The sequence below is a fragment of the Hippopotamus amphibius genome, chromosome 4, assembly GCF_030028045.1.
Source record: "Hippopotamus amphibius kiboko isolate mHipAmp2 chromosome 4, mHipAmp2.hap2, whole genome shotgun sequence".
Taxonomy (NCBI): domain Eukaryota; kingdom Metazoa; phylum Chordata; class Mammalia; order Artiodactyla; family Hippopotamidae; genus Hippopotamus; species Hippopotamus amphibius.
The window spans coordinates 100,649,900-100,721,988 of NC_080189.1; the positions used below are offsets into that span (position 1 = coordinate 100,649,900).

The following is a 72,089-nucleotide window of genomic DNA, read 5'->3' on the forward strand; positions in this document are numbered from 1 at the left end:
CTGTAAGAATCTGTCCTGAGGACAGAGATAGGTGGATAGCTTGATTTTCTCCAAACTGCAAAAAATACCAAATATCCATCAAATATCAAATGGATGAATAATTGGTGATAAAATCATATAATAGAATTCTTTTCAGCAATGAAAATGAACAACCCAGATACATGCAATAATACAAATGTCTAAACTTAATATTGAGCAAAAAAAGTTAGATGCAAAGATCACATATTAAATGGTTCCGTGTATATTAAGTTAAAAAAAAAGCAAATCAAAATTAAGACAAAATAAACAAGGAAAATAATATGATCATCTCAAAAAATACAGAAAAATCATATGATACAGTTTAACATTCCTTAGCAAGGAATAAATGGAACCTATAGCAATGAACTAATAAATATATTAGTGAAATATTGAAAGTTTTTCTTTTAAATTGGATGACCGTAGGTCTCTAGCAAGTACAATAAGGCAAGATAAATGAATAAAATATGTAAGGACTGGAAGGGAAGAAGCAAAGCTGTCATTATTTGTCAACAACATGATTGTGTACTAGAAAATCTAAAAACTCTACAGATGAACAGTTGGGATTAAAGAATGAATATAACACAATTGCTTGATAGAATTAAACACAGTAACTCCTCTACATACGAACCTTCAAGTTGCAAACTTTCAAAGATGCAAATGTATGTTCGTATGTCCAGTCATGTAAGTTAGTTTACATGTCTGCATCTTTTACAAGTAGCACATTGTCACATGCATTCATCCTCTACAAGTGGTTGTGCTTTTGTGTACTTTACTGTACGGTACCATATGGAGTACAGTAGTACACTATCTTTATTTCAAGCCCAGGATGTCCAGAAGCAAGTGTAAAAGCAGCAGTGATGCAGCTGGAACTGCTAAGAAGCACCAGTTATTGTACTGTACAACAGGACTTTTCAAGATACTGTACTGTAAGATTAAAAATGTTTTGTTTATATTTTGTGTTTGTTTTTTTATGTATTATTTGTGTAAAAAGTATTATATACCTATTACAGTATAGTACTATATAGCCAATTGTGTTAGTTGGATACCTAGGCTAACTTTGTTGGGCTTTCAAACAAAGTGGACTTACAAATGGTCTCTTGGAATGGAACTTGTTCATTTGTAGGGAGCTTACTACGTGCAAAACATAATTTTACTCCTATGTATTATCAAACAATTAGAAAATGAAATTAAAATTATACTATTCACAATAACATCATAAAATATCAAATATCTAGGAGTAAATCTAATATAAAACACACAAGCCTTCTACACTGGAAACTTTAAAACAGTATTGATGTTACCAAGTCCAAGCTCCTCTGCTTACTGCACAACAGGGTGATGAATCGGAGAGGCGGTGCTGAGGCAAGGAATACGACTTTTTTCGGAAAGGCATGAGACCGAGAAAATGGCATACTAGTGTCTCCAAAAAACCCATCTTCTCAGGGTCTGGAAGCCAGTTTCTTTTATAGAATCAGAGAGGGAGAGGCTGTGAGGAAGTAAAGTGAAAGGGCCATTGGTCTTGCAAAACATCTCTGGGAATGACCAGCCTCCTGAGGGGATGTGTTAATTTCAGCCACCCACACAGGTGGACAGGTCAGATTGCCTGCCTATGAACTGAACAGAGGCACTTCAGCTTAACATTCAGGCAGAGGGGCAGTGTTCCCTGAGGCAGGCCATCATGGGTGATGATAATAACAAAAGCAGCGAAAAGCAAAGGTTAAAGTCAAAGAAACAGATGAACATGGAGTCTGATTTAGCCCTTCCCTGTTACAGTGAGAGAAGTTAAAGAAGACCAAAATAAGGAAAGCAATATGTTTTGTTCTTGGATTAGAAGATTGGGTGTTATTAAGATGCCAATTTTCTGTGAATTGATTTAATTGATAAAATCCTTGTTTTAAAAAAGCCAGCAAGTGTGTGTGTATACATAGATGCAAACTGATGGGCTAATTCTAAAATTGATACAGGATTTTAGTCCCAAGACAAGCAGGAAGGAGAATTTAAAAAGTTGAAAGATTTATTGGGAGATTGGGATTGCCATATATACATTACTAATAAGAAAAAATATCAAATTGTACACTTTAAATATATGCAGTTTATTGTATGTCAATTGTATCTCAATAAAAGTTCTAAAAAATATTATGTGGAGGAATAAAAACAATCCTTTATGAAAAGACTTGAAATAATTTGTGTGAAAGTAGCCAGTTCACTGAACAAAACAACAGCAATACTTGTTATAATTTCTTATCAAAATATTAACAATTATTCTTTAAAAAAGTTGAAAGATTTATACTCTGGATATCAAGACAGGATTAAGCTAGAGTAATTAAAAGGTGTGTTATTTATGCAAAGATAGAGAAATGGACCACCGAACAGAACAGAGAGCACAGAAACAAGTTCAATACATGCAGTCACTTGATTCATGACAGAGATATTATTGGAGAGGAATGGGGAAAAGACAGTAAATAAATGGTGCTAGATAGGCATAAAAACTGCATATCCATAAGAAAAAGATTTAATCTTAACCTTTAACTCACATTGTAAAATAATAGAAAATACATAGATTGGTCTCTGCCTCTGCTTCCTGGCACAGAGCTCCTAGAACCCTTGTAATTTCCTGTGTGATAAAAGCACCAGGAGCATCTTTTATTCTGCTATCTAGTCTTTGACCTTGGTTCCTGATACAGAGCTCCTAAATCATTTGGATTTTCCTGGGTGATAAAGTGTCTTTTGTTCTAATAAGGTGACCTTTTGTGGGCTTCAGGATGGAGACTGGTCACCAGGAAGACTGAGCCATAATTAGAAGTTTGGAACTTTCAGCCACACCCCCATTCTCTCAGAAGAGAAGAGAGGCTGGAAGTGGAGTTAACTGAACATGCCTACATGATGAAACCCACTTAAAAGTTTCAAAAGTACACGGCTCAGTGAGCTTCCAGGTTGGTAAACATATCCAACTCCATGAGGATGGAAATTCTTGTGCTTGAGATCCTTCCAGACCTCACCCTGTGTAACTCTTCATCTGACTGTTTATCTGCAGCTTTTATCATATTCTTTATTATGTAATAAACCAGTAAACATAAGTAAGTGTGTCGCGAGTTCTGTGAGCTATTTCTAGCAAATGATCAAACATGAAGCAGGAGGATCCTTCAATTTGCACCCAAGTCAGACAGAAGTTGTGGGTGACCCAGGGAGCTACTACTCGCAATTGGCAACTGAAGTGGGGGAAGGCTTTTGGGACTGAGCCTTTAACCTGTGGAATCTGCACTCACTGTGAGAACTGAATTGAAATGCAGGACACTCAGCTGGTGTCAGGACAGTCTGGTGTGGAAGAGCCACACGTCTGGTGTCACAAGTATTGTGAGTGTGAGAGAAAAGGAAAACACAATGAGTTTTTTTCTTAGACACGTGCTGTACACAAAAATAAAATCCAGATGGATTATAGAGATAATTGTGAAAAGTCAATAACGTTTCTAAAGAGGTAACAAGAGAACATGGATGTCTTTAGGAGCAGGGAAATTTTTCTTAAATGTCAAAAGTATTAACCAATAAGAGAAAAAAAAAATACGGAAAGGACACATTAACACTAAGACACATTCAAAGAGTGAAATACAAGCCACTGAATTGGAGAAGATATTTGCAACACATATAATTGACAAGAACTTGTACTAAAAACAAAAAACTCCTAAAAATCAATAAGAGAATGACAACCCAATAAAAAAAAATAGGCAAGAGATTTTAACAACAGCTTCACCGAGTGGAAATACAAATGATTAATAAACATATGAAAAAGAACACACTCATTAGTCATTAGGGAAATGCAAACCAAAACCACAATTAGAGACTTCCTAGGTGGTGCAGTGGTTAAGAATACACCTGCCAATGCAGGGGACATGGGTTCAATCCCTGCTCCAGGAAGATCCCACATGCTGCAGAGCAACTAAGCCCGTGCACTACATCTATTGAGCCTGTGCTTTAGAGTCCATGAGCCACCACTGTTGAGCCCATGTGCCACAATTACTGAAGCCTGTGCACGTACAGCCTGTGCTCTACAATAGGAGAAGCCACCACAGTGAGGAGCCCGCATACCACAATGAAGAGTAGTCCCTGCTCTCCACAACTAGAGAAAGCCCGTGTGCAGCAATGAAGACCCAATGCAGCAAATTAATTAATTAATTAAAAAGCAAAACAAAACAAAACCACAATTAGATTCTGCCAATTCACACCTACCAGAATGGCTAAAATCAAATAGGTTGCCAATAGCAAGTGTTCTCAAGGATGTAAAGCTCTCATACACCCCTGGTGGGAGTATAAATGGATATAGTCACTTTAGAAAACTGTTTCCCATTATCTATTAAAGCTAAACTTATGCATACCCCAGATCTCTGTAATTCCACTCCTAGGTTTAAACTCAACAGATGTACACACATATGTCAAAATATGTGTGCAAGAATGTTTATTGAAGCATTCTTTAATGGCCCAAAACTCGAAATAGATAAAAATTTCATCAATATTATAATGAATAAGTAATATTCATTATAAACAATATCTTCATACAATGGAATGCTATCTAGTCATTAGGATGAATTAATTACAGCCGCACACAATATAACCCTACAGATTTTGCAAACATGATGTTGAGAGAAAGAAGCCAGACACAAGAAATATGTGCTGTGTGATACCATTATATGAAGTTCAAATACAGCTAAATCTAATCCGCACTGTTAGAAGTCAGGATGGAGGTTACCTTTGGAAATGACTCTAAGAGTACTGATTGCAAGGGGGTTAAAGGGGCACTTGAGGACTTCCCTGGTGGCACAGTGGTTAAGAATCCACCTGCCAATGCAGGGGACACAGGTTCGAGCCCTGGTCTGGGAAGATCCCATGTCCACAGAGCAACTAAGCCCCTGTGCCACAAGTACTGACCCTGTGTGCTACAACTACTGAAGCCCTCGCACCTAAAGCCCGTGCTCCATAGCAAGAGAAGCCACTGCAATGAGAAGCCCAGGCACTGCAGTGAAGAGTAGTCTCCACTCACTGCAACTAGAGAAAGCCCACACACAGCAATGAAGACCCAATGCAGGCAGTACAGGAAGGAAGGAAGGAAGGAAGGAAGGAAGGAAGGAAGGAAGGAAGGAAAGGGCAGGGCAGGGCAGGGCATTAGAGGGGCCGGCATGTTGTAACTCTTGATCTGGGTTCTGATTCCATGATGGATTTTTGCATATGATGACACATGTGCACTGATATAATTCACTTTTCTGAATGAATGTTATTCTTCAGTAAAGGTGTTCCTAAGACAGGAAAGAGAAGTACTTCACTGGTGTAGAAAATGTAAACATTCAGGGGTAGAACTAGCTTCCCGCTCCATCAGCTCTTATTGCGAACAAATCTTTGTTACACGTGCAAGTGTCTTATTGGCAGCAGCACCAGGAGGAAGAGCCAGGACATGGCTGAGTGCCTTGAATTTATGCAACTGGTTCTTCGTCTTGGCCTTCCTTTCTTCTACCTCTGCTTCTACTCTGTGAGTCATTTCCTCCAGGCCTGCGGGGTTAACGCCTGCCTGCATGTCTAAGTCTGTGCAACAGGTATTCACTGGGCAGTTTTCAGTCCCATCTAGTCAAGGTGACGTTTTCCTTTTATGGGAAATAATTTCTCCTAGTTTCCCATTATCTATTACATTCACATAAAATTGCCTAAGAGAGATTGTGTTGGTGAGTGGCCTCATGGATTGAAATTTGGTTAAGATGGTTGGTTAGGAATGAACTAGACTATCCTTTCCAAGTATGGCTCAAAGCTATTTCTCTCATCCCTTGAGGACCGTTCTTCTAAGCAGTCTAGTGCGCAAACTCTTAAGGATGTTAGTATAGCAAATAGCCAGGCTAGGTAGAGATACTGGGCAGAGGGCAGGCATGTTTACTGTCCAGTATAATAGAGATAATCCTCCCCTGGGGAAAAGGGCAGGCAAGTCTGCTTGCAGTTCCTGTATAAAAGATTGGGGTTTCCTAAGCTTGAGGTTCTGTGGCTATAATACAAACCCATGGCTAGTATGACATCCTCTTGGTCACCTTCTCATTATCCAATGGGACTTGGGGGGTCAAAGGGAACTGAGGAAAACATGAAGTTCATGCTGCCTGCTGTGCCCCGAGGATTAAACTCCTTTGTCTTTGACCCAGGAGTCATGCGTCTTCTGCCCGCCTCCATGAAACTGAGGTCGGCTGACTTACTCGCTCGAGAGTAGGATAAATTCTCGGACCTCTTGTAATTCTTGAAAGAGATACACTTGGCTTCATCTAGTGTTGCTACCATGTTTGCAGTACAAACCAAAACTGATATTCTGAACTTAACAGTGTTCAATAATGAAAATTCACTTGAGTAAAATGTAAAGATCCACTTGCCTTTATCAAATGATTCATGAATCAGGTAGCGTCTCATGCAAGTTTTTAAAGGCAGATAGAGGATGAAACAAGGAACTTACTAGCAAAGAATGCATTGTTTCAGGGAAGGCCGCCCTCTTGAGGGGAACAGAGGGGTCCTATCTGGAAGATCATCTTGCTAGTGCTGACCAGGTAAGATCACATTCCCGAGAGAGGCTGAGAGTGCAGTTAGGTTAGGTGTTAAGTCTTGGCTTGCAGTCATGGTGCTTAGCACAAATGACTCTATTTTGAGTGACTCTAATTTGGGCCTGTTTTTTCTTTTTAATGAAAGCATCCTAGATAAGTTGCCAAATATAGTAGGCAAAAATTGTGTAAATTAGTGACAAAATGGTTAAATTTAATCCTCTTTCGGTCCAGCGGTGTGGGCTTAACAATATCTCCTCCAAAGTCATCCAGAAGCTTCTTCTTCTGTTTGGAGCTAGGAGTTCCTGCCCTTGGCCTGAGCTTGTCTGCAGGAGAGGAGGTTGTGCTGTCTCCCAAACCTGACCAGTGTGACCCCAAACGAGATGCTCAGTGAGTGAAGGGCGAGTTGCTGGTTCTGGAAGGATGGTAACTCGCTTTGAGGAATCTTCCAGGTATTTCCAAGAAATGTTTTCAATCAGCTTCTAACACTGAAGAATGGAGTGTCTCTATTTCTTCCTTCCCATAACCCTCATAATCTCTGACTGTTTTTTTTTTTTTTTAATATCTTTCTCCTTGATCTAATTTCGGACACAGAGAAGAAACTTTGCTCTCCAAATATGCATTCTAGTCACAGCCTTTGTTTCGTTTTCACCAATAAACTCACTTCTTGGGCATGTGGTGGTGGATGACAGAGAGAGGAGACCCTGGGTTGCACTGGAAAGAATTTAATGTATTTGTGTAGGAAGGGAAGATGCACTTACATTTGAGATGCATTTTCCCGCCACACTTGTATTTGCAACCCAGAGTCTTCTGATTTGCGTTCAGCTACGTGGTGCTCACCTTCACCTGATGCCCCACAGGAATCGAAAGCTCATAAGTTGGAAACCAGCTCCTCCTCACCTCTTTTTGTAGTCTCTGTCTCAGGGATGGGCATTTCGGCCCATTCAAAACAAAGTGCGGTCAGCTCCTGCTGAAGGAGGGTGATTTGAATGCTAATGCTAGCTCGCTTTGAAACTTCTGAGTGCAAAAGGGAACTGAACAACAACTGTGGTCATTGATGCCCAGAACTTTGTTTTTAATGACTTGAATATGAAAGACACCCACAGCGAATATTTTTCCACTTGAGAGGATTTATGCATATTTTACGTATCTCAGGTTTCAACTAATAGTATTAGCAGGTCTTATTGTAATTCTCCTCAGTGACTATAGCCAGGAGACTATTTTGAATTTTAGAAGTGAAAGGAAAAGATTTGCCATAACAAACATTGTGTTCTCACCACTTATCTCTACCTGTAACTTGTGCCATTGATAACATTAAAAGTAATATGCATTTGCAGGTTTCACACAAAGAGTAGACCTATTAGAAATTCCACCCCCTAAAATATACCAAGAAAGTATCTGCATTGATTTGAACCCTGCCATGAACTCTTACTTTTGAGTGTGATCAGCATAGTGTAAGTTGGGAGGACTGTTTGAACCTTGGCTTTCCTAATATTAGCTGATGGACATTGTCTCTGGTTCTGATAAAAAAAAATCATTCTGAAAACAAGATATTGTGAATATAAAATGTCATACTAAAGGTGTGCTGGCCTCAAAGTAAAGGAGATAAAACAGAAGAGATTGGAGACACATTAGGTCAGATAACTGTACTTCTGCTCTTCAGGGACAAACTCCTATCAGAAGAAAGAAAGAATAGAAGCCAACTAAATTCTGCATGGTAATTCCTCTTTCCTAATGCTACAAAAGTTGCTCTTAAAATTTTGTTAAAATGTTATTTATAAAAGTTGACATCTCTACCTGAACAGTTTTGTTTTTTTTTTTTTCCTCCATGGGACTTTTTATATTGGTCTTCAAGTTGAGACATGTACAACAGCATTGGAGTAAAAACACAAGAGATATCCCTCCAATGTCATTCTTTCTTTAAAATTAATTAATTAATTAATTGTATTGGCTACATTGGATCTTCATTGCTGCACGCTGGCTTTCTCTAGTTGCAGAGAACGGGGGCTGCTCTTCGTTGTCGTGCGTGGGCTTCTCATTGCGGTGGCTTCTCTTGCTGTGGAGCACAGGCTCCACACACGTGGGCTTCAATAGTTGCAGCATGTGGGCCCAGTAGTTGTGGCACACGGGCTTAGTTGCTCCGTGGCATGTGGGATCTTCCCAGACCAGGGCTTGAACACGTGTCCCCTGCATTGGCAGGCAAATTCTTAACCACTGCGCCACCAGGGCAGTCCCTCCAATGTCATTCTTAACAGCAGAGCACTGTCTGGTACATGGACCTCCTATTGGGTCTCTTATTTCCCAGTTTTAAATCCCTTCGATTCTTTCTTTGGGTGATCACTGAATTGGGCTTTCTAAAAGTAGAATTTACCATGTCACTCCTCTAAACTGCTGTGGGTCTTCATCGGTTTTAAATTAAAGAGCACCTCCTTAGTGTGTCACTCAAAATCATTCCCAATCTAGGCCCAACCTCTATTCAAGCTCATCCTCTGACACCACCTCCACCCCTCCCCCGCTTCACTGCATGCACGGCTACGCACTAGAGACTTGGCTCTCTGAAACTCCACCTCGCCTGCCAGCTCTGAGCCTCTGTACCTTTGCTCTTCTGACCTGGATTGTCTGTACCTCCCTTCCTCGGTTACAAACAATCACTAAAGATCTATTAAGGCTCCAGACTTGCCTGCTTGCCCAGTTGTTAAGAATCCACCTGCCAAAGCAGAGGACACGGGTTCGATCCCTGGTCTGGGAAGATCCCATGTGCCGGGGAGCAACTAAGCCTGTGTGCCACAACTAATGAGCCCACGTGCCACAACTACTGAAGCCCTCACGCCTAGAGCCTGAGCTCTGCCACAACAGAAGCCACCTCAATGAGAAGCACATGAACCGAAATGAAGAGTAGCCCCCACTCACTGCAACTAGAGAAAGCCCGCTCACAGCAACGAAAACCTAATGCAGCCAATAAATTAATTATTTAAAAAAAGATCTATTAATGCTCAACTTAAGGGTTACCTCTCAGCTAGGTATTCTTCCTCAAAGAACAGTAAATTGCTCCATCTTTTAGCTTCCCTTGAAATTTTGCATATCCTACTAGTGAAGTGTACACATCACAGAGCATTATTGTCATTTGTCACTTGTCTGTACTGTGATTTCTGTTTCCTGCTGGCTCACAGTCTATCTCCTAGAAGGAATTTTTGTTTCTTCTTTACAAGGTATACATTTGTTTTTATATAAACATTTTAATAAGTTATAATGCATGTATTGAATATTACCAGACAGAGTCAGTATTCAATCCTTGATCTGTCTCTATTGTTCTCGGAAATCAAGCTAAGCCTTAGACTCTGTTTGGAATCTAAGTTTGTAGTGACAGAGAAAATAGTAAGAGTTTGTGTCCTTAATAAATTATATGTGATCAGAGCATGGGTGGAAGCAAAGGAGATGTTAGAAACCTGAAGTTTCCCAGTATAATGGCAGAACACAGAGTGAGAATAAACTGAAACAAATAAAATTAAACGATGGCACTGGAAAATAGTAAGATGATTCTTCCAAAAAATGAAGCATAGAATTACCATATGATGCAGCAATTCCATGTCTGGGTATATACCCCAAAAAATTGAAAGCAAAGACTCAAATAGATATTTGTACACCCGTGTTTCTAGCAACATTATTCATAAGAGCCAACAGGTGGAAACAACCCGAATGCCCACTGGTGGGTGAATGAAGAATAAAAGATGATGTACACACACAATGGAATATTATACAGACTTAAAAAGGAGCGTAATCCAGACGTGCTACAGCATTTGCTAAGTGAAATAAGCCAGACACAAAAGGACAACTATTATATGATTCCACTTATATGAGACACCTAGAGCAGACAAATTCATAGAGAAAGTAGAATTGTGGTTTCTGGGGGCTGGGAGAGGAGTAAATGAGGAGTTATTGTTTAATGGGGTACAGAGTTTCAGTTTGGGGTGATGAAAGAATTCTGAAGATGAATAGTGGTGATGGCTGTACAACAGTGTGAATGTACTTAATGCCACTGGATTGTACACTTACGCATGGTTAAGATGGTAAATTTACGTCTATTTCACTTTATCACAATAAAAAAATGAAAGGAATCCTTCCAGTATTTGGGAGCAAATCCTAGAAACCTACTGTATTTGATAACTTATGCCTCTGCTGAATAGTACTAACGTCTTTATCCTTTTTTAAAGATTTGTTTATTATTTATTTGTTTATACATTTTTGGCTTCGTTGGGTCTTTGTAGCTGTGTGCGGGAGTTTTCTAGTTTTGGCAAGTGGGGGCTAGTCTTTGTTGTGGTGCTTAGGCTTCTCAGTGCAGTGGCTTCTCTTGTTAGAGCATGGGCTCTAGGCTCATGGGCTTCAGTAGTTGGTGTACGTGGGCTCAGTAGCTGTGGCAGTCAGGCTTAGTTGCTCAGCAGCATGTGGGATCTTCCCGGACCAGGGCTTGAACCTATGTCCCCTGCGTTGGCAGATGGATTCTTAGCCACTGTACTACCAGGGAAGTCCCCAGCAATGTCTTTAAAAAGATGACTTCCTCCACTTGTTTTCATTGACATACATCTTCATTCTTTCACTTTGATTCATCAGCACAAACCAAATTAACAACCAACATTCATTGTTGAAACCATCCTTTTCCTGGCAATATGAATAATTTATTTACAGATCAGACAGTAATCTAGCATTTATTTATCATCTGATTTTGTTATGTTGTTCCTCAGCAGTAGAAGTATAGGTTGCATTTTGCAAGAAATAGCAAGTCACACTGAAGGTGTAGGATAGGGAATTAAAATAAAGAATATATATCTTTTATTATTATTTATAAATTATGTGGGCTTTTCCTTTGGATCAGTAAAAATTATACTAAACAGATGTACATATATACTTGCCTACAGTTTCTTTTTAGAGGGCTGGTTGTAAAATATTTTCCACACACCACTGCTTTGGGCCCTAAAAAGACTTTTCCAAAAACATACATTACAATAGACATCTGTAAAAGATTCATTTCTCTGTAAGGTGGTTAAGATATGCACTCTGGAGTTCAGCTCTGCCATTCGAGCTGGGTGACTTATCTGTTCCAAGCTTCAATTTTCTCATCTGCAAAACAGAAATAATGAATACGGTACTAGTTTGTACAGTTACTAAGAGGACTAAATGTAAATATTTATGTGTATGTAATATATATAAAATTCATTGGATTATGCCTGACACATAGGATGTTCTTACCAGATGCTAATTATTATTATTATTATTCTGTTCCAATAGTTTGTGTTTTCTACTCATTTGGAAATTATCACAAAATAATTTAATCATAATGTATATATTGGCATCCTGCTGAGGAAATCACTCAACCTGATTTTGAATTTCTGTACCAGAATTTTTTGATCACACAACCCATTATTAAAAAATTTGAATACAATCCCATAATGTGACTGTTTTTTTATAAACTACATGCATATACTACTGAATTACATACATTATAAACAAAATAGAATTTAAAAGAGACAAAGTTTGAATTATGTTTTAGATTATTTAAAATGTGTATATTTCCTAACAATAAATAGCAACCTTTTCACTTTCATCCCTGTTGCAGGTAGTATTTTCCCAAAGCAGCCACACCAGTGCAGCCCATCCCATGCATCTTCAGTTGTATTATTGACACTCCTTCCAGGAGAAATTTTGTCTGTGTTCCCCTCTGTTGAATCTGGTGGGACTCTGACTACTGCATAACTTTCAAGGCTAGATTATAAAAGGTCATAGAGCTTCTACCTGACCCCCTCTCTCTCAAAAGACATATGTTTTAGAAGTTCTCAGGTGACATTTAAAAGGTCAGTTACCCTGAAGCATACATGGATAGGCCACATAAAGATATAGAGAGATACCCTAAAAGCCGCAGCTACTCTAGCCCCCAACATCATCCATCAGAGATATAAATGGGTGAGCCTCTAGATTATTCCAGTTCCCAGGCTTTGAGGAGCCGTAGTTGACATGGAGTGATGCAAAAATGAGTCTGTAGGGAGCCCCATCAAAATGCAGATTCAGGACTTCCTAGGTGGTGAAGTGGTTAAGATTCTGCCTGCCAATGCAGGGGACATGGGTTCAAGCCCTGCTCTGGGAAGATCCCACATGCTGAGGAACAACTAAGCCCTTGAGCCACAACTACTGAGCCTGAGCTCTGGAGCCCGTGAGCCACAACTATTGAGTCCATGTGCTGCAACTTCTGAAGCCCATGTGTCTAGGGTCCGTGCTCCACAACAAGAGAAGCAACCACAATGAGGAGCCCACACACCACAACAAAGAGTAGCCCCTGCTCGCTACAACTAGAGAAAGCCCATGTGCAGCAACGAACACCCAACACAGCCAATAAATAAATAAAATAAATACATTAATTAATTAATTTAAAAAAATGCAGATTCATAAGCAGAATGAACATTGCTATCAGACACTAAGTTTTGTTGTGATTTTCAATGCACCAATAGAAAACCAATGCATAAATAATAAATAATGCATAAAAATAAAACTATGTTTTTTATTGAGCGCAATGACTATACTTCACAAATTTTGAAACTCTTGACTTAAAATCATATGATATCAGGAGACAATTTCCAGAATGGTGGCATAAGGACCTCCATGGCAAACCCCCCCACCCCACCCCACCAGTAAAAATTAGAAAAGATACCCAACCACTTTAAATCTCTGGAATCACACACAGAAAAGGAAGAAGCATTTGTTTAAGAAAATCTACTTGGTAAGAATAGTGAAAGTCTGTGGCATTTGAGCTATGACTCACTCTTTCTTTCCTCACCCTAGCTCAGCAAAGTTGAAGCTCCACTCTGCAGAGGTGTAGCCAAGAACATAGTTCTCCTTTTTCCATCAGCTCCCAGTCAAGGGCTGTGGTCCCTCTACTCGAGGGGCAGGCCCCCAGCTCAGTGTTGCAGAGGCTGTATTTGAAGCAAGAGCAGTGAGAGGTCTGGGGATCTCTTCCTCTGCCTAACCCCTACTCACAGGACAGAAAGTGTCCAGGCATGGCAGGCCAGGAATACTGGGGCCCCCGTTGCCCTCACCTCAGCTCATAAGCCAGAGTCTGCATCCCAGGGGAGGAAAGTGGAGAAGTCCAGAGGCTGCTGCCTGAGCTCAGTGACCTGTTTGTGAAACAGAGCATCACTCTGAGAGAAGTGGGCCACTGAGCTGGTCCCTACCTCAAGAGCAGTGGTACAGAGGTTTTCCCCAGCAGGTATGTAGGTCATAAGAACACAGAGCTTTAAAGCTCTACCCAAGGGAACTAAGTATTTGGAACACAGTGTGGGGAAATTCACGCCTAAGGTGCTCTGGAAAACAGTGGAGGTAAGCAATGATGATAGGCAATGAAAAGGAGGCTGGTAGCTCCATAAGAGCAACAGGCTACAGTGTAAACAAGCTAGAAGTTTATCAGAGAAAGCCAGGGAAAGAGGCAGCGAAAAAGAGCCCTCCTGTGGTCAGAACAAACCTCGACAAGGGGCCTCAAAGATATGGATCAGAATAGGTAGCAATTTATGCCCCAAAACATTATTGAAAACAATAGAAAAATCAGCCAGCAATTAATGGAGGCTAAGAGCTGAATGTGAGACCAAGATAGGCAGAGAGTTTAATGTAATCACAGGGAAAGAGAAAGTCAAATGGAACAACCCTGCTAAATCCACTACTACTGCAGAGTAACTGCACATGCCCAAGGCTTCACCTTCTGACCGGTGGCATCACAAGTTGTACACTGCAGGGAAATATAATTCATTACATAGTTCAGCAAAGTCACTAAACAAATAAAAAATACAAACATTGACAAAGCAACAGCAAGCCTTACAAAGAGGGTGGGAGGGGTCAACATCCATTGTTGCTACAAGAGTGTGTCCAAAATGACCACTTTTAAACAAAAAATCACAAGATTTCCAAATGAAAAGGAAAACGTGATCCATATACAAGAAAAAAGCAGGCAATATAAACTGCTTTTGAGAGAGTACTGATTTCAAACTTAGTAGACAAAGACTTCAAAGAAGCAGTAAAGACTTCAAAGAACTGAAATAAACAATGCTTAAAGAAATAAAGGAAGTTATAATAGCAGTGTCTCATCAAATAAAGAATAACAATTAGAGATAAATTATAAAAAAGAACCAAATGAAAATTCTGAACTTGAAAAATGCAATATGTAAAGTAAAAATTTCACTCAATGGGCTCAGCAGTAGATTCAAGCTGTCAGAACAAAGAATCACTGAATTTAAAGATAAAGTGAGAGTGATCATGCAATCTGAGCAAAAACAACAAAAGAAAAAAAAAAGATGCACAGAGCTTAGAGAAGTGGGATACCATAAACTACGGCAACACGTGTGTAATGGGAATAGAGAGGTAGTGGAAAGATAGAAAGGAGTATAAAAATATTTAAAAAAATAATGTCTGAAAGCTCAAAATTTGAGGAAAAATATGAATCTAAAATCCATTCAACTGCAAGTCATATAAAATCAATGAGATTCACATGCAGACTCATCATAGTGTAAAAGACAGAGACAAACTCTTGAAAGCAGCAACATTCATGATTTTGGAACCCTAATAAAATGAACAGCTGACTGCTCACTAGAAACAATGGAGGCCAGAAGGCAATGGCATGGCATTTTCAAATTCCTAAAAGAAAAATGTCAACCAAGAATCTTATATGCACCAAAACCATATTTCAGAAGTGAGGGTAAAATAAAAATGTTTCAAGATACACAAAATTTTAGAAAATGTATTGCTAGCAGACCCACTGTGCAAGAAATACTAAAATAAGTTTTTCAGACCTAGAGAAAGTGACCCCATACAGGAACTCAAATCTATGCAAAGAAATGAACAGTACCAGTAAAGATTATTATGTAATTGTGAAAGGCAGCATAAATGCATATTTCATCACTTAACTTTTATAAAAATCAACTGTATAAAACAATACACACACATTTGTATCATTGGGCCCATAACATATGGAAATGTAATATATTTGACAATACCAGCATGACAGAGGTGAGTGGGAGCAAAGCTATATTTGAGTTAGGAAATGACAGCAGAGAACAACTCAAATCTACAAGAAGAAGAGAACAAGAAATAGCAAAAGGGAAGGTTAATAAACAAATATTAGAAATATATTTTTTCTTTCCTTTATTGTCAACTTTAAAAATAACAGTTATATAATTAATAATTTTAACAATCTGTTGCAAATTTTATAACATATATAGAGGTTTTAAAAAAAGAAGAGGGAAAAGAGGTAAATAAATACCATTTCTATGTCTCACTGGAATTAAGTTAGTATAAATCTGAAGTACATTCTGACAAATTAATATATATATGGTAAGCCCAGAATACATAAAGTAACAAAATAAATAAAAATATTATAAAAGGAATTAAATTTATACAAGTTTATTAAAGGAATTAAAAGTTACACTACAGGGACTTCCTTGGTGGTCCAGTAGTTAAGACTCTGTGCTTCCAATGCAGGGGGTGTGGGTTTGATCCCTGGTGAGGGAAATAAGATCCCACATGCCCCACAGCAGGGCAAGGAAGGGGGGGGAAGTTACACTAGAAAACTTGATGTAAAAAAATCAGTAAATGAGGAAAAGTGGAACAAAAATGACAAGATACATATAGAAAATAAAATGTGAAATGTCTGACATATTTCTAACTATATCAATAATAACATTAAGTGTGAATAGATTAAATACTCCAATCAAAAGGCAGAGATAGGCAGTGTGGATAAAAGAAAACAAGATCCAATTTTATTGTCTACAGGAAACACACTTTAAATTCAAAGATGCAATTTGATTTGAAAATACATATAACCAACAAACATAAGAAAGCTGGAGTGGTTATACTAATACGAGAAAAAATACTAGACATACAGAGATTTTTTTTTTAACTCTTATTGAGACACAATTGACATTCAATAAACTGCATATATTTAGTGTACAATTTGATATTTTTTTTTAGTAATGTATATATGACAATCCCAAGAGACATTTTATACATATTAAAATGTTATAAATTTTATAAAAGGGCCAGTCCATCAGAAAGATAATTATAAACATACATGCACCTAACAATAGAGTACCAAAATAAATAAAACAAAATTGATAACAGAATTGATAAGAGAAATCAGCAATCAATAATAATAGTTGAGGACTTTAATACTTCACTTTTAATAATTGATAAAACAATTAGACAGAAGAACAGCAAGGAAACAGAAGACTTCAAGTCACCTACTAGACCAGACATCTGTAGAACACACCACTCGACAACAGTAGAATACACATTTTTTGCAAGTACACATGGAATGTTCTCCAGGATATACTCATGTGCTAGGTCATAAAACAATCCCCAGTAGAATTAAAAAGAATGAAATAAAGCAAGGTATGTTTTTTGACCACAATAAAATAAAATTCAACATAAGAAATAAATAAATTTGGAAAATTCACGAATATGTGGATATGAAACAAGCACAGCTAAATATCCAAAGAGGAGAGCAGAAAGGAAATTTAAAAATACTGTACTTTGAGATGGCTAAAAATGAAGACAAAATATCAGAACTATGGAATGCAGCTGAAACAGTACATAGGACAAAATTTATGGCTGTAAATGCCTACATCAAAAAGATCTCAATTCAACGATCTAATCTTCCACCTTAAGACACTGAAAAAAGGACAGCCATCTGAAGCCAATGTAAACAGAAGGAAAAGAAATAGCAAGAAGATTAAAGTTGAAATTTACTATTTTGAAAATGGAAAACAATAGAGAAATTTTAAAAAAAAGTGCAATTGGTTCATGAAAAAGATCAACACTAATTACAAATCTTATATATATAAAAGGTGATTCTAGTATATGGCAAACACATTAACCACCTCTTCCTTAATAAAAATTTATGAATCAAATACGTCATGCACTAGAATCATCTTTTAGATGGAGCTTTGCATTTTTGAAAATTGATAAAGGAAGCACTATTCAAAATGGAGACAGGAGGCCCTGAGGGGGGACTCTCACACAGGTACCACCATGTGGCTTGCAAACCAGCAGAAAGAATGAGGATAGGAAGGGCTGTGTGCGTAAAATTCCTTGTGTAAAATTCTCATTTCAAATTCTTGTCCATGATGATAAAAATGTAATATTTCTTGTGGTATCAGGAGGATATTTTTCACAGGGGAATTTCACCTCCTGCTTTTAAGAAAAGGAAGGAAGAGCCCTCCCTGCCCCAGCAACAATGCAGTAGCCACCCTTACAGCCCAGGAGAAACCGCCACAGCCTTGAACTCTCATTCTCCTCCAGTGAACTTTTATTCAATGCAACCCTCTGCAGGTTCCTCCTAAATCCTAAAAAAGCTGACCTTCCCTTTGTCTCTTTGGACTTGCCTTTGACTTCCTGTAGCTTGCATGTCCCTAATTGCAGTTCTCTGCAATTTCCAAATCGACTCATCTTGCCTTCTTAAAAACAACAACAAAAAACCTCCAAAAACTAAAAATTAAAAACACCACCAAAACAATCCTGTTATTTCATTTTTAAGGTTGACATTCAAATGTCTTTATTTGTTCAACAGAAATATTTTCTGTGTCATCATTTGTATCTAAAAACAACCTTTTATGTAGATGCTTAAAATACCATATCCGTGAATAATACATTCTGTATGGCTGAATATTTAAGTTGTTTCTAATGATTCGTTACTATAAATAATGCTGTAATGAAGATCTTGGTACATAGACTTTGCCACTTTCTAATTATCAAGCTTTTCTCAGCTTACAGCTTTAGATTGGAGAAGAATCACCAACTTGCTGTCTATGTGACCACAAAACATATCACCTTACAAGCCCCAAAGTAGCTTTCCTGCTTAGTTTCATTTCATCTGAACCAAGAGAGTGGAATGTACTGATCTCATGCTGGCTAACTTGAAAAGCTGTCTGCCTAGAAGGGAAGGTTGTCCAAGATCGACACCTCTGTCCAGGCCAAAGTCAGCTCTGCAGTCCAGTCTGTGGTTCTGGTCAGTTCTAATACATGTGCAAAAAAAAAAAAAAAAAAATCTCTCACCAAACTGCAAGGAGCATTCAAACACAAAAAATGTTCTAAGATTAAATCATAGAGCTGTATTTTTACTAACAATATCATTTGATAGCATGTAAAATATGTATTCTTATAAATAAGGGAAAACCAAAAATATAAATGGCTTTTTTCCTAGGGTGGAAGAATCATAAAACATTAGAAATAGTATGATAATATTACTTCTAATAGACATGTTATATATTACCTTATGTGCTATTATTTAATGGTAAATTAATTTTCTTTTTTTAATAGAAAGCAATATGATAGTCTCTTTTTTTTTTCTGTTGCAGCTACTGGTTGATGAATACTTCCGTCATCCAAGAGCAGCCTCTTAGTTTAAAGGAAACCACATATTAACTTTTAATGATACATGGTTTACATTTAACGATACAGGCCAGGCTTGTCTCCATGCTGTGGTTCTAGCAGCTGTGTGTACAGAATCAATTAGTCATTTGTCAATGGTAGGGCAATTAGGTCACTGCAGCTTCTAATTCAGTCCCTCTCCTGCTGTCAGAGCTTTGCTGTCCTCAAAATATTTGCAATAGACCTTGAAACCCACCTTATGTGACTGAAACCCAAGAGGCCTGAATTTATCAGTAAACAAAAAAAGAAATTCCATATTGTGACTGGAAGCAATGTCCTGATTCACATTTGATGACTCACTTGAAGAACGTGTTGCATTCCCACCCACCCATCAGACGTATATAAAATGAACATTGTGCTTATATTTGGATCTCCTTCAGAATTTATCATTTTGAGCCTCTATCTGCCCTGTTCGCTGAAGAAAGCCATGTGGTGTGGGGAATGTGGTTGAAGAATGAACTCAGAATTGAACAGGTCTGATGCTTGGCTTGGAAAGGGGAAGCTGGGAGCCTTGTGAATAACCTCACCTCGTTGGACCTCAATTATTTCACCCAGAAAAAAAGCTAGTCATACTAGATGGCCTCCAAGAGTGGAGGATTTTAAGCTGACTAGTTTTTGTAAAGAATGAGATCCATGAATCCACAAAGCTCTCTTCTTACCATCAGCCCCGCAGTCAGCTCTGTGGAAGGTGTACACCCTCTGCTCTGAGGTGAGCCGGGGGAAAGGGAGTGACAGGCTCATAAGGGAACTACTGCAAAAACAGCCTAGAGTACAGGTCCCAACAACACAGGATTAATAACTACGTCCTTATACACAAAGGAAAGGGTTTGTTTGTTTGTCTGAAACACTGCCTTAATGGAATCTGTTTTCCTTTTGTATTAAAGATGGGAGAAACGAGCCTCAAAGATAAACCCAGAATAAATTTACTTCAAGAATACATTTAAATACATTCAACTTGAAAGAAGAAAGAAGAGGGTTTTGTCCTACTAGATATTGACATAGCATTAAAGCACAGCAGAACTGGCAAAAGAACAGACAAATAGACCAAGGCAATTTAATAGAGACCTGGGAGAAAGGCAGTTGCATAAATGGGGACTTTACATGCCATAAATCAAATAGGGAAGAATGGACTGTTTCACAGATTCCATTGGGAAAACTGGCTCACTCTATGGAGAAAAACAAAACTAAATCATTCCTTGACACCAGATGAAGTAAAGACCAAGCACTAAAGGTAAAATTACAAAGTCAACAGAGAAAAAATCTAGAAGGATATCCTTTCAACTAGGGACAGGAAAAGTCTTCTTGAACAAAATTTTAAAAGGCAGACTCAAAGGCAAACACAGTGGTGATGTTTTGACAGACAAATTATAGATTTTCATTCCGTGAAAGGTAACTCTGGATAATTAAAACATGACAGAATGAGAAAAGATATTTATAATATCTAAAAGTGACATGCAACTGCAGGTTTCTGGTCCAACATATAAAGACGTTGGAAGTCATAACTCCCATCCACAGGACAAGAGAAAGAACTTAAATAAAAATCAGCTTTTCTCAGATCTCTCAGAGAACTGATGACACAGGGCAAACTAGTATGCCCCAAACTGGAGAGAGCCAGGCAGATACAGTGAATCACATCTTACTGGGAGCAAATGTGCTGTTGGAAAGACCAGCTGGAAGACAGGAGCTTAAACCTGGCCCAGTTTGCGAGATAAGAACTCTTAGAGACCCAGCTGTAATTTTACCTCCAGAAGCCCCACCAGGTTCTCAGAGTAAAGATAGGAAAAAAAAAAAAGAAAGAAAAGAAACCTCATGTTTCTGGCAGTGGGAGAGGAAAAGTTACCGTTTTGAAATACACCCAGAGCATTCCGTTCTCCTTAATAAAGACCTGCCCTCAAGAAAAACTATTTTGACAGAGTCTAAACAAGTTGGGTTTTTACCAGAGCCTAATCAAGGGGGGCTGCGGGGGAGGGAAATACCCAACTCCAGCCTTCTGCCGCTTTCCGAATTTGGATGGAAAATACCCAATTCTACCTCTTTCTAGCCTTCCTGTCTCACTTATGGTCTGAAGGGTGGGACAGGGGCAGGAAGCTGAGAGTCACTTGTGAAGGTCACAGCCCTGGAGCAGAGACTTACTGAAAGACTGAGATGGGATAACAGAATTCTAGAAAGCCCCCTGCCCCAAGGTGGTCACATCAGTAGCTCTCCAGTATAATAACAGTGGTTTACAACTGAAATAGCTCAAGGCTCAGGCTCTATTTAAGAAGGAGTATCTAGGAAAACACAAATACAGGTGAGACAGTTTTTTTGCTAAAAAGTCTCAAAGAAAATTTAAGCTTTTGACCTCTACAAACATTAAACACTGTCTACCTCCTACCTGGATAAATATAAAACCTCACATTGAAGGCCTGTTAACTTCAGTTCCTTTTTTTTTTTTTTCTTCTTGTAGAAACTTTTATTTCAGTGATTAAAAAAGCACAGTACGTGGAAACGATACTGACTTACATTAGGCATGCACCTCTACCTGAAACTGCTGTCAGTATGGACAGGCCTTAATCTTTATAACTTATTTTTTTCATTTAGGCACATCTTTAAATTTTTTTTGGACTCTGATATACAGGGTAAGTTAACTTCTTCCTTGTGGCAGTTTAATATGAGAATTATGTAGACTGGCTAGATTCCTTTAACTAAAGGCCTCTAGACTTTCAGGCTACCTGTACTAGCTTGAGACTGTACTTTATATAGATATTTAAGTGAATCACAGTATAAGGGAGGGAGATAACCTAGAAAGGTGAAATACACTGTATGACTATTCTATACATTTTTTCCAGCACTGATAGTCAAACACTAGATAAGGAGGCCTACAGTTAAGTACCAAATCACCCTTTCCCCCACTGCTGCCCTTCCTGAGAGACACAAAGGTGTATATCGATCTCCCCAGAAACGTGAAATGAATCCACACAAATAACAGATTATACCTATGTGGTCCCACTATCAAATTGTAGAGCAGTCCCACTATTAAAATGATAGGAAGCAGTTAATGGGACTATGAGAAAAGCATCATCCCACATACAGTAATATACATCTAGTAGAGTTTTCCATTCATCTGTCAATTGTTTTCACAAGATTAGCATTAAAAAACACAACCCCAAACACATTTGACCCTCAAACCACCCCCCACCACACGCAAAAATTGGTCTTTGTTCATCCTCAGATGACAGGATGTCCCAAGAGTGACAAAGGAGGGAGCCAACACCCCCAGAGCCTTTTCTTCAACCATCCCATCGACGGCCCTCCATTTCTTGAACTACCTTCCTTTTCCAAAGAGGTAATGCTGAGGTCAGTCAGAAAGGCTTTCTGAGAAGACTGGCTTGGATTTCTGGGTCTGTTCCAGTCGATTCAAGATGAATTGGCTTGTATCAATGAAGCGCTCAATGCAGTTAGCAAAACAGGCCTCGGCCCGACTGTCCAACTTTGGCCCAGGCTTGTCCATGCACTTTTCCCAACAAAGTTCCGTCATCTGGTGCACCAGCTGCTGGAAGCGCTGCTTCTGAGTCTCCACCTCGATAAAATGCTGCAGCTGCGGGTCGACCGAGCCCAAACCCGCTGCGGAGGAAGAGGAAGAGGAATCCATCCCGGCGCGGCCACGCGCGCGGAGAGGAACTCCGCACCAACTCACCGACATGCACATGTCTCCACCGCGGAAGCGGAACCACAACCTAACCTCAGTTCCTTTTACCCACCTTTTTTCATGTCCTGCTTTCAACAAAAATTACACAGCATGATAAAAGGAAAAAATACAATCCAAAGAGGCAAAGAATTCCAGATTCAGATATGGCAGAGAGAGGGATTTTGGAATAATTAGACAGAGAATTTAAAATAACCATGATTAATACGTTAAGAACAATGATGGGAAAATGGTTCACATACGAGAAGAGGTGAGTAATGTAATTAAAGAGAATGCAAACTTTTAGAAAGAATTAAAAGAAAATATGAGAATTAGAAACACTGAAGCAGAAATGAAGACTGCCTTTTGTGGGCTCACCAGCAGACTGGACACATCTGAGGAAAGAATCAGTGCAACAGAAACTTTCCAAATGGAAAAGCAAAGAGAAAAAACAAAACAAAACAAAAAACAAACCACCACCACGACCACCACCACCAACAAAAACACAACAGAATATCCAAGGACTATGGGATAATTACGGAAGGTGTAAAGGTGAAACACAATTGCTATCTAGAATGCAAAAGAAAATCCTGCCAAGCAGTAAAAACAGCAATAATAATAAAACATTAATCTCTATTTTCAAGGAATCAGTAAGTTCTAGAAACCAGAAACAGAAGAGGAAAATAAAGCCAAGCGAGGATATGAAGAGATGCTCCAATTTATTTGAAATCATTAAAACAAATTTAAAAAAATGAGATATCACTTAATACTTCTAGATTGGCAAAAATTGGAATGTTGCATAATGCCAAGTGTTGGCAGAGATGTGGGGGTTTGGGAACGTCCATGAACAAGTGAGTGGAGGGTAGACTGGTACCCACCTGGGGACCACCTGCTAAGGCAGGTGAAGAATGAGTACCTTATGTATACTGTGTGTGTCTGCCTATACATTCCAAAGAGTTGACTGCAAAAGGATACAAGTTAGATGTGTGCAGAGTTCATTGTGATAGTGAAGTTGGAAAGAAGGGTGCAGGGCACAACCTTTAAAAGAATGACATAGCCTTGGGTATGACATAAACTGGTTAGAAACAAGGTCCAAGATAGCAGAAGATTCAACTTCCAGTAGACCTTGAGCCTCGTATGCACTCATTGTAATAGATTAGCATCTAAACGACATACCCACAGGTGCCATGACAGTTCCAAGGCCAACCATAAAAGGCCAAAAAGTGGGTGGTGGCCCAATTCCTGGAAATCCCCACCCCTTCTGTGAAATAGTTGGAATAATCGTCCCATTCATTAGCCAATGAAATTACCCAGCCCATTAAAAACTAAGCATGCCATATTTTGGGGCTTTTTGTCTTCTGAGATGGTCCACACTCTGTGGAGTGTGTTTCTCCCAGGGCTGCTCTCGCCTTCTGAGACAGATCACATTCTGTCTATGGAATGTATATCTCTAAATAAATCCACTTCTTACCTATTGCTTTGTCTCTCACTGAATTCTTTCTGCACTGAGACATAAAGAACCCGAACTTCAGTCGGTCCTGAGACCAGGTATGTGATTTTAATTAAAAGACAGTGGGTTCAAGTCCCAGTCTGGGTTGTGCAGTGTCAATGGCAGGAAGTAGGAGTCAACCTGGGTGACATGACCAAAAAGTAGACAGGAAAACTGCTATCTGTGCCAGGAGAGTCAAGTGTGAAACACAGTGAAATATAGCACAGTAACATTTGGCTCAATTAAACATCATAAGTCCCCCCAAAATACACGTCTTGTAAGAATACACACCAATGAAAATGTATATGTTAAATAAATTAGGATGGTTGATCGTGGGGAAAGTGGCAGCTGGCAGTGAAGGATGGAGATAAAAGAAAATTCAAAAAACGCAAGAGAAGAGGACTTTCAAGGATCAATGATGTTAATGTGGACTAAGATGACCTCTCATCCCTCTGCATCTGTGTTAAGGAAAAAAGAAAAGCTAACAAAAGTTCACACTCAAGGCCACTGAGTGTAGGGAAAGCCTGTACAAGGGACGGGGCCCTGTGGTCTGGAAGGGAGCTCGGCCGCCTAAGTGGGGCAACTCATCCCCACCGCCCCCTTTATTTATTTATTTATTTATTTAAACATTTAACAAATTTCAATGGATATTCATTTTATTTTTTTATTTATTTATTTAAAATGTATTATTTTTGGCTGCGTGGGGTCTTTGTTGCTGCATGCAGGCTTTCTCTAGTTGCAGCGAGCAGGGGATCCTCTTGTTGTGGAGCACAGGCTGCAGGTGCACAGGCTTCAGGAGTTGCAGCACACGGGCTCAGTAGTTGTGGCGCACGGGCTTAGTTGCTCCTCTGCATGTGGGATCTTCCCAGCCCAGAGATTGAACCCGTGTTTCCTGTGTTGGCAGGCAGATTCTTAACCACTGCGCCACCAGGGAAGTCTTCCCCCCCTTCTCTTAATGGACCAAACTTACTCATAGTGACCATTTGGGCCATTTTAATCTTGTCCAAAAAGACAAGATTAAAATTCTCTAAAAGTCAGCTATTAAAGGGATTCAGGTCAGTGCTATCCAAACTCCAAACATATAGCGATATTTCCTAGAACCTACTGTGTGTTGTCACAGGGATGTCCTGAAGGAACTTCCTATTCAAAAATCAAATGCTGTCTCAGCTCTCCTGAAGCTGCTTCTCCCCTGCGTATTGGGGGTGTGCTGTGACCACTGACGCACAACCCTTTCCGCCGACCATCATCTCCCTCTGCAGGTCACGGAAATCCACCCATCCTCTATCCTCACCGCCCATCCCTGTCACTGAGTTAGCCCTCAGAGACTCTTCTCTGGATAATTACAACGCATCCCTGTAGGCTTCCTAACCACACTTTACAAACCAGGTCTGCTCATTTCTGCTCCCTGGTTAAATGTCCTCACTGGGACTCCACTGCCTGTGGGCTATTCCCCACATCTGAAACATGTCAAAGGAGACTCTGTGACCGGATTCTGTCCCACCTCCATCACTGCATCAGATACAGGCTGGGGTGCTAGGTTCTGCTGTCCTCACAAATCTTAATGGGTTATAGAAACAAAAGTTTATTTCTCACTCACGCCACGTGTCCCTCATGAGACAGCTGCTGCTCTGATTCATGTCATCTTCACTCTGGAATGCAGGCTGTTGGGGCTGCCTCTCTGGATCCTTTCTGGTCAGAGAAAAATAGAGATCAGGGCAAATACACCATGGGCTGGCTGCTAAAGCTTCCCCCAGAAGTGCCTCGAGCCATTTCTGTTCACATTCCATGAGGTCGTCTGGCATTAGTGAGATAGGGAAGTACACCCATCCTCCAGGGAGGGGCTGCAGATATTTGAGATAAACAATAAGAGCCCATCACACACAGGTGATTTCCTTCTGATTGCAATCTCCTGCGGGTGCATACCTAGACATTCTTTAAGGCATATCTTAACTTTTCCTTCCTCTGCAGTTATAGCTCTGACTTTGCAGGTCGAGTTTATTGTTCCTGTAGTATTTGGGACATGCCTCTAACACTCACACTTTCATGTTTTGTGGTAGTTGCTTTTTCCATGTTTGTCTTCTCATTAGATTTTGAACTCTGTAAATGTAAGGATGCAGCCTTTACTATGTTCGTGTTTGGTGCATGTGTACTAAGGGTGTGCTGAGGGTGGCACTTGGTGCTTAGTTGCTTGATAATTGATTGCTGAATCCATATTTACTGAACATGGTGGTAGCCATGAGACTGTATGTGACAGACCAACTACACAGCATGTAACTGACCCAAGGGCTTTAGCTGCCTTGCTCTGAAATTTACCACTGAGTTTACATAGATGCTTGTCTCCCATGCACTACTCCCAGCCCATGACTTAGTGCAGGCAGGTTCCTTGGAGATGCTGGACCCCTCTACTGGCCAGCATCGGCTCTAGGACTCTGCAGCAGTCTCACAAAACTTACAAGTGCCGCACTGCACTCTGGGACCCTTCCACCCGCCCCGCCCCCCAACACGTCTCCTTCACTTTAAGTAAGACTTGCGTCATGTCTGCCCACACTCCCAGCTGCCCCGCCCCCTCCCCTCGTTCTCTTGCAGGTGTTTCCCCATCATAACATTCTTGCACTTTTCATCCCTTCTTGGCATGTGCTTCTTAGAGGACCTAGACTAACTCAAGAAACTTCCATAGTTATAATCAATACCGGCAGAATATGATCAAGCTTCTTTGCAAGCTTTGAAGAGAGAGATGCAACAGTTAAGAAAATCAGGAAATTGCTTCTTGGCAGGCGTGGATGTGAATTGGGCTTTGTAACTGGGTTTGCCTGTGGTGTTGGGGGGAGGCGTGTGGGAGGAGAAGGAAGAGGAGTGGGAAAGGGAGTCCTCTCCAGGGACGTCTCCTCTCATCCCTGCACCACAGTGGTGAGTTTGCTTTTTAAATCTCCAGACTCAGGTTTCTTTTAAATATTGGGGCAAGATTCTTCCTGTGGACATTAATTTCTTTATTTTCCCTTGAGTTATTTATTCTGTTCCTTTTGTGCGGCTTTCTCCTCCGGGGAGACTGATTATTCACATTTTGGCTTTGTGACTCCCTCTCTAATACCTTGGTCAGCACTTTCATTCCATCCCTCCATGTCCTGGGATCGCTTCTCAGATTCCTCCCCCATATCAACAGTAGGACGATCTGCCGTATCAGATTTGCTGTTCTCTCTCCAGCAAACATTTCAGTTTGGCTCTCGTGGTTTTGGTTTCCACACAGTCTCTTCTTGCCTCGGCTCAAGTATGTCTTTTAGAGAGTATGGAACAAATGTATTTTAAAATATTCTTCTGTTTCCTGCAGTTAATCTATTTTAGGGAAAGTCTTCCATTCAAGTCCTCTCTACTGTAGCAGATCTGTCTTTATTGGCTCGCTCTGTGTCATCCTGCCTTCCCAGGAACGGGGTCTATAGCTGTGGACCTTGGCTGGAGGCAGACAGGAGCCTGTGAAAATCCCCAGGATGAAGTTCTCTTGTTCAGACTGTATGTGCGGGAAGCCAAAGGAAGCCATCTGGGAAGAGACATGTGAGAAGTCACGTGATGAAATGGGTCCAGCACCAAGGGTTGGGAGGGAGGAGTATCTGGTTATGAGCCTCTGGGACAGAAACCAGAGAAACCAGATGGAGGAGCAACAAAAAGTGGGCGGTGGAGCCTGGAGAGTTCTCCGGAGCCAAAGAGTTTGTCAACAGTGACTTTTCACGGAGGGCTGGCAGCCCTGGCAGGGGCAGGAAGGAAGCTATTAGGAATACCAGTCTGGTCTAGACATGCATGTTGATTATTTAGGTTTATTTATGCTAGAATGAAGAGAAACTCTTCCAGACCAATTTTTTTTTTTTTTTTTTTTTTGAACAGCCATGATGCACTGAGTCTCCTTAGCGCCCTCAAAGAGCACCTGGGTGTGGCTGAGGCCCTGGTAAGTATTAACCATATGTCAAAGGATCTCTTAAGGCATGCAGGCAGGTCCACTCAGGTCTGAGCAGAGAAGGCAGGCGGGCACTGCAGCTGGGCTGTGGTTCGGAGAAACAGAAGCAGGCGAACGTCATCCCGGCTGTGTCTAGGCTTTAGAACTCCACCAGGAGCCTACCCTCCGCCCCCCGCCCCCAGATACGCAAAGGCAAAGGCGAGCTTCGCAGGACTGCCCTGCACCCTTTCCCCACTTGCCTCTCGCCCCCTCCACCTCCTCTGTTAGTTCAGCTCCAATAACCTAAACGTGAGTCTCTGTTTAGACCCACTGCGTAGTTCTCAGATTGTTTCAGCTCTTTCTGCTCTGTAAAATTTTCCTACATTTATATTGATGGCAGGGTTTTTATGACAGTAGTTTGCAAAGACAAAAAGACGCCCCAAGGGCTGTGGACTGGGCTCAGGTTGCCTGCTTCCCAGGGCAGCAGGGGAGGTGGGAGGGACGGGCTTGGTTAGGGCTCCTCCTACTTCCGGATTGCATGGCTTTGGCTCAGGGAGCAAAGCATATGTTATCCATTAACTGTGTTTTTAAAACTGGTCCAAGTGATGATTTATTTAGTAAAATGGCCTCCAATTTTTGGTCTATGTTGACTATTATCCTTAATTTTCAATACTGATGCAGACCTTTTCCTGTTTGTTTTCATGAATATTTTAATGGAAATTGACACCTTTTACTTCTGTTTCTGAAGTTTTTTTTTTTTTACTGACAACTAAGAAACAAATCTACTGCTTTTTTTAAAATTTTATTTATTTATTTATTATTTTTGGGGGGTACACCAAGTTCAATCATCTGTTTTTATACACATATCCCCATATTCCCTCCCTCCCTTGACTCCCCCCCCCCACCCTCCCTGGAGTCCAAATCTACTGCTTTTGAATTTGGTTTTTCTGAATGTATCTTTCAAAGAACTCTCAGTGCTTTGTACAATTATATTGCAAATTATTTGAAGGCAAGGATTGAATCCTGGGCAGCTGATGTTCGTTACATTAGGCAACCTAATTCTAATCTTCGTTTTAAGACTCTTAGTTTCCTCAAGTGAAGAGTGAAAGGTGTGGGATAAAGGGTTGAAATTCGATCTTTTAAGTTTTTCTATCAGACTGGATGTCAAAGCAACAGAAAGAGAATATATTTGAAAGAAAATTCTGTAATATTCTGTTTTTATCACACCTCAAGAAGAAAAAGACTACAGTCCTGTCTATTGATTCTCAAAGTGTGTTCCTGGGAAACTGGGGGAGTCAGGGGGTCCTCTGAATCCCCTTCAGAGAGTCTACAAGGTGAGAATAACTTTCATAATAGCACTAAGACATTGTTGGTCTTTTTTTCTCTAACTTTCTCACGAGTGTATGATGGAGTTTTTTAAGTCTGCATGATGTGTGATACAACAGATTACTGCAAAGGCAGATAAAAGAATCCAGCTGTCTTCTATTAAGCAAGACATTAAAGAGACTTGCAAAGTTGTGAAACTACTCTTCTCATTACATTTTTTTGTTAAAAAATATAGTTTTTAAAAATCAAGTGTTTTTAATTTTGATGTACAATTGATTTATTATTGATATTTTTAATGAATTAACTTTATAAAGTTACGTTTTTATTTTGAATACCAAAAATACTGAAAGATATAACCCACATAAGTATAGGCTCTTTGGGGTCCTCAGTAGTTTTTAAGAGTGAGAAGGGGTCCTAAGACCAGAAAGGTTGAGGACCACTGACTGAAGCTTCAGTCTTAGTATTAAATAGCAGATAGTAAAAAAAAAAAAAAAAAAAAATAGCAGGTAGTTAGGCAACCTCCATCCCTGAGGTTCTAAAAGACCAAAGGCCAATTCGTGTCCATATTTTAAAAATTAATGTTCATCAGACATTATTTTTTCAAAACCAATTGTTTATAATAACTCAGAAGGGGATACCTTGTCTTTCAGATAGTTTGCACGCTCTCTGCATATTTTTTAAAAATTGTTTTTACTTCCACAAATAGCTGTTATTTATTGAGCAGTTATTTTATATTGAACATTTTACACGTGTGAACTTATTTAATCATCATAATAACTGTCATGAAGTGGGCACCCCAGCTTTCACTATTTTATATGTGAGAGAGCTGATGATTAGATGCCAAAGTGCCTTGTCCAAGGTCACCGGACTGGGAAGTGGTGGAATAGGGGTTCCAACTAAGGTCTAGTCGGCTTCAGAGCTGAGGCCCATTGCTACCATTGTATCTTACTTCCTTTAATGCCAAAAATGCTGATTCTGAATGCTAGTTCATCATCTATGATCATCATTCGCCTTTAGACCAATGTCTTGTGTGACTATTGATTGAATTGAATGTTCATGTTCGATCGTAGGAGCGTGGTTTGGCTATCAGCATTAAATCATTCACCCACTTGTTCCTTCAATAAACATTTACTGAGTGCCTATGGTTTGCCAGGTACTGTTCCGTTTTGTTCAAAAGGAGCAGACAACAACCTAGAGCTGACATTCTCATCAGGTGACGTAGACAATAAACAGTAAACAAGAAATTAATAAAATAGATAAATTATTAGGATGTTGGAGGATGTACACTCTCTGGAAATAACGTGGCGGGTTAAAGGGGCTTTTATGTGCGAGGGTGGGGGTAATGAGGTGGCCCTGGCATATTTTGACAACGAGAAGCTAGCGGGGTTGGAGTGGAGTAAGCGAGGAGGATGGGAGGGCATAAAGGCAGAGATGTCACCGGGAACCAGATGACCTGCAGTTCTCTGCGTGAGATAACAGTAGGGTTTTGAGAAAGGGAATTTACATTTTCTAAAGGGGATTATATTTTCTAAGGCTCATTCTGGCTTCCACGTTGAGAATAACATAGGGATAGAAATCTCAGAGACAGTCATGGGGCTAGTGCTGAAGTCCAGGCGTGGCCTGATGTAGTGTGGACCAAGATTCAGGTTCAGAGCCAGGGGTTTGATTTCAGAAGTGGTGAGACGTGGCCTAATGCTGAATATGTGTTAGAGGTAGAGCCATGGAACCAAGTTTCACCAAGGGACACTTCCAGGTATCATAGAGTAATTGATTATGACTAAATTATCCTGGCTTTATGTCATCCACCCTAAAATAAAAATGAAACATTGGGACTTCCCTGGTGGCACAGTGTTTAAAAATCCGCCTGCCAATGCAGGAAACACAGGTTCGATCCCTGGTCCGGGAATATTCTCATATGCCACAGAGCAACTAAACCGGGGAGCCACAACTACTGAGTCTGTGCTCCACAACAAGAGAAGCCACCACAATGAGAAGCCCATGCACCACAAACAAAGACTAGCCCCCATTTGCCACAACTAGAGAAAGTCTGCGCACAGCAACGAAGACCCAATGCAGCCAAAAATAAAAAATAAAAATAAACTTCTAAAAAAAAAGTGAAACATCTTTCCATTTGCATTGTCTTACTTTCAGAAGTGCTCTATTTGGAATCACTTACAAGTAGCTAGTCTGAAAGCAATAGGAACTGGTAAATAGCTGTCAATTAGTCATTACTATATTATTCATGCATTAAAGTGAATGGGTGGCTTAGGGCAACTGGATAGTCAATGACTACATGCATGTGATTGCCAACTGATTTAGGAAACATTTCAATCTGATAAAGTGCTTTTCCTAGAACTTTAAATTGAGTTGTCAGCAATTCTTACATCTACTCAAATCCGAGTGAAATTGTTAGGCCTGTCTAGAGGAAAGTCTATTGCTCAATGTCAAAGGCAGTAAATACATAATTTAATTGTTCATCTTTGCTCTGAATGTTTTTGAAGGAGCGTTCCATGGATATTTGAATTAATTAATGAGCATTTCACTTGAAGAGATGACCTATAGTATTAAAAGTAATATTTAGAGTTTCAGGAATTAAACCACTAGGATTTGAATCCTTACATCATTACTAGTTGTGACCTTCAGCAAATTACTTAACCTCTATCTCGATTTCCTCTTCTGAGAAAGGGAGGTGCTACTGCTAGTACTACTAGTAGTACTAGTACTACTACTAGTACTACTACTAGTACTACTACTAGTACTACTACTAGTATTACTAGTACTACTACTACTAGTATCACTACTAGTAGTACTAGTACTACTACTACTAGTATTACTACTACTACTACTAGTACTACTAGTATTACTAGTACTACTACTACTAGTACTACTACTACTACTAACCACACCCTCACTAAGGTCGAGCAAGTTTGTCCCTGCACAGTATTGGTGTAGAGTATGGTAATAGTAGATGCTCAGTAAGTGCTGTTGTTATTATAAGGTCACACTGGAAGTTTCAAGGAAAGCATCCTCATTAATGTACAATGTAACATTAATGCAGTAAGGAGTCAGTTACTTCTTCTTTCAGTTACTAGTAGTACCCTAAGTGGAAAGGACTTATGGCTAAGCAACCCAGCAGCATTTTGGTATTTACAATTCATTTATTGATGTCTGAAAATTTCCGTCACCAAGACTCCTTTATACATATATTGGAGAAAAAGTACAATTGAGTCATAACTCTAGTGAGTGTCAAGGCAAGTATTTCTTTCATAGAAGGGAAAATAACTTTAGGGAACCTAGGTAACAGAAAAAAAAAATCAAGAGGACTTGCAGATGCCCATAATATCCTATGTCATTCTTTTCTACCTAGTTCCACATCTGCCTTCTGTTTGAAAATACTCTTCCCTCAAACCTTGTGAGCTCAAAGTAATATTTCTAGAGAAAACAAATCTTTACAAAGCAAAAACAGACTCTTCTGCATATTAGACTTAGTCATAATTTTTTTTTAAGTTTTTTTTTTCTGGTTGCATAAATACTGTTCACCCCAAACCACAGAGAAAACTCTTAATGAGACCACACGTTTACATATATTTGAAAATTTTTAATTCCCTGGAAATTCCGAAGTATGTATTTATAACTGTGTTTCTGCTGTAAATATCAAGATATAACATACACGTTACTTTGACATGTTTATATATAAGATGTCATTGTGTGTGTAGCAATATTATTGAAATTGTTCTTGAATAGTGAAAAAAAAAAACCAGGAAAATAGCTAAACAAAACCCAAAATGATGGTTATGAATGATTAATACGCTTAGATGGGGCCAAAGAAAATTGCAGCACAGTAAAATTGTGATCAGGGAAGAAAACACACCCATCCTAGGAGACCCACTAAAGCAGAGCATCGTGGTGGGGATCTTCTTTCAATTACTGGTGGTGCCTTGAGCCAAAAGATTTCAAGTTTGTTTGAACAAAGCCACAGAGGAACTGCTGTTGGAAATCAATTTCAGGCCCTTCAACAGCCAGGAATGCGGTCTCAGGCAGGGTGTGGGATTTTGAAGGCATATTTTGTAGTGTGGGAATGGCTGTGCACCGAGAAAGGAAATGGGAAAGTAAAGTGCGGGCGCCTGTCCTGTACACAGACGACGACTCAGCAGACGCTGCTCTTACACATCAGTCACACAGAGCATCTTGGGTTTTTGGGGTTTTTTTAAAATTTATTATTTATTTATTTTTGGCTGCGTTGAGTCTTCATTGCTGCCCACAGCTTTCCGTAGTTGCGCCGAGCAGGGGCTACTCTTCATTGTGTCGCACGGGCTTCTCATTGCAACGGCTTCTCTTGTGGAGGGTGGGCTCTGGGTGCGTGGGCTTCAGTAGTTGTGGCATGTGGGCTCGGTAGTTGTGGCTTGCAGACTCTAGAGCACAGGCTCAGTAGCTGTGGCACATGGGCTTAGTTACTCTGAGGCATGTGGGATCTTCCCGAACCAGGGATCTGAACCCACATCCCCTGCATTGGTAGGTGGATTCTTTTTTTTTGTTTTTTGGGTTTTTGCTTTCATTTTATTTATTTATTTATTATATTTTTGGGGGGTACACCAAGTTCAATCATCTGTTTTTATACACATATCCCTGTATTCCCTCCCTCCCTCGGCTCCCCCCCACCCTCCCTGTCCCAGTCCTCTAAGGCATCATCCATCCTCGAGTTGAACTCCTTTTGTTATACAGCAACTTCCCACTGGCTATCTATTTTACAGTTGGTAGTATATATATGTCTATGCTACTCTCTCACTTCATCTCAGCTTCCCCTTCACCCCCTGCCCCCCCAAACCTCAAGTTCTCCAGTCCATTCTCTGCATCTGCGTCCTTGTTCTTGTCTTGTCACTGAGTTCATCAGTACCATTTTTAGATTCCGTATATATGAGTTAGCATACAATATTTATTTCTCTTTCTGACTTACTTCACTCTGTATGACAGACTCTAGGTCTGTCCACCTCATTACATATAGCTCCATCTCATTCCTTTTTATAGCTGAGTAATATTCCATTGTATATATATGCCACATCTTCTTTATCCATTCATTTGTTGATGGGCATTTAGGTTGCTTCCATGTCCTGGCTATTGTAAATAGTGCTGCAATAAACATTATGGTACATGTTTCTTTTCAGATTATGGTTTTCTTTGGGTATATGCCCAGGAGTGGGATGACTGGATCATATGGTAGTTCTATTTGTAGTTTTTTAAGGAACCTCCAAACTGTTTTCCATAGTGGCTGTATCAACTTACATTCCCACCAACAGTGCAGGAGAGTTCCCTTTTCTCCACACCCTCTCCAGCATTTGTTGTTTCCAGATTTTGTGATGATGGCCATTCTGATTGGTGTGAGGTGATACCTCATTGTGGCTTTGACTTGCATTTCTCTGATGATGAGTGATGTTGAGCATCTTTTCATGTGTTTGTTGGCCATCTGTATGTCTTCTTCGGAGAAATGTCTATTTTGGTCTTCCGGGTAGGCGGATTCTTAACCACTGCACCACCAGGGAAGTCTCAGCATTTTGTTCTTTACTTACCCGTCTCTCTTAGATGTTTAGGCTCCCTTACCAAATGGAGTCGTTCAAAATGCCCTGAGTCGATTCAGTGGCAGCAACCATGCTTTTTTGTCATCTTAGGCTTGGAGGCAGCCTTGTTTCCTCACTCATCTTGTGGCAGCCAAGCTCTTCTTGTTGTGAAGGACCAGTGATTTGATAGAGGGATGTGCAAACAGTATTTGCTTCTGCTAGATGGTTATCTGTTGAAAAAGGCAGTCTCATTTCCAAGAATAACTATTTCCTCCGGATGCAGTGAAGCCTGAGACCCTCCTGGAGTCCTTTAAGTTTTGGCAGAAATCCTGGTTTGCTTTGAGTCCCCAGTATACTTAAGAAGTGGAGAAAAGAGGGAGGAAAGTGTTTCTGCTAAGGCTTCAGCAGACGAAGGCCAAAGACTCCCGAGACCTGGTCCTGCAGCCCTCTGGTGGGTGTGATGTGCAGATCTCAGTGTGAATGACTGATTTGCAACAGTTATAATTTGAAATCCTGAAAATGCACAGCATGTGTATGACAGATATAAAAACTATTTTTAAATCAAGTGAAAACTAATTGAGATATTCAAAATGATCATGCATTAGTAAACTAGTGACTTTATTTTTTTCCTCTGTAGAAATTCTTATACATTGCAAGTATCTAGAGGAGAATTTGTGGTGTTTCCACCAAACCAGAGTCTTTTTTTTGTTTGTTTTTTGTGGAGTATCATGAAGGATTAATATCCAAGGAATATTCTTTGGGAAATACTGTTATCAGAGTGCATAACCTTAAACACAAATTAATATCAAAGCAGAAATGTGTCTCTAAGTTAATCTTTCAAGAAATTAAATATCTCTAGGAGAGACAGTCAAAGCAAGACGTATAACAAAGCATTGGGGTAACTGTGTAAAAAACTCACTTAAAATATCTCTATCTTTTATGATCCTCTGGAGAACTTAATCCACATGCCTACTAATGGTATGTTAAATCCTTCCTCTAAAATCACAAACTTTGTATCTTTTTGTGCTGAGTTAAGGTGAAAAGTAAAATATTATTGGATGATGGAAGATTGTGCTTTTCAAGGTGTCTCCACCACACTAAATCCATTAAAATACTAAGTAAAATATTTGAAGTCACATCCCCGATGATAACTTAAAAGCACAAAAGAGAAATATCAACACGGAGAAGCAAAGTCAAGAATGAAGAGAACGCCAGTGCGGACGCAGGCTCCTCTTCCCGTCATCTCGAGTCTGTATAGATATCCTTAAATTTAATTCTCGTAATCTCTTGAAGTATGAATTTATAATCTTGAAGTACTCAATGATTTTTACTTGGTTCTCCCCACTTTTGTTTTATTTCAGTTTATGAATGAACATGCATTTTGTATAATCAAATGTAGATGGTATTTCTAAGCGTCATCATATAAAATGTATATCATAACAATTTTATATATCTCAATTAGGTACCATATAATATACCAAAAGATAGATAGCAGCTCTCTGTGTGGTGGGGATATGATTGTATTTTAAAAAAAATGTTTCTGTTCTTTTTTTTTCATATCTTATATATTTGTTTATATTAAATTTTTAAAAGAAAAATATTTTAATTTTTAAATATATCACAATCATAGTGTGGTTGGGCTGCAAAAACCAGATCGCTAGAGTTTGAGTCTTGGCTTCTCCACTTCCTTCCTGTGTGACCCTGAGTAAGTTTCCTAACCCTTCTGTATCTCAGTTTTAACATCTGTAAAATGAGGGAAAATAAAAGAATTGACTTCCATAGGCTAGTGTTTGGGATAGATGAATCAATGTGTTGAAAGCATCTAGAACATGGCCTGCAGTCCAAAAATGTTAGCTATGACAGAATTATTATTATTTTATTTTAAAATTTTATTGAAGTATAGTTTACCTACAATATTATATGTCAGAGGTGTATGGTATAGTGATTCACAATTTTTTTTGTTTTGTTTTTTTCACTAATTATTACAGTTTATTGTGTGTCAATTATATCTCAATAAAAGTTCTTAAAAAAACAAAATATCAAAAAAAAAACCCCACTAAAAGATATAAAATAAAATATCACTGTGGTTTTAAAAAGTGAATTTGAAAGTCCACGTAGACATCTCAATACTTTCGCCCATCCCATACAGCTAGAGTTTCTGTCCTGGTTAACAGTGTGTTTGCTGATGAGGGCAGGATCTCGCATTCTTGAAGTTTCACCCTTGAGTCAGCAGAGCTTATCTCAGGTCTGCAGGAGAACAGCAGTGGTTACCACGATCACTAGCCAAGTTGCAGTCCAAGCTACTCCAGAAGATGGGGCCACTACACAGGGTGAAAAGAAGCTGACTGTGTCACTTTGGCTGCTCACGGGATTGCTGACTTGGCAGGTGTAAAACCTGGAGTAGTTTTGCAGTCACTTTAAGCACAGTGCTGTGGACCTCTTTTAGAGGGAGGTCTTCCTACCAGCTGCAGTTCACAGACTGCTCCTGGATCACACAGGACAAGGTCAGGTAACAGTTGTTTGCTTCCTGTATCTTCGTGACGTTTATGCAGGCTTTGGTACAGGGTCAAGCACCACCAGTTGGGTCATCTGTGAGACCTCATCCCCAGCGTCCTTCAGCACCCTCAGGAGGTAAGTGCTGCCGTCCTCCTTCTGGACCTTGTGGATGTGCAGTGCACCACTTGGAAGATCAAGCCTGGCCCTGTCCTTAAATTTAGTATGGAGGAATTTAGGCTGACCGGATTCCCATTCTACAATCTTCTGGTCAGTAGTATAAAACCAGGTGAGTGACCTGAATTTCCTCGGCAAACTGGAGATTTGCAGACTCATGTTGCTGCCGGAGGCCACGTATTTTGAATAACCTTGTACGCTGGTTGCCAGGAACAATTGAAGCAGCAGTAGAAGTTCCAGCGCGAGAGACATCTCCCATCTTCTGGAGCACATGCCGCTCTCCAGAACTTCCCAGGAACTCTGGAACAGGCCAAAACCAAGCTAGAAAGGGACCGAGGGCTCTCTTGAATTCATTGCTTAAGGTTAGAGAAAAAAAGCACTAAACTCTTCTCTCCACCCAGCAACTCAGCAACCCCTAGGTGGGGCCTGGGCAGCAGAAACAGGAAGCCCTATCTCTTATCCCCTACCCCTATTTTGCCCCTCCCCCCTTCTCTCCCCAGTGGTAACTACTAGCTTGTTCTCTATATCTGTGAGTCTGCTTCTTTTTTGTTATCATCACGTTTGTTGTATTTTTTAGATTCCACGTATAAATGATATCATACATTGTCTTTCTCTGACTTATTTCACTTAGCATAATACCCTCTAAAGTCATCCATATTGTTGCAAATGGCAACATTTTATTCTTTTTTATGGCTGAGTAGTATTTCATTGTATATATATACCACATCTTCTTGATCCATTCATCTATTTAGGGACATTTAGGTTGCTCCCACATCTTGGCAATTGTGAATAATGCTAATATGGAACATTGGGGTGCATGTATCTTTTTGAGTTAGTGCTTTTGTTTCTTTCAGATATATACCCAGGAGTAGAATTGCTGGGTCACATGCTAGTTCTGCTTTCAGGTGTTCTTTTTTTTTTTTTTTTTTTTGAAACCTCCCTACTGTTTTCCAGTGGCTGCTCCAATTTACAATCCCACCAAACAGTGTATGAGGGTCCCCTTTTCTCTACATCCTTGCCAGAATTTTTTATTTGTTGCTGTTTGCTAATAGCCATTCTGACAGGTATGAGGTGATCTCATTGTGGTTTTGATTTGCATTTCCCTGATGATTAGCAATGTTGAGCATCTTTTCATGTGCCTATTGGCCCTCTGCATTTCCTCTTTGGAAAAATGTCTATTCATGTCTTCTGCCCATTTTTTGATCAGGTTGTTTGTTGTTTGGATGTTGAGTTGTCTGAGATGTTTATATATGTCGGATATTAACCCCTTATCAGTGATGTCATTTGCAAATATTTTCTCCCATTCTGTAGGTTGTCTTTTCATTTTGTTGATGGTTTCCTTTGCTGTGCAAAAGTTTTCATTTAATTAGGTCCCATTTCTTTATTTTTGTTTTTATTTCCTTTACATTAAGAGACAAATCCAAAAAAAATATTGCTACAATTTGTCAGAAAGTGTTCTGCCTATGCTTCTCTCTAGCAACTTTATGGTTTCTGGTCTTGCATTTAGGTCTTTAATCCATTTGGAGTTTATTTTTGTGTATGGTGTTAGAGAATGTTCTAGTTTCATTCTTTTACATGTTGCTGTCCAGTTTTCCCAGCACCATTTATTGAAGAGACTGCCTTTTCTCCATTATATATTCTTGCCTCCTTTGTTGTAGAGTAATAAACCATAAGTGTGTGGCTTTATTTCTGGGCTCTCTATCCTGTACCATTGATCTACATGTCCATCTTTGTGCCATACTATACTGTTTTGATTACTGTAGCTTTGTAATATAGTCTGAAGTCAGGGAGCATGATTCTTCCAGCTCTGTCCTCTCTCAAGATTGTTTTGGCTCTTCAGGGTCTTTTGTGTTTCCAGACAAATTTTAAAATTATTTGTTCTAGTTCTGTGAAAAGTGACATTGGTATTTTGATAGGGATTGCATTGAATCTGTAGTTATGTTATAAGACTCTGTAGTTATATATAATATCAAATTTTAGAGTTACCACAATTTCAAGCTCATGAAGCACTTGGACAATTCCTTGCTACACATTTACTTTAGAAATTACTTCCTGCAGAAAAGCATCCAGACTCCTCGAGTTTGGATCAGGTATCCTTTCTTCCCTGTGGCCCCACAGCTTCCTGATGGGGCACAAATCAATTAATTGCAGTTGCCTACTTGATGGCCTGTGACACTCTGTGACTGTAAGGTCCAAGAGCCCTGGTCATGATTCTTGGTCCCTACTGCGATGCACCTAGCATTGTGTATGTAATAAATATTTGTTAAATAAAGGAATGCCTTTAGCATCACCCTTAGAGAATCCTAGGCCACTTAATCAATTTTTCAGGGAAATAAGATTTCTGTCTCTGCCTTAGCACTTCTTAAACACTTCCCCACTGCAGCCCCTTTCTGTTAACTGGTGAGTCTAGCGCAGTGGTTTCCCAGTGGGGTCCCTGCCCACAGCATAAGTAGCACCTATGAATGTGTAAGGAACACAGGTGTGCAGACTGTACCACACATGGACTGACTCAAAACCTCCGTAGGTGAGACCTGACAAGCTGCACTCTAACAAGCCCCTCTGGTGACTGTGACCCACCCAAGGCCCTAAGCAGCCTAATTCAACAGGTCTGCTTGGGTCCTGACTGCACCCAGCTAACAGGGGTGGACCACTGTGCCAGCAGAGGGAAGCAAAGGGCAGCAGAGCAGAGGCAGGCCGAGTGGGAAAGGGGAACACCCAGCGGGCTCTGGCCAAGGATGTCCCCGGCCAAGTGCAGATGCAGCTTCCAGAGGGAGGTGATCCCCAGGGTGGAGCCTGCATTACTCAGATGCCGGGTCAAGCCGGGGACACAGAGTGTGGGTGGATCAGTGGAAGCAGAGGGTGAGGAGCTGAAGAGGAGACCAAATTTGACGTAGATGTCAGCTAATAAAGCAAAGCCTGGTCATCACTGAAGGATGCATTTGGGACCCAAGTCAAACCTGCTACAGCTTTCTCCTCAGGGGCTACCTTATGAGGCTCACAAGCCCAGCTGTAGGGCTTATACTACTAATTCTTAAATTTATAGGTAACATTGGGGCAGGGTTTTGCCATAATGTTCTGCCCCCTGATCTCTGTCACTGGGTCCTTTACTTGTCCCTTAGCACTAAGAATTGTAAAGCTTGTGAAGGTAAAGAGTACTGGTAATCTGAAATTCTGCATTCTATACTTTAACAAGTCATCTCTGAAAGTTAAGGCACTACTGTTTTTATTGCTGCTGTGCTTATCATACAATATAATCGGTGTGAAAGTCCTTTGCAAACTGCGCACTATACAGATGTAATCTACTATTTTTCTAGGACTTCAGTGACTAGACTTTTATTCTCCATGTCCCCATGATTGGATGATCAATCTTCTGAAAGATTCATTTATTTTGTGAAATGTGGTGTGGTTATGAGATTGGGCCTGGCCTTTGGATTAGAATAAACTGGTTTAATCCTAGGTCAGTTAATTGCTTTATACATGTCTCTGGCATGGTTATTTACTCGTTAACTTCTAGAATAAAACTGAGATCATAAAAGACATCACCAGGATGAAGTGGTATTATGTACATAGTAAGTCTGGCACATGACAGGCACACAACCTCATCACTTTCTTTTTTAAAGACAAGACAACTCAGGCCCGAGAAAGGGCTCAAAACAGCGGACAAAGTGATTAAGTAAAAAATGCATGCCATTCCTCTGTTTAGAATCCTCTTGTGACTTCCCATCTTAGAGTAAAAGCCAAATCCTTGAAAAGTCCCTTTCAGCCACATCCTTACAGAATCTAGCCTCTGTGACTCCTGCCTTCCAGCTTCTTTCCCCTCACTTAGGTGCTGCAGCTACGCTGGCCCCTCAACCTTACTCAAATGTCATGTCAGGAGGCCTTCCCTGTCACCTCAGAGAAAATTCCAGCCCTCCCCCTGCTGCCTACCCCTCTTTCTTGCTTTATTTTTGTCTTTGAACTTCTGATCATGTAGTATGAAATTTATTGTTCTAATTCATCTTCCTTATTTTCCTGCTCCCTCCTTAGAAGGTCCAGGAGGTTAGGAATTCTGTCCCTTTTGCTCACTGCTCTACATAAGGGGTTCACAATGCTGCCTGGCATGTCGTAGGCATATATTTTGTTGAACGAAAGAATGAAATACTTGCATTCTTATGACTCGAGACTTTAATCTTTAGCATTATAAAAAGACAAAGGAACAACTAAAGCAAGACAGACCCCATCCCTCTGAACCCCCTGGCACATAGATTATTAGAAATTAAAAATTTATCATGTGCTGAGAAGAGCTGTGCAAGCTTCCTATGTCAGGGTTCCCTTGTGAGAGGATGCTTCCTGAGAAATATTTTGAGAATTTCCATTGCTTATTACCATGCAGAGTGCCACACTGTGATGTTTCTCGACAGATTGCCTTACACGCATCCCGGTTACCTCTGATCTGGTTTTCTCCACCACATCAGCATCCCTACGCAGGTTGTGAAGTCAGCTGCCCCCCAGTGAACAGGTATGAGGCGTGTCGACCCTGGGAGCCACTGGGGTTTCATCAGTGAACAAAAGAGGTGAAGAGCCTTACCCTCACGGAAGCTGGGTTCTAGCTCTAGAAATTCTGTGACGTTAAAAAATTATTTTTAGGCAAAGAGTCCCGCTTCGTGCTTTGTGCAAGTTTCATTCAACACCTATTTCTGAGGACCACCTTTGTGCCAGGCAAGGGGTTAGATGCTTGGTATTAGAGCTTGCCCCTTAGAGCTTATTATCTAGTACAGGGCTCTCCAACTTTTTGGCACCGAGACCAGTTTCATGAAGACGATTTTTCCACGGACCCGGGTGGTGTGTGTTGCGGGGGCGGGACGCGGTGGGGATGGCAGTCATGTGAGCCATGGGGAGTGGCAGATGACGCTTTGCTCACTCACCTACCACTCACCTCCTGCTGTGCGGCCTGCTTCCTAACAGGTCAAGGTCTGGTGCTGGTCTGTGGCCAAGGGGTTGGGGACCCCCAGGTCTAGTAGAGAGGCAACCAAAGAAATCTCACAAATGCAATGTAAATGACCGTAACTTCCATCTGTGATAAACATTACAAAGATTTGCCGAATGGCATTATAAGACTGTATGATGAAAGGATTTGGCTCAGGTCGGGGGAAGGGGGAATTGAAATAAGATGTGAAGGAGGAGGAGGTGATAACTGGGAGCAGAGATGAGGGCAGATGCAGAGGTGCGGGAGCAAAGCCTCTCCGTCTGCGGGCAGCAGGGTAAGCCTGAGGACGGAGAGGAGAGCCCCTGCAAGGTGCACCTGGGGAGGCAGGAGCCGGGTCAGAGGTGGGGCCTGGGGGAAGAGCACAGTACAGTTGAGTGGCATTAAATACACTCACCTGGCTGTGCAACCATCACCACCGTCCACCTCCAGAACTTTTCTCATCCTGTAAAACTGAATCTCTGTCCCCATTAAACAATAACTCCTGGTTCCCCCTCCCTAGCCCCTGCACCCACCATTCTGCTTTTTGTTTCTATGAATTTGACTCCTCTAGGAACCTCATGCGAGTGGAATCATACAGTATCTGTCCTTTTGTGACTGGCTAATTTCAATTGGCATAATGTCTCCAAGGTGCATCCTCCTTGTAGCACGTATCAGAATTTCCTTCCTTTTTTAAGGCTGAGTAATATTCCATTGCATGGATATACCACATTTTGTTTATCCATTCATCCATCAGTGGAAACTTGGCTACTTGCATCTTTTGACTGTTGTGTATAGTGCTGCTGTGAACTTGGGTGTATGCATATGTTTGAGTACCTGCTGTCCCTTCTTGTGGGTATATACTCAGAAATGAAATTGCTGGATCTTATAATATTCCTGTTTATTTATTTTGGGGCACCTCCATACTGTTTTCCACAGTGGCTGTACCATTTTACATTTCCACTAACAATGCACAAGTGTGTTCCAATTTCTCCACATCCTTGCCAACACTTTTTATTTTCTGGGTTTGTTTGGTTTTTTTTTTTTTTTTTTTTTTTGACAATTGCCATCCTAATGGGTATGAGGTGGTTACAAGATGTTTTTGAGCAAGACTAGTCTTATTTGTTGAAATGAGCAGAACATAGATAGCTGTCTAGAGGCTGATGTTAGTTTAAGTTCCTTATCCTGATGCGTTTTCCTCCTGACCCCTCTAGGTGTCAACTTGGCTCAACTGAAACTGTCTCTGCAGTGTGCTCTTCTCTGTTTTACTCCATGTTAGAATGGTCAAAAGAGAAATTTGCATGAGACTTGGCAGGAAAAGTGAGTAGGTTAGCTGCCTGAGAGACACAGGCAGAGGGAGGGGAGGTGGTTCCAGCGTGGTCACCCTCTCTTTGGCTCACCGTACCTCGTCTCCTGGCTGTGGGCCCTGCGAGTTGCATCAGCCAGAGCCAGCAGCAGGTACAGTGTGCTCCAGCATCTGTACTTCACAGCCCAGCTCTGCAGCAGGGTGTGTGTGTGTCTTCTCAGGGGTCCCTGCAACCTCCAACTTGACTGCTCATGCGAGGGCTTCTGAAGGGCTGGTAGTTATTTTCTTCTGACCCCACAGCTTTCATTTTTTAATTTCCCCTGCTCTTTCCACAATGTGTAAAGTCTAACAGTGAATAATCTCTTTTCTGTAGTATGCAGTGGATCTATTTCCTTTAAAATACCTTGACTGAAGCAATATCTCCTTTTTTACTAGAAATTACCTTCATAAGAGACAAAGGATTAGAGCTAGGCTTTAGGTTGGTGACTCTCAATCCTGAATATGTAAATCACCCAGAATGTTTTAAAAAATACTGATGCTGGGCACCATCCCAGACAAACCAAGTCAAAATATTTAGGTGCTGAGAGCTCAGATATAGGTATATTTTAAATGATCCTTGTATGATTTCAATAAGCAGTCAGAGTTGAGACCTGACTTTGAGTTAAACATTTTTAGGACCTAGACACCATGGATTTAAATTCATATGGAAGTAGAAATGATTAGCATAAAAATCTTGCTTTGAATGTGGGCTGTACTTGGTAAGCTGGAAGAGAAACGCATGGTTCTCGGGGTCTGGGAGGATATAACTTGGGCACCAGGGAATGTAAAGCAAAGGCTTTTCTCTCTTTCGGAGACGTTGAACATAACAAGCCCAGGAATGGATGAAAAGGAAACTTCAATTATTTCTTATTTCAAGTTAGGACTTAGGCATGTTCTATTCCAGGCATAAGAGTATGTGAGGGAAAAATAGTAGGTCAGAAGATGAGAAATGCATAAAATAAAATGAAAGGGGAGAGATTTAGTGGAGGCAGTGTTCAAAAGGTTTCAGATGGCTATTTAGCTCATCAACCAATGGCTAGCCGTTGGCACCGGACACAAGATTTACGTACGTGACACAGGTTGGTCTCTTTTGTACGACAAATAAGGACTTTGCTAAGGACTTCAGGGCATGTCACTTCACCAGCAATGGGACTCTGTCTCAACAAAACTGTCATTTGGAAAGAAATTTCGCTTTTGGGGGAGAAAATTTATGATGAAAGAGTAAAGTTGTTCTTAGAAGCAGGCCCCAAGTATGTCTCACTGGTGTTGACTCTCAAAGAGTCTCTTTTCTTTTCCAAAAGTTTAGCATCTAAAATAAATTCTGACCTTTACCGTATTCAACAGGTTTCAGCTAGACTGAAAATGTGCTCATGAACTTGGGAAGTTCAGATGTGTATAGAATGTAGTACCCTCTCAAATGACATATTGAACGTTACTTTTCTACCTAACATATTACTTCCTAAAATTAACAACTTTCTGACTTACCCAGAAGCATGTCATTTCTTTTTTAATTTTTAATTTATACTTTTCCTTTTCTTATCCAATTTTTTTATCTTATTCGTCAGCTTCACGTCTGTCATGGCTAATACCTCCTGAACTTTCTTCTGCTTATCCTCTCGGCCCCAATTACGTCTGAGTTTTGATCGTTATTTGAATCAGTTTCTCATTTGCACAAAATAGAGTGTCTGCACTCTTCCAAACCTTGTCTGTAATTTCATGGAGGAGGGAGAGACTGTGAATAATAAACAAGGAAATAAACAAGGTGGTTTCAAACTGTGGTGGGTAGCAGGAGGTGAGTAAACTAGGTGATGTGATGAGGGACAACTTGGCAAGGGGTGAACTTTAGATAGACTGGTCTGGAAAGATGTCTGCAGAGGTGACATTTGAACCAGGAGCTGAAGATAAGAAAGACTCAGTCATTTAATGGAAAGGAGGCTGAGTGGACTGGAGTGGGTAAAGTGTGTGTGTGTGTGTGTGAGAGAGAGAGAGAGAGAGAGGCTGTAGAGACAAGGACTAGAGAGAGCCTATTATTTTAGATAAAATATCATGTTTGAAAAGTCTTATTTTATTTTTTATTGGGGTGTAGTTGTTTTACAATGTTGTGTTAGTTTCTACTGTACAGCGAAGTGAAGTAGAGTTCCCTGTACACCAGGTTCTCATCAGTTATCTATATTATACACATTAGTGTATATATGTCAGTTTATGTCTGAAAAGTTTTAAGCTTAAGAATTATTATATTCAAAATATGGTCCTGGCTGTCTTGCGGATTATCCTTTGTGTGAAGTTTCACGGTTTACCAAGCATTTTCACATCCACTTTCTACGTGGGCCTCACTCCTGGGCCTCGTCCTTTCCTCTGAGATGTCAGGAAACTGAGCGAGAGTGTGGCTGACTCAGCAAAGCTCAGAGATGTGGACCCTACCCAGCCTTCTGCTCAGAGTGCTAAGCTTCCAGATACTCTTGAGCTGATCATTACTTTCGTGCACACACTGAGGTTTTTTCTTTCCATTGAAATTTTAGTTATTTAAGTGAATGGACAGAAAATGCAGATCGAATGTCTGTTGCCTCCGTGTTTAAATACTAGATAGATACTTGGGTGTAAGATATAGCCCTCCTGCGCAGTCTCCCTGTTGTCTAGCTGAGGGACCAGATATATTTCCAAACATAACTAACAGTGTGAGGCCAAAACAAAGAGCATTACGGAAGTCACTAAAGGTTTTTGAGAGTAACTGTAAGAAGTGAGGGCTTGAGGTTGGCTCTGTAAGATGAGCAGACATTAGACAGGTGACGACATGGAACACATTTGGGGAGATACAAATTCAGTAGCCACACCGTGGGATGGAGTGGAAGGGACTCTGGCCTCCCCTTACCCTTATACGCCATAGTCACAACAACCTTTAGTTATCCCCCACCACGCCTCCGAGCCCCAACAAATGAAGCTACAGAATAAGAAAACCAACGTACTATCTCTTCAACTGTAGCTTCAAAATAAGTCCTCTGATAGCAGCCCTCAGCCCTTCCAATCAGATGGCTATCCCAGAGTCCCCCCTTGTAGGAAATTTGGAACTTCTATTTTTAAAAACATTTACTTAATTAATTTATGTTTCTTTATTATTATTATTATTATTATTGGCTGCTTCGGGTCTTCATTTTGGCACACGGGGTTGTTCGCTGCAGCATGCGGGCTTCTCTCTAGTTGCAGCGTGTGGGTTTTCTCTCTCTAGTTGCAGTGTACGAGCTCAGTAGTTGTGGGTGCTGGCTTAGTTGCCCCAGGGGCACATGGGATCTTAGTTCTGATCTTAGTTCCCAGATCAGGGATCAAACCCATGTCCCCTGCATTGGAAGGCAGATTATTTACCACTGCGCCACCAGGGGAGCCCCTGGAACTGCTATTGAACAAGCAGGAATACTCAAAAACAGATGCTCTGAGGCTGGAATTTGAAACACGCATTTGGAGGACAGCGAAGCCCAAGATTCTCCTAAAGTCGGTCAAGAGCCTTAAACTTCCTGAGGGATGCGAGAGGGCTGTGCTTTAGAAGGATTAGGGTCACAGCAGGGAAGGCTTGGGGTGTGATGGACACTGAAATTGCTTGATAGATGCTTGAAGGTGTAAAAATTTTTCTAGAAGAATCTGGGCAGTTAGAATATAAACAAGGGTGGGAAAGAAAGTACAGATCAGAGAGGCCTGTTATGGTCACGTAGAGAAGTCCCACCAGTTACCTGTGCTACCACGGCGCTCAGTTTTTTTTTTTTTTTAAGAAAAAGCCACGTTAACTCATGCTCTATGGAGGCGACAGCGTGTACAGACTCATTTTTATATGAATTTTTTTATAAGGATTTTCTTTTAGAATTCAAAGTATCACTTTGTATGGTAACGGGATCCCTTAGAACATCTCTTAAGCAGGATGATATAGAAACAATTCATCTTGCTTCAGGAAAACTGTGAAGTCATTGCTTAGATTACAATTGAGTGTTGCTAAATTTTGAACTTCCTGCCAAAATTTAAGACCAAATCCTGCCTTTGAATACAATGATAGACTCCTATTTATTTTTCAAGGACCAAGACTCAGAGAACCCTCATCCAAACACTATTAGAGTTGGTTGTTTCTTTTTTAATAAACATACAGTGTGTTTTTTTTTTATTTTAAAACTGCATCATCGTGCACATCCTGAGCTTCAATTCATTCTGACCTGCAGAGAAATGTGTAGCTTACGGGGGTGTGATGTGAGGGGAGGGGATGCAGCAGTGGAGACCGTAGGAGAGATATACCCTAGAGGGAAGCTTGACCATGTAGGCTTGTTGGCAACTAGCTCTCATCACCCGGAGAGTTTAAAAATAGAGATTCAGCCATCCCGGCTCAGTAGGTCCTGGGTGGATTCTCGGAATCTGTATTCACAAAGGCTTTGTGATCAGTTCTGTGTGCAGACCTTCTAGAGGACGCCTGCCCAGCCACCCAGAGCCCCATGGTGACAATACCCTGCTGAGGAAGCTGTCTCAAAGGCTTCTTGAGTTTGTTGATGAAGAATGTCTCCTTTCCTATGTTTCTTTAGGTTTGTTGAAATCATTTATTAGTCTAGAATCAAACCTGGCTTTCTGCGTAGGCAAAATTCTGCTTTTTATTCATATATTTATTCATTCGGCAAATATTTATTTAGCGAGGTTTTTTTTTTTTTAATACAATGGCAAATAAGACACACTGATCATGTCTTTCATGGAGTTTATATTCTAGTGGGAGAAGGTAATCAGAAAGACAGAGAGAGAAAGAGAGAGAGGGAGAGAAGAGGGAGAAAGAAAATGACCCTAAAGGACATATTTGGCTCAAGGAGGATTTATTTTCAAAGGAAATGTTTACAGAAGCTGGCGTTAGTGCGGTATCCCAGCTGGGGGCAGCCCAGCTTTCACCATATGAGCCTGTAGGGATGAAGGAAGAGTGTGGTTACTTGAATCCAGAAAGAAACAGGGTTCTGTGCAGTTGGCTGTTTTCAAAGGAATAGTGCCCTTAGGTAGAGGGATATGGCCAGATATAAACTGGGAAGCATGTTCCCAGTGCACACATCTGATAAAGGATGTGTATCTAAGAGGAAGACAAGGAACCTAATAAAAATGGGCAAAACGTGTAGCTAATACGTACATGAAAAGATGCTCAACATCATTACTCATCAGATGAACGCAGGTTAAAATCACTCATTGCCCACTAGAATGGCTAAAGTGAAAAGAAAAATCTGACAATGACAAATGATGTGGATGTGGATGTGGAGCAAGGGGAACCTCCCACTGGGCTGGTGGGAATACAAAAATGGCACAACCACCAAGGAAAGCAGTTTGTCAGTTTCTTATAAAGTTAAACATACACTTCCCAAAAGACTCAGCAAAACTAGTTAGCACCCACAGACCCCAAATGAAAACTATGTCCACATAAAGACTTAACTTGAATGTTCATAGTAGCTTTATTTATAATAGCCACAAACGGAACACAACTCCAATGTCCACCAATGGTGGATAAATAAATACAATGTAGTAGTAACCAACAATAAAAAAGAAAAAAAAAAGTAAAAGAAGTCAGACATAAAAAAAGCATGTAGAGACTTCCCTGATGGCGCAGTGGTTAACAATCCACCTGCCAATGCAGGGGACGTGGGTTCGATCCCTGGTCTGGGAAGATCCCACATGCCACGGAGCTACTAAGCCCGTGCACCACAACTACTAAGCCTGCGAGCCACAACTATTGAAGCCCGAGCACTTAGAGTCTGGATTCTGCAACAAGAGAAGCCACCGCAATGAGAAGCCTGGGTACCGCAATGAAGAGTAGCCCCCCGCTTACCACAACTAGAGAAAGCCCGTGCACAGCAAGGAAGACCCAATGGAGGCATACATTAATTAATTAATTAATTGATTAATTTTAAGAAGCCTTTAATCCACAGAACAGGATCAAGCTTTGAAGGAAGATTATGTGGACAGAGAAGAGAGTGAGCCTGATATTGGGTCCAGAGTCTTCCCGTACTTTCACATCAAGGAGAAAAGGATACAAGAAAAGAGTTTGAGAGGGAGCAGCCAGAGGGGTAGGAGGAAACCAGGAGAGAGTGGGCATTTCGAGGAGGAGGCGGTGTCATCTGCATGCACTGCTGCTGAGCCAGCAGGGGAATGGGGTGCACCGGTGACCTGGCAAGAGCCGCTGCTGTGGGGCACGTGGAGAGGAGGAAGCGGAAACGCCTGTCCTCACGGATGCAGGCAAGGCGTTTGCTCTGAAAGATTGCAGGAAATGGAGCGGAAGCTGATGTGGAATCAAGGGAGGTGAACTTTGTTAATTGCTTGTGTGTTTTGTTTGTTCATTTTAGGGTTGGAGATACCAGTCTAGATTGGGATGATCTGGTAGAGAGAGAGAAGAAAGAAGTAGCTGACTCAGGAGAAAGTGGAATGGAATTGCAACAATTTGAGGTTATTGAAAAATGCATATTTCCCCCTTTAATTTAGTGATTGCCACCTATGTACTTGTAAATAAAAGTATTGCACCAAGAATCCATTCATTGCTTATCTACCATGAAACTGGAATCCCAGGTCCTCCTGGGATATTCATTCTATACACACCACTTTGATTTTACTTGTTGGGACAGTCATAGTTTATATTCTGGCATACTTATTCTCGTATACATTGTATACACATATATTACATATATAAATATTATATGAATATCAGACACCAAGTAACAGATCCTCACAAAATTAAAATGAAAAATGTCCTTAACTGGAAAGACCATGACATTCTAGGTCACTTAGAATGTCTCGTTATTCTGTAATAGACTTTGAATATTGCATGAAGAAACATAAAACTGTCATCAAACTGTTTACTTGAGAACAAGTAAGAGAGCAAGAGAGTCAGAAAATTAATTAAATGCGGGGGCTCTTGTAGAATTAACAAGGAACGGAGAAGAATATTACCAAAGAAGTAAGCAGAGAATGCCTTTCTCAAGGCAATGGGGAGATAACCACACAAAAATAAGACATTAAAATTAGGAGACAATCATACCCGTGTACAAAAATATTAGCAATTATCACTTGTATAATATTTTATGCAATGATAAAAATGCATCAGAATTGGAAGTTAATAATTAAACATTTCAAATAGGAAAAGCAAGCAAAAACAAATTAAATGACAAACTAGAGAAAACATATGGTTCACAAAGGGACAATAAACTCACAAAAGCTATAATAAATAAATAAAAGGAAATGGAACCAACAATTTTTAATGAATACAAATGTGAAGTTATTCCTTACAAAAGAAATACAAATAGGCATCAAAACACACACAAAAAAAAGGTAGTAAAAAATATGATAAAATGAAAAATAAAATGGACAACTGTTTAAATAACCTTCATTGTGGACTTGAGTGGAGGGAAAAGCATTTTTGTCCGCTACTAATGAGAGGATAATTTTGTGTGACTTTTCTGTAGGACTAATTGCTAAAATGAATCAAAAGCTTTAAAATGCCCTTAAAAACTGACCCAATAATTCAACTTACAGATTTTTCCTAGAAAAATAATCAGAGAAATCCATAATGATTTTATGTACAGGGTATCTGCTACAGGAAAAAAGGGAGTAAATACTCCCAACATTCAAAAAATGGTATCAGCTATATACATTATCTTGTTTTAATACAGTGCAATTCTACAGGTCACTGTAAAATTATACTGTGGTAAAATATCTGTGCTATATTATGATGTGGAAGAAGGTAATTCATAAAGCATTATTTACAGTATTACCTTAGTTTAATGTATTCTGCCTATGCTTAGAGTAAAAATCAAAAGGATATACAACTAAAGGTTAATATCTCTGAATCATGGAATAAAGTTATTTTTAGTTTATTGTGCTTTTTATATTTTTCTCTAATGTGTGGCAATCATATAAAATGCTATTTTAAAAATAAATCAATTTATATATCTATTTTTAAATCAATCTCTCAAAAGCTATTGAGTTGAGGAAAAATAAAAACACAAGAATATACATTTATAAAATAACAAGAAGATCCATACTTTAAATTTTACCATAATCACAGATGTTTTCATTATTCCAAAAAAATAGGAGAAAAATAAATAAAACAGGAAACGAGTGGCAACAAAGAAGTTCTCTTAACAGGAGTAATAAACCTAAATTAGAAATAATTAAAAATATATAATCAAGAAAACACTATTTTATTTTATTTTTTAAAAATTTATTTTCATACATTTTAAAGGTTACTTCCCATTTACAGTTATTACAAAATATTGGCTATATCTCCCTTGTTGTACAGTACATCCTGGAGCCTATCTTACACTGAATAGTTTGTACCTCCCATTCTCCCACCCCTATATTGCCTCTCTTCCCCCCCACCTGGTAACCACTAGTTTGTCCTCTATGTCTGAGTCTGCTTCTTTTTTGTTATATTCACTAGTTTGTTGTATTTTTTAGGCTCCACATATAAGTGATATTATACAGTATTTGTCTTTGTCTGACATTTCACTTGGCATAATGCCCCCCATGTCTATCCATGTTGCTGCAAATGGCAAATTTTCATTTTTTATGGCTGAATAATATTCCATTGTGTGTGCATGCATGTGTACACACACACACACACACACATTTTCTTTATCCATTCATCTGTTGATGGACGCAGGTTGTTTCTGTGTCTTGGCTGTTGTAAATAATGCTGCTATGAAAACTGAGGTGCATGTATCTTTTTGAATTAGTGTTTTTGCTTTTTTCAGATATATACCTAGGAGTGGAATTGCAGGATTATATGGTAGTTTTATTTTTAGTTTTTTCAGGAATCACCAGTACTGTTTTCCACAAGTGGCTGCACCATGAAAAAACTATTTTAGAAGATAACTGAAATAGATAAATTTGAGACAAATTTCTTCAATGAAAAAGAAAAAATAAAAGTATATAAATGAGAAATTTTAAATTTATAAATTATAAAACAATATACCATATAATCAAAATTTGCATGTGTGTGTTTATGTATACGAAGACTTGAAAGGAAGAAAATGCCAAAATGTCAACAGTTGTGTGATGGTTTTTATTGTATTATTTATATTTTAGTATGTTTCCCAAATCCTTTACAATGAGCAAGTATCAAAATAATAAAAAGAATAACAACAGTATAAAATACTTTAAAATACAAATTATAATTAAATGCTACACAATTATAATGAATTTAAATGTCTAAAAGAAATGGAAAATAAAGATGATTAAAATGTTAGGTATTATATATTAAGAATTATGGATAAATAGACACCAATTTCTTAACAGTATTTTTTTCTCTGAGTAGTAAAATTACAGATAATTTAAGATGTCTTCCCTTTGCTTGACTTGAATTTTTAAAATCTTCCACAAATGGATACTTCAGTTTTTAACCAAGGGAAATGGTATTTAAAGCTACTGACACAGCAAAAGGGAAGAGTAAATAATTTCATTCCTTCAAAAAAAAAAAAAAAAAACCACCGTCAATAGGGTCAAAATTTTGTCCATTTCCACAAAAGCTACATTTGTATATATACAGCTAGTACTGATGGTGGAGGCCCTCACACTTTCAAGAAATAAGTGAATCCAATTCCATATAAAAAGCCGTACAGTACAGAAAAAGTTACAATAGCATGAAATTCAGTTTTAACAAGTAAATGTTGCAGATATATCAGTTTACAACCTCAACCACTGCAGAAATGTAAATTTTCTTTGTTTTTGTTTTCCTTGTTCTTATTCAGGATAGGAGAATTTTAATCCACCATTTCACCAGGATTCACCAGGATTGTGTCTAAATGCTAGGGAGTTCACCAAGTGCCACAGAGTCACTGATTCACTCATTCATTCACCTGTGCACCTTCTGCTGCACTCCAGGTGTCCACTGGGGTGTCCATCCCGCCATCTGACCTGCGACTCAGGCAGGTGATTGCTGTGGGGCTGTCTCTCTGCCCCATCTTCATGAACTCTTGGGTTCGGTGGCTGTCCGCCGCTCCACGCTGCTCCCATGGGCTTGGGAGCTATTCCGTTCTCCTGGGGGTCTCACTGTCTCTCCAGGAACCCCTGCGTGTCTCAGCTCCACAAATCAGATGAGGTTTCCGACTCCCGCCTGGGGCACGGTCTGGGGAGCAGAGTGCCGGCTCGTTCTTGCTGATATCTACTGGTATTTTCATTCCACAGATTCCCTTCTAACGTTACACCCTTCTCCAAGTCAGGGAATAATCTTGGTAGAGAAGATGATTGGGTTAATAATGTTCTTACCATCTCCTAAGAACGCTCCTTCTAAAAGAATCCATATTTTTCTCTTTTTAGCTGTTACATGTCTTTCCTTAGAGCACAGATGGCCTGGAAGCATGAATGTGGGAGATGGCCAAGGGGAATGTTGACAGAACATTTCATATTTCAGAAGTGGTTTTGATACAAAAGATGTAACCAAGATAGCCCTCATAGAGACTGACCTGCGCCAACTCGCCCTACTCTGAACACTGTCCAACAGTCATGTCTGTGTTAAGTGGCCCTATCTTCACATCACACTCAAAGCAGGGCCATCAGATTTTGTGCCAGGAATGTCTAATTTGGGGCTGAGAACCTGGAGACTTATTGACATACACAGCAGACGTTGCTGACCCCACGCTGCCTTGGACCCCTGCTGCCAGGACCTCATTGCTTTCCTGTTCCCCTTCCTCAAGCTCCTTCCTGGGTTCTGTGAGATATTCCAGTACCTTTCCAATAAATGCTCCTTTTCTCAAGCCAGTGTCAGTTTCTATTACTTACCATGTACACAGCATTAATAAAAAAAGCATAGAACCACCTCGCATCTGAATACACAATAAAACATTTCAAATGAAACATTAGAGGACATAACTCAACCAGGTATTAATTGAACTGAGAATCTGGGGTTCACCTGATGTCGATTTATTGGTGCCTGATTTATCCCCTACTAAAGTCCCGTGAAGAGATGTATGGCTGGGAACATGTACAAGAGAAAAATCAGCAATATTACTTAGAAGATGATTATCATATGCCAAAATCAGAGAAATTTTAATAACTGCATAATCAAGGGGGATATATAGGAAAAATACATTTTGGAGTTATATACTGGACTCTGTGAATATGTACAGCATGGAGGGTGGCAAAGCTGGTAGGGAAAAATGTTAGTATTTCCCTGCAGGCCCAAATATCCTGGATTCACTGAACGGAAAACGAAGCAGGCACCCCCACCTATTCAGCGCCGTCTCTAGAGTTGGCCATAATCATGACTTCTCCCACTTACGCCAGCCCCGTTGGCTTAGATCTGTTGAAGGTAATGCGACTGCCACATTCAAGAAGATGGGTTGGCAGAGAATGGGGTGCCGTGTATTCCCGCCCAAGGATGCACAGTTCTGCCCTGGGGACAGGGCCAGCCTTCCGCTCCCACCCCCTGTCAAAGAACTACAGGCTGCCTTGAAATCAGTAGCAGAGTTAGGGACCCTGGCAACGCCGGGACTGGCCAAGACCCCACTGCACTGCAGCCAACCCAGCTGGGGAGACACACAGGCAGGGAGAAGCACACAGACCTCCTCTTCCCAGTCTCCTTCAGAGGGTTAAGAGGCTAGAGCAGCAGTACAAACACTATGCCTGCACTGTCTGAGACTCGGGGCTGAGACTCCTATAACTGATTTTCTAAACTGGGTCACTTTGCAAGTGAAAGGGGGTACTTGTATTAATTATGGGAGCAAGAGTTGTAGCCCAGCACACAGGGACAAGTACTCAGCCACTGCGCGGGATCGAACTCCCTCAGTTCAAAGTCTGTAACAAAAATAAGCCAGTCTGGACCCATCAAAAAGAAGCCAAAGCCAGGAACCAAAGGAAAGGGAGGGGTTACCAACGATGATACAACGTAGGAGATCGCATCTCTGAGGAGGAAGAAGGAGATCTGGGACATACCTGCCTGGAGCGCCCCCAAAGATGCAGGGAAACAGGACTTCCATGAGGTGAATGCACACAGAGACGCCTGCCCAGCTGAAGGCAGACAGGAGAGCGGGGCTGGAAGTTTGAGCCTCTCTGGCAGGAAGAGCTGCTTCCTGCTTGGCATCAGAGCTGAAAGTGGATACTGCGTTGTCAGCACCATTTTACTTCCAATAAGCACTGCTATGCATTCCCTGGCAACGGAGTTTCAGGGTGTGAGCTTTCCAATTTCATATCCATTATTCTGTGGTTTACACACACACACATACACACACACACACACACACACACAGGAATTGGTAAAGTTTAGGGCTGGGGACACAGGGACAAAAACCAGAGCAAGGCTGCAGGAAAGCTCTGTTCAGCTGCCTCTTGAAGGCTCTGTGCTTGGCAGGAGTCTCAGGCTCTGACTTCTGCCTGCTCACAAGAAGAAACAAATCTCCCCACATGAAGGACTTTGATAAAAATGATCCAAAAACAAAACAGAAAGAGTGTGTTCTTAAGATAATTAAGGTGAAGATGACATTTGAAAAATGACTGAATCAAGATATAGCTTGAGAAAGGAATACTGGCTTTGCTTTTTTCTGTAAATCATTCTCTTTCAAGGAGCTCTGCTCTAGAATCCCACAATAGATATTTAAGACAGCATATAATTGGTAATAATCATAATAGAAATAATTACAATAATAATAATAATAAATATATATAGAACACTTATTTTGTGTCAAATACTGAATTAAGCACTCTACTTTTGGAGCCTCATCACTCACAGTGATTGTGATGAGTTTCTCCCTTTTAAAAATGAGTGGAGGGCTTCCCTTGCAGTGCAGTGGTGAAGAATCCAGCTGCCAATGCAGGGAACAGGGGTTCGATCCCTGGGCTGGGAAGATCCTGCATGCTGAGGAACAACTAAGCCCATGCGCCACAACTACTGAGGCTGCACCCTAGAGCCCGTGAGCCACAGCTACTGAGCCCACGTGCCACAACTACTGAAGCCCACGTGTCTAGAGCCTGTGCTCCGCAACAAGAGAAGCCACCACAGTGAGAAACCCTTGCACCGCAAAGAAGAGTAGCTCCTGCTTGCCACAACTACAGAAAGCCCGCATGCAGCAATGAAGACCCAATGCAGCCAAAGATAAAATAAATAATAAAATAAATCTTTAAAAAAAAATGAGTGGACACAGTTACTTGCCCGAGTTCACACAGTCAGTGAACGCTCCAGCTGGCTTGAATCCATGGTCGGTCAATTTGAAGGCCATGGTGTTAACCATCATGTCAAACTGTGGGAAGAGGTCTCCGCTCAGACTAGCATCTAAACAGAAGCCTCCTAGAGCCTGATCCACTCCCACCCCCTCTAACCCCACTCACACATTGAATACGTAAGTCTTCAAAAAGAACTCCTGTGGTCTGTGCAGTAGGCATTGCAGGGATAGAACTCCAAAGGCAGTGTGCACTACATGTGAATAAACTAGAACTCTATTTACAATAATTGACCCAGTGCGTGTCCCGTGCTAGCTGGCTTCCTGCAGAGAAAGATCATTTCATAAAGTTGTATTTTTTCATAAATACACGCTTTTTCTAAGAGCCTATATCTAATATTAAAATACTTTTAAACAGTTGCCAAGCAGGAGGTTCAATAAATCTCTAATTTAGAGGAAGAGTAGAACTTTCTTTGTATTCCGTGCAAGTAACCGAAATACAATTTTCCAATTCTGCATGGAAAACGACCTCTCCCTGCTTCCATGGACCAAGTGGACAACTGATAAACACACCACTTACAGCCACTTGGTGTCTTAGCAGGAGCCAAGATTGAAACTGCAGTCCCCGGACGCACACGTGCTCTCATTCTGCCTGGGTAAGGCACGAAAAGTACACCACTCTGGGGCACTGTTCTGCCCCCAGAAACGTGTTTACACAGAGAACTGTATGGAATGATGGAGGTCACTCAGCCGTTTGGCCTCTTCCCCTCTTTAGTGATGGGAGGCAGCAGGAGCCCAGGTTCTCACGAGCAGCAGCAGCGGGGCAATCCTCACTGGGGTTGGACACACTAGAAGCAGATGCGGCACCAGCCACCCCACGCAGCCCTGCGAGCCTGGCTCAGCGCGTGCGCAGTGGGGGTTTCCTGAGCTAAGCCGGCCATGGGCCAAATAAATAGGCATCTTTATTTCAACACGTTAAAGAAAAGAGTAGGATTTTGGGGGAAGCTGAGAGTCAGGGGCGCTCACTTTTGAAAATGTGGCCTTTTGAAGGTGAATGTGAACATCTGGAAATATTTAAAAAAATAAATCATTTCTGAATCGAAGCACTAAATGGCAATTTTTTGGCAAGTGGTGTATCAGAGTTACTGGGAAATGAACTCCTGGCAAAGGACGGGCTTAATGCTCCCCTTATGAGATCAGCACATAATTCGCTGTATTCTTAGAATGATTTTGCCTGAACTGTTTCAGGGGTTATGCCTGGCAGGAAGTGAGTTTAGGGTGAAGTGGAGACATGGGCCCTGTGGCTTCTCAGGGCAGACGTGTCAATCGATACTCATGTGTGTCTCTGTGTGGAGTCATGAAGCTTTACAGGAAATTGTCTTCACATATGTGGTTAAGAATCGTATTCCCACAAAACCACAAAGTCCAAATCTGTGGAAAACGTATCTGATGAGAGTAGAGAAACCCTACAAAGAGAAACAGGAAAAGCACTAAAACGGAATTAAACACACACTTTTTTTTTATTGAAAGAAAATAGAATAATTGTGTCAAGACCTCACAGGATGGAAACCTTGTCTTTGCAGAAAAAAAAAAACTTCCTATTTCGAACTTTCATTATGTTTCTCGTACTTCATCATGTTTCTGTGTATATAATCATTCTGCATATTTATAACAGAAGGGACGATTTCTGCATGTGTGTATGAAGAGGAAAAAACAATGAGAAATTATAAACACGATTACACTAACAGAATGATAATAAAACATATTAACCTCAGTATACCAGTGAAAAGGTACAAATGAACGAATGAAGCAGGGCGCCGTAAGAGGTACTGAAACACATTTTATTAAGTTTATTTGTTGGTCTCTTACTTTGTGTGTATATCTTATTTTATTAATAGCTCTTTAGAAGACCTTAGGGAACTCTTTAGACTAACATGTATTCTGGGACTTCCTCTGATCAACAAGAATTACAGGCGTTTTCCTGTCTGTGTAGGAGCGTTTCTCCAGGGATTCATGCTGTTGTTTTCGTAGCCTCACTTTGAATTGGTAAGAAAATATTTAAGATGGATAAAACCTCCTTTTTTCAGGAAGAAGGAAACATTTCCCCAAACTTGGAAATAGCCGTTAGGCATGTATGAGGAAGTGAAATACTCTTTTAGCACACGTGTGTCTCTGTAAGAGACAAAATGACAGTCTGTTCTTAGTAAAAAGTGGCAGGTGGGACCCGTCCATCACCTCTGAAGCAACACTTCACGCTCCAAAGCATCTGTCCTCTGCTGTACCATATTCAACAGTAAGAACATTAATTAGGACCAACCATGTAAATGGTAATCTAGATTTAGAGAACAGTGTATACTAATTTGTGTCCTAAAGAATGTCTTTATTCTAAAATTCAGATATCGAAGCAATGATGTGAAGTGGGTGTGCTCCTCAGAATGGCTGGGTTTTGAGATTTCACCTGTAAGTTCAGAGAATGTTTGCCAAGCAGTGATTGTACTCCATGAAGTTTCCTCATCTACCCCAAAGACCATTAAAACCAAGTCAAAAATCTATTTTAATACATAAGAGAAAAAATGTTTTTGATGTAGTCTCATTAAAATCGGAGTGTGTTATCTATGTTTCTTAAACTTCAGTGTGCATCAGAATTACCTGGAAGGTTTGCTAAAACACAGGTCTCTGGGTCCCCCTTCTTAGAAGTTCAGATTCAGTGGTTGTGGGGCAGGGTCAGAAAATCTGCATTTCTAACAAACTCCCAGAGAATCTTGAAGGGGTTTATTTGGGAACCAGGCTGTGAGAACCACTGAAATAATTTAATCCTTTTTTAGCCTCTCTGAAAGGTAATAGAATAGTAAGTATTGGTGATCACAATGTTATCTGTTCCACTTTGGGTTGCTTGAGTTCTTCTCTGTCTAATTGTCAGCTAATTCCTTGAAAATCTTCATTAATAGAAATATTAACTAGCATTTATTGAATGCTGAAACAAAGGATATCAGTGTTACTCGAATTGAGTATTAAATTTAGCCAAGACAAAAGAGATACCACAATAAATTTATAATGCTCATTGCAAGGTTAAAAAAGTCTTGAAGGAACTAAAAATAGAACTACCATATGATCCAGTAATGCCACTACTGGGCATATACCCAGAGAAAACCATAATCCAAAAAGAAACATGTACCATAATGTTAATTGCAGCACTATTTACAATAGCTGGGACATGGAAGCAACCTAAATGCCCATCAACAGATGAATGGATAAAGAAGATGTGGCCTATATATACAATGGAATATTACTCAGCCATAAAAAGGAATGAAATGGAGCTATATGTAATGAGGTGGATAGACTTAGAGTCTGTCGTACAGAGCGAAGAAAGCCAGAAAGAGAAAAACAAATACCGTATGCTAACTCACATATACAGAATCTAAAAAAATGATACTGATGAACCCAGTGACAGGGCAAGAATAAGGATGCAGATGCAGAGAATGGACTGGAGGACACGGGGTGGGTTGGGGGGGTGGCGAAGAGGAAGCTGGGACGAAGTGAGAGAGTTGCATAGACATGTATATACTACCAACTGTAAAATAGGTAGCTAGTGGGAAGTTGCTGTATAACAAAGGGAGATCAACTCAATGATGGATGATGCCTTAGAGGGCCAGGACAGGGAGGGTGGGAGGGAGTCACGGGAGGGAGGGGATATGGGGATATATGTCTAAATACAGCTGATTCACTTTAGTGTACCTCAAAAGCTGATACAAGAGTGTAAAGCAAATATATTTCAATAAAGAGCTTAAAAAAAGTCTTGAAGGGAAAAAGCATTTTCTTGGCCATATCTTTTATTTTTTAAAATTTATTTATTTATTTTTATTTATTTATTTATTGGCTGAGTTGGGTCTTCATTGCTGCACACGCGCTTTCTCTAGTTGCGGCGAGCGGGGGCTACACTTCATTGCAGTGCACAGGCTTCTCTTGTTGTGGAGCATGGGCTCTAGGCATGTGGGCTTCAGTAGTTGCAGCACATGGGCTCAACAGTTGTGACTCACAGACTCTAGAGCACAGGCTCAGTAGTTGTGGCTTAGTTGCTCCGCAGCATGTGGGATCTTCCTGGACCAGGGATTGAACTTGTGTCCCCTGCATTGGCAGGCAGATTCTTAACCCCTGCACCACCTAGGAAGTCCTTAGCCATATCTTTTAGAAAACCACTGCCATACAAATTTTTTTCCATATAAATTTTGCATTCAACAAACATTCGAGTGCCTATTTGTACCAACTTCTGTTGTAAGGAGGCCCAGATCAATGCACAAAACAGGTAAAACTCAAGTCCTCTTGGATTTTTGTAAAGGGAGAGAGATGACAATCAAAGAATAAAATGCGAAGGATGTCAGATGAGGATTAGTGCTGTGGAGAAAAGTCACAAGAGAAGTGGCTCAGGTGAGGGTATCAGTTTCCAGGATGGTCGACACCGTTGTTAGCAGGAAGGTGACATGTGAATAAAGTTGTGAGGGTCTGAGGGAGTGAAGCAAGTCACATCTAGAGGAACAGCTTTTAGGACAGAGGAAGCAGCAACTGCAGACAGCTTACGTAAGTACCGCAATATGACTTATTTCCATTTGAGGACTTTCCACACTACGTTCGTGACAAATCCTTATAGAGAATGTAGAATAAAAATGAGCCTAGGGCATTTAAATGGTACTGAGGTCACAGAAGTGAGGTGGCTGGAAAAGCCAGACAGAGAAGGGAGACACGTTAGCACAGCAAGTGTTACCCAGCTAGTCCCTGGGGCTCGGTCCTACTGGTGAGACCTGTCTCCCTAGACCAGAGCTGGTCCTTCACCCCCGACTCCTGTCCCCCAGGGCTGGAGACTGTCCTGGAGTCTGCACCCTCCGTGTCCAGGTTCTGTGAACAGCCCTCCTCAGCTTCAGAGAGACACTCGTGTCAACAGGATGTGGGACCGTGGCCTGCGGGGATGTGAAGCAGGTGTCCGCCTCCGAAGAGAAGAGTCACTTGGAACTTTCTGGCCAGTGAGATTTTTAACAAACAACAGACAATGTGAATGCAGAGTTGCCAGTGTATTAGGACAATTCAGGAGCAGGGACAGTCAGCCAATTACTGCTGAGTCAAGGAGGTCATCAGGACACCCACAGGCAAGGCCATTTTAATTTTAGGCAAAGAAATTTGAAGTTTGTTTAAAAATCAAGAATGCTATGTTGAAGTCAAGCTTCTATGTTGCTAACGTAGATAAAAGTTTCACTTGAGAAGTTTTCAAACAATCTCAGTAGACTCCTGTTAGTATTGAATAGCATTATATTTTCTCCAACAGTTCAGTGCAAGACCCTTAATAATATACCTAAAGTACCAGCCCGCGCTGCTGTCTTGGATGAGTTAGCGGCTGCTTTAGGTTAGAAGATCCGACCTCGGGGCTTTGTCCTCAGCCCTCTTCTTGTCTCTGTCTACAGTCACACAGTTGGTGAGTTGGTGATGTCTCTGCTGTGGTGTCACATGACAAAGCCTGCCCAGACCTCTCTCCTGACCTTGAGAGCTACGTATTGACTGCCTATTTCAGCTCCATGTAGACGTCTAATGATCAATATTTCCAAAACTGAGACTCTGAACACCCCTCTCCAAGCTCACTCCACCTATAGCCTTCCCAGTCTCATGTGATGGCAACCCCATCCATTGCACGGTCCAGGGACCCCTCTAGTTCTGTCACATCCCACATGCAGCCCACCAGCAAGGTCTGTTGGCCCTGCTTCCAATACACCCAGAATCTGCCCCCTTCTCAGCATTCCCACCACTGCCAGGCCCGCCCACACTCTTCAAAGAGAGACTCACAAACATACTTCTAAATATTTTCAAGTTATAAATAAAATTAACAAACCATTAAACTTAAGAAGTGTTCTTTCTTGAGAAATACATCCTCCAAATGATGTGTAAGGCCAGAGTTTATAGAAATCCGAGACTCCTTGAATCTCTGTGATAGAATGTCAGTGAGGGTGGCAGGGGCAGTCCCCGCCCTGACCAGCTCCCCTTCCCACCCTGGCCCCATGGACACACACGTGTGTGCACACACACAGACACACGTGGACATACACAAACTCCACCCACACACTGTCCAAACAGCTGCCCCGACTACCAGCAGGCTCCGGGCATGCACACAGCCTGCATGCTTTTCCTGTGTTATGGTTGTTGCTATGGAAATGTTTGTTTCTTTCATCTTATTGCTATACTTTCCTTTTTCCTCCTCTTTTTAATGTTTTTTTTTAAAGTGTACGATTTGATATTTTTTTCTTATTAGTAATGTATATATGGCAATCCCAATCTCGCAATTCATCCCACCCCAACACCCCCCACCCCCTAACCCCCGCTTTCCCCCGCTTAGTGTCCATATGTTTGTTCTCTACATCTGTGTCTCTATTTCTGCCTTGCAGACTGGTTGATCTGTACCATTTTTCTATATTCCTCATATATGCGTTAATATATGGTATTTGTTTTTCTCTTTCTGACTTACTTCACTCTATATGACAATCTCTAGGTCCATCCATGTCTCTACAAATGTCCCAATTTCATTCCTTTTTACGGCTGAGTCAATCTTTGAATAGAACAAAATTTCTCTTCTGTCCCTGAAAGTTATATTCTTATTTTATTCTTCTTACATTTATATCTGATTTTTTCAGACTTTTGCTTATGCTTTTATTACCCTATCACTGTTTCAAGGTTATGATTATTTATGTCTTTTCTCGGAATAGATGAAGAACCTCAGCATTCTCTCATGTGATGGGAAAGAATACAGGGATTTGGATTTGGGGTGACAGATTTGTGTTCTAGTCTTTGGAATGTGTGCATGTGGGTGTACCAAGTACTCTACACTGTGGGTGAGCCCACCCCAAGTTCTGTGCCAGCCTCTAAGCCCCCTGCAGAACTTGCCAGTGCATAGGATGGGGTGCTGTCCAGCTTTGGCTGGGCCCCTCCCTCCGTACCCAGGGAGCAGCTCCTGCAGGAGGCCAGCTGCAGGTGGAGTAAGGGTCTGCAGGCGGCACAGAGAAAACTCCAGTCCACTCCCATCAGGACCTCCTGCCTCTTCTACTCAGGGACACATTCTCTTCCCAAATTGGGATCCAACCACTTCTGTCTCCCACCTTATTTTATTGGCTTATTTTAGGAAAAGAGCAATGCTCTGAATTTATGAAGTGTCGTACCTCTCTCCTGGAGTCTTCAGAGTTGGGTTGGGGGGAAGAGGTGTCTATATTACTTTCATATCCCCCCACACACACTTCATATAACGAATGTATGTGGCCCAGAGGATACTGGGGATGAAAACATTAAGTAGCAATACCTTCAAACTACTCTGCCCATGGGGGAGAATTTAATGCCACTACCCAAGAAATATTATGATAAGCTTGTTTCGAGAAATCTATTTCAAAATCAGATTTACTCAAAAGACATTAAAACGTCCACCCCCACACCCTGTCAGTATGATGGAGAAGACACAGGAAGGGGTGCCCTTAGATGACAGACAGGACCTCCGCACAGCAAAGCACAGATCCACTCAACCAGAAAGTACACGGCCTCATCTTGTGGGAACACAAAGCCTTTCTGGAGGTATTATTGATAAGAGTATCGATAAGGGCTGCTCTAAGTGGATCTCTGGGGAACTGGGTAGGTATGCACACTTCCTGTAGGTAAGGACTTCCTACAAATAGTTCCCAAATTTTTCAGTTTCCCTAAGTCAAGAGTTAAAACAAGTAAACCTCCCAGGTCATATATCTGTCTGGACTGGCGGGATCCTCCCACCTCCTGGAATCCTATCTTGGGCGATCCAAGCAGCCCATCTTCAAGAATGTCGTCTTCAGCCCAGGTGTGCCGCATACCCTACTGTGGTGCCCAGCAGCGAGCATATTAATTAAAATTCAGTGCTCCATGCAGCATTGAGACGAACAGTGTGGAGATAAGCAAAAGACCTCTTTATTGTGGAAGCTGGTGGAAGGTGGGGACTCGTCTCTTTGACGATCATAAGAATGTAGAAAAATAAAACAGGAAACATAAAGTCTGTTGCATTAATGAGAAAGCCTGTTTCTGTTGTGATTCTCTGTGATATTCAAACCACAGACAGGAGTTTATCAGGAGTGCTCCCAACTGAGACTGGTTTGTCTCGGGGTGACTGTGTGTGTTGGCGGCCCTCAGCTGGACACTGTTAGTGGGCATCTCGGGTGGGACATCGCACTCAGGGGCATGGAGTCCACTTGCACTGGCTCTCAAGCACCAACTGGTGAATACAAGAATTTTGTGAGTGGGTTGTTAAACTGTAGCTTGAAATCAGCCATGATTGGAATATTCACACCACAGAAATCAGCAAATGCTACAAGTCAGAGCTTCTTCTTTCTTTTTTAAATTCCAAAAGCCCATGTTTTCACATGAACCAATACCTTAGCAATGACTCCATGACCTTTCTCCCTTAGAAAGAAATGATCTGCAGTGAATTTAAGTAAACAATCAGAAATAGGTTAGACGTGGAAAGACAGCTCGCCTTCCATCCTGCTGCTTCAAAAACTAAAAGTACACAGTTTGGTATATTTTGTACTTACTGTACAAGATTAGATTCATCGACATAGTTTGGTTAATTCTACTAATTCCACATCACTAAAGTCCACAATATTTTATGATGAAACAGATCATTATCACATTTTAAATAGTATATTTTCATTTACTGATTCTTAACCACTTATTTTAAAAATGCCCATTTATACTACAGCACCAAACTCCAGAAGAAATGCAAAAGTTAGAGAATTATTATGGGATGACCACATTTTTCAGTGGGGGCGGTGGGGAAGAAAGCAAACAAACACATCAAGTCCATCACCTTCAGTTTATCCAGCACACAACCAAATACCATGAGAATTCTGGAAAGATGCCTGGTAACATTTTCAAGACTGTGAATCTGAGGATTCAGATCTTACTGTTGAACTGAATTATGAAATTGGATTATAATTGGATTATGAAAGATCCACATTCTGCATATTTTATAGGTTATTTTAAAATGATGGTAATAATTTCTGCATAAATATTAACCAGCCCATGTTTGGTTTCTTATTATTTCAGAAAAACATTCCATGAATCCTCATGTGCTTTCAAAGTTCACCCAGTGCAGAAGGAGCAGAAAAGCAGCAGGCCTGAAAGTCTCTGATCGGAGTTAAAAAAGTTAGAAAGGCTGTCAGCAGCCTTGCAGGAAGTGCTCATCACCTTCCCAGAAGCTCAGGCTCAGTGAGGAGCAGGAGGCACTGGCCCAATAGAGCAGAAGGCCAGGCTAGTAATTAGGGAAAGAACAAGGGAGTACATTCCCAGTTAGCAGCTTCCCAGCTGAGATGTGAGTCAGTGAAAGACAGAAATCCACTCCTCTGACTCACCTACAGCGTGTTAAGGCCGTAGCACCCCACACTGCCAAATGCAAGTTGGATTTAACACAGACAAGAAATTTGAGCACAAAAGCACATATAGGTGTTTTCCCCACTTATCATTTCACAAATATCCTGGTCAGATAGACCTGGGCATCAAAAAGCCAATACTCAGAGGAAAGGTGGAGTCAAAAATGTAAGGGAGTGAAAGGATTTACAGACTTCATAGCATCAAGAAGGGCCCTAAACCCAGATAAAGATGTCAAATAATTATCTGGGCAAGAAAAGTGCACATCTTAGACTGAGTGAAGGGCATCGGGACTCCAGTTACAATCCAAGAATTAGGTTAATTATTCAAGTAATTTTATCCTAGCAGAAACCTCTATATACCAAGGGGTGTCTGAGAGGACATTCCAAATTTATTCTGGAAAAAAAAGGAGTTTTGTTTAGGTGCATGGAAAGTTGCAGTAAGGGACTGGAGCAAAAAAAAAGCAAACACAAATGTAAAAGACACTTCACACTGAAGCCTCAACCTACATGGACTGTCAGCTGAAGGTTACTGTGCTCTGTCCGCTGATGAGAAATCTTAGTTTGATCTCAACTGTTTTCTAATTCATATAAACGATTCCCAGTGTACTAAGGCTGCAGCACCCTATGATGGAGGCCAGTGACAGAGCTTATCTTTAGTGCCAGACCTGCTGTGGGTTTTCTGTCTCTGCTTTTTACATTTCTTGGATGTTTTAAAGGAAAGCTAGAAAGAACAAATCAGATGCTGTTTCCTGCTCTAGATTATCCCAGGAGGTCCACTGCAGATTTTATTTGTTAAGAAATAATACTGGATTCAAAAGGACTTGGAACTGTATTTATATTCTGCACACAGCGTGACAGAGCAAATAACACTGAAGTTGAGTCACCGTTTCAAGTGAGAACCTCTTAAGTTACACCAACCTAAGCTTCAAAAGGTGTTAGGTTTACATACATGGAGTTGCAGGGAGAATGGAGTTCGCAGATGTTATTGATCATTTCTACTCCATGAGGAGACATATTTTTCTATGTCCTGATTATAAACAACTGGGCTGAAAACTCAAAATATACCATCTTTGTCTGTCACAGAGATAGGACATCACATGAGATGGAGAGGAAGTGTTAATATTTCATCAACTCAACAAATTACTGTGGAGCATCTGCTTTGTGCACCTCACCCTGCCAGGTGCTAGAGTTATATAAAGTAAAGAAACATATATACTCCTCCCAGGGACTTAGAGACTACTGAGGAGACACCTGAAAGAATTATTACAATATAATCTGTGTTATTCCAGTAAAGCCTGGAGGCTGTGATGCTCAAGGTGTGCACATAATGATGAGGTGTGTGCATACTTACATGAAATACCTTATGTCCACATGCAGGAAGGCTATCTTGCTCAACTGCAGAGAAGTCTAGGAGCCAAGGAATTAGACAAGGATAAAATCAATGATTTGATTACTATAACTGTGTCAATTCAGAGGAAAATAATAGGAATTACTTTTAAAAGTTCATAAGTTCGATTATAAAAAGCATCCTTGGAATATGGAGGGGATCCCTTATGGTCTATAGAAGTTCTGGGGAGAATGTCCTGGGGAAATGATATTTCCATTAAGACTTATAGTGGGAGATTTCCAGAGAAATGAGGGGGAAAATGGCCATAGGGAAAAGATTAAAAAAATGTAAAGTGGTTTGAAATGGCATGGCAAGTTACAGATGACAAGCAGTTCTGCTGCTAGATCACAAAATACAAGGCCTTGTCCAACAGCAGCTGGCACCCTCTGAATGAGACAGGACCTGGAAGTCAACCAGGCCAGGGACCAATTCCACCTATGAATTCATCTGCAGTAGGCATCCCAGCCACAATAGAAGGGCCAGCTCAACCCACATAGGGTTGCACCTGTAGAGCAAATAGCTTTGGTGATCAGAGGGGATTGTGCTGCTAGGCTCCACAGGACATCTCCTATATAAGGCCACTTCTCCAAGACAGGAAGTATAACTGACATACGTAATACATACTAATAAACTCAGAGAATTAAGTAAAATGAGGTTACAAAGGAATATGTTCCAAATGAAGGAACAAGATAAAACCCCAGAAGAACTAAGTGAAATGGAGATAAACAATCTACCTCCAAAAGAGTTCAAGGTAATGACCATAAAGATGCTCAATGAACTTGGGAAAAGAATGGATAAAGGCAGTAAGAATTAACAATGAGTTAGGAACTATAAAGAAGAGCCAAACTGAGTCAAGGATACAAGAACTGAAATAAAAAATATGCTAGAAGTAATTAACAGGAGATTAGATGATACAGAGGAACATAGTGAACTGGAAGACAGAGTAGTGGAAATCACATAAGCCAAACAGGAATGAGAAAAAAAGGATTAAAAAAAACTAAGGACAGTTTAAGAGACCTCTGGGACAACATTAAGCATACTAACATTCACATGGTAGGGGTCCCAGAAGGAGAAAGAGAGAGAGAAAGGAGCAGAGAGCATAATTTAAGACCTAATAGCTGAAAATGTCCCTAAACTGGGAAAGGAAACAGACCTCCAGGTTCAAAAAACAGGTATCCAGGTCCAGAAAGAGAATCCCAAACAGGGTCAATCCAGAGGACCAGCCAAGACATAATGTAATTAAAATGACAAAAATTAAAGATAAAGAGAAAATATTAAAAGCAGCAAGGGAAAAGCAACTGGTTACACACAAGGGAACTCCCACAAGACCGTCAGCTGGCTTTTCAGCAGAAACTTTGTAGGCCAGAAAGGAGGAGCATGATATATTCAATTGATGAAAGAAAAAAGCTTACAACTGAGAATACTTTACCCAGCAAGGTTATCATTCAGATTTGAAGGAGAGATAAATAGTTTTACAGATAAGCAAAAGCTGAAAGATTTCAGCACCATTAAAGAAATGTTAAAGGAACTTCCCTAAGTGAAAAAGACAAGACTGCAACTAAAATAGGAAAATTATAAGGGGAAAAATTTCATTGGTAAAGGCAAGTATGTAGTAAAGGTGTAGATCAAACACTTATAAAGCTAGCAGGAAGTTTAAAAAACAAAAGTAATAAAATCATCTACATTCATAATACAAAACAAAACAACAACAAAAAAAAACAAAAGAAAAATGTGATGTCCAAGACATTATTTTGGGTGGGGAATAAAAATATAGGGTAGTTAAAATGCATTTGATATTAAGAGATCATCATTTAAAATAATCATGTGTGTATATATATATATTTACAGGTTGTTATATAAAACCTCCTGGCAACTACAAGCCAAAAATCTATAATAGATACACACACAAAAAAGAAAAATGAATCCAAACATAACACTAAAGATAGTTATCAAATCACAAGTGAAGAGAGCAAAAGAAGAAAGGAACAAAGACAAAAAAAGGCTATAAGGACAACCTGAAAATAACTTTAAAAAATGGCAAGAAGTACATAACTATCAATAATTACTTTAAATGTAGATAGATTAATGCTTCAATCAAAAGACATAGACTGGCTGAATGGATACAAAAACAAGACCCATATATATGCTGTCTACAAGAGATTTACTTCACATCTAAAGACACACACAGACTGAAAGTGAGGGGATGGAAAAAGTTATTTCATGCAAATGGAAATAAAAAGAAAACTGTAGTAGCAATACTTATATCAGACAAAGTAGAGCTTAAAATAAAGACTGCGGGACTTTCCTGGTGGTCCAGTGGTTAAGACTTTGCCTTCCAATGCATGGGGTGTGGGCTCAATCCCTGATTCAGGAGATAAGATCCCACATGCCTCGAGGCCAAACCACCCCCTCGCCCCCAAGAAAAAACCAAAAAAGTAAAAATAAAACAGAAGAAATATTGTAACAAACTCAGTAAACACTTTAAGAATGGTCCACATCAGAAAATCTTAAAAAAAAAAAAGAGAGAGATGTTATAAGAGACAAAGAAGGACACTACATAATGATTGAAGGATCAACCCAAGAAGAATACATAACAACTGTGTGTGTGTGTGTGTGTGTGTGTGTGTGTGTATACACCCAACATAAGAGCACCTAAATACTAACACAAAGAAACTGACAGTAACCCAATAATAGAGACTTTAACACCCCACTTCCATCAATGGACAGATGGTCCGGAAAGAATATCAATAAGGAAACAGTGGCCTAAAAGGACACATTAGACAAGATGGACTTCATAGATACATATAGAGAACATTCCATCCCAAAGCAGCAGAATACACATTCTTTTCAAGTGCACATGGAATATTCTCCAGGACAGATCACATACTAGGATGCAAAACAAGTCTCAAACTTAAGAAGACTGAAATCACCTCAAGCATCTTTTCTGACCACAATGCTATGAGACTACAAATCAGCAACAAGAAAAAACTGCAAAAAACAAAAAACAAACAAAAGAAAACAAAAAAGAAAAAACAAACAAACAAAAAACTGGTGGAGGATAAACAATATGCTACTAAATAGTCAATACAACACTGAAGATCAAAAAGGAAATTAAAAAATACCTAGAGACAAATGAAAATGAAAACACAACTATGCAAAATCTATGGGATGCAGCAAAAGTATTTCTAAGACGAAAATTTATAGTAACACAAAACTACCTCAGGAAACAAGAAAAATCTCAAATAAACAACTTAACTTTTCACCTAAAGGAACTAGAAAGAAAAGAAAAAACAAACCCAAAAGTTAGTAGAAGGAAAGAAGTAAAGATCAGAGCAGAAATAAATGAAACACAGATTAAAGAAAAATAAAAAAGATCAATAAAACTGAGAGCTAGATCTTTGAAAAGAGAAACAAATTGATAACTTTTAGTTAGACTCAAGAAAAAAAGAGAGAGAGCCCAAATCAATAAAAACAGAAATGAAAAAGGAGAAAGTACAACTAACACCACAGAAATACAAAAGGATCATAGGCAATTACTATGAATGACTGTATGCCAATAAAATGGACAACCAGGAAGAACTGAACAAATTCCTAGAAATGTACATTATTCCAAGACTGAATCAGGAATAAATATAAAATATGAACAGATCAGTGACCAGTAATGAAATTGAGGGACTTTCCTGGTGATGCAGTGGTTAAGAGTCTGCCTGCCAATGCAGGGGACATGGATTCAATCCCTGGCCCAGGAAGATTCCACATGCAGCAGAGCAGCTAAGCTTGTGCACCACAACTACTGAGCTTGCACTCTAGGGCCTGCGAGCCACAACTACTGAAGCCCGTGCGCCTAGAGCCCGTGGTCCACAATGAGAATCCACTGCACTGAGAAGCCTGCGCACCACAGCAAAGAGTAGGCCCCACTCACTGCAATTAGAGAAAAGTCCCTGTGGAGCAACAAAGACCCAAGGCAGCCAAAAGTAAAAAATAAAAAATAAAAATAAATAATAAATAATAAATTTATTTTTTTAAAAAGAAATTGAGTCAGCAATGAAAAACTCCCAACAAACAAAAGTCCAGGATCAGACTTCACAGATGAATTCTACCAAACATTTAAAGAGTTAATGCCTATCCTTCTCAAACTATCCCACCACATTGAAGAGGCCTGTACTCACTCTAGGAGGCCAGCATCACCCTGACACCAAGACCAGACAAAGAGACTGC

The 72,089-nt window shown here is 40.4% G+C and overlaps 1 protein-coding gene, 2 long non-coding RNA genes and 1 pseudogene across 6 annotated transcripts in view; 1 reads left to right on the top strand and 3 right to left on the bottom strand.

The window, feature by feature from the left end:
* Positions 1–22,362: 22,362 nt before the first annotated feature.
* LOC130852506 (mitochondrial import inner membrane translocase subunit Tim8 A-like) lies at positions 22,363–22,656 on the bottom strand. Its single transcript, XM_057733574.1, has one exon. The coding sequence runs from the start codon at positions 22,654–22,656 to the stop codon at positions 22,363–22,365; it is 294 nt and encodes a 97-aa protein (XP_057589557.1).
* Positions 22,657–26,810: 4,154 nt separating this feature from the next.
* On the top strand, positions 26,811–50,443 carry LOC130852195 (uncharacterized). Of its 4 annotated transcripts, none has more exons than XR_009053312.1 (5): positions 26,811–27,085; positions 27,598–27,724; positions 28,052–28,112; positions 29,334–29,434; positions 50,271–50,443. It is a non-coding gene; the product is annotated as an uncharacterized LOC130852195 (long non-coding RNA). The 4 variants fall into 4 exon arrangements; XR_009053311.1 differs by lacking the exon at positions 29,334–29,434 and adding an exon at positions 42,021–42,146; XR_009053310.1 differs by lacking the exon at positions 29,334–29,434 and adding an exon at positions 42,049–42,146.
* Positions 37,220–37,921, bottom strand: LOC130852194 (CD48 antigen-like; annotated as a pseudogene).
* Positions 50,444–65,037: 14,594 nt separating the features above from the next.
* The window catches only part of LOC130850895 (uncharacterized), a 12,382-nt gene continuing 5,330 nt past the window's right edge, over positions 65,038–72,089 (bottom strand). Inside the window, exons 2-3 of the long non-coding RNA XR_009053047.1 lie at positions 67,836–67,891; positions 65,038–65,328 (exon numbers count right to left, since the gene is read on the bottom strand). This is a non-coding gene — a long non-coding RNA (uncharacterized LOC130850895). The remainder of the gene's footprint in view (positions 65,329–67,835; positions 67,892–72,089) is intronic.

What these genes read in the sequence shown, in the direction of transcription:
- LOC130852506 (XM_057733574.1), bottom strand. Translation starts at nt 22,656, where the DNA reads ATGGATTCCTCTTCCTCTTCCTCCGCAGCGGGTTTGGGCTCGGTCGAC.